Source organism: Antedon bifida, chromosome 7 (genome assembly GCF_963402885.1).
Source record: "Antedon bifida chromosome 7, ecAntBifi1.1, whole genome shotgun sequence".
Lineage (NCBI taxonomy): Eukaryota > Metazoa > Echinodermata > Crinoidea > Comatulida > Antedonidae > Antedon > Antedon bifida.
In genome coordinates, this window is record NC_136232.1 from 14,833,275 (window position 1) to 14,890,492 (window position 57,218).

A 57,218-nucleotide genomic window follows, 5' to 3' on the forward strand; every position below is an offset into this window, starting at 1 on the left:
AATGGAAGATTTACTTACATATACGAAAAAAAACGATATTGAAGGGGCTATGTTAGTACTAGATTTTAGGAAAGCATTTGACTCCATCAATAGAGAATTTATGTTTGCAGTTTTAAAAACAATGAACTTTGGTAACTCTTTTTGTGAATGGGTCAAAATTCTATATAATAACGTTGAATGTGTTACGGTCAATAATGGATGGGTGTCTGAATATTTTAATATGGGAAGGGGTATACGTCAAGAATGCCCTCTATCGGCGCTTTTATTCATTCTTGTCGTTGAAGTTATGGCATGTAGCGTAAGGAATAACGACGTTTATAAAGGTATTAAATTACCAAATTTAAATGAACATGTACATAATATAGAGGCTAGAATTAGTCAATTAGCAGATGACACTGTCTTGTATGTTGGGGATGAAAATAGCCTTCATACAGCGGTCAACATAATCGAATCATTTTGTCTAATATCAGGGATGACTTTAAACAAGAAAAAAACAAAAGCTTTATGGATAGGCAAATGGAAAGACAGGTTTGATGAACCACTAGAATTATGTTGGGTTAAAGAACCGGTAAAAATCTTAGGAATATACGTAGGTTATGACTCGGAGTCATGTACACGTAAGAATTGGGATACAAAATTATTAGATCTTGAAAGAACGTTGAAATTGTGGAATTCAAGAAACCTTACATTGTACGGTAGAGTAACAGTGTTGAAGTCATTGGCGTTAACAAAACTAACTTATGCCGCTAACATTATCTGTGTACCACAATATGTAATTAATAAAGTCAATAGTTTAACATATACGTTTATATGGAAAAACAATCGCGAGAAAATAAAAAGAAAAACATTAATGGGTGATAATAGCGAAGGTGGGATCAAAATGCCTGACTTTGGTCTACATGTGAAAGCATTAAATGCTAAGTAATGACGAAGAAAAATGGAAAATTATTCCGAAGTTTTTTATTCAGAAAACATGCCAAGAAAATATAATATTTAACATGTCTAGTTTACAATCTACAAACATTGTGTATGATATGCCAATATTTTACTACAATATGTTACAAGCTTGTACGGAATATAACAAATGCAATAAAAACCCTGTGCAAAGTTATGAAGAAATAATGAATGAGCAGTTGTGGGGTAACTCCTTGATACAATTAAAACATAAATCACTATTGTATAAACATTGGATCGACAGTGATATCATCTTAATTAAAGATATCGTCAAGAAGAATAAATTTTTAACTTCAGAAGAATTGAAAATTAAATTAAAATGTAAATCCAATTGGCTAAACGAATACTTATGCATAATTAAGGCGATACCTAAAGAATGGAAACGCACTATAAAAATATCAAATAACTGTATCTTCAATATTATAGATGATACTGCTGAAAATCGGTTTGAAGTTATACAAACAAAAACAGTAAATTTAAGTTTTGTAAAAGAGGTATTTATTTTACCCCTTGCACAAAAAAAATGGGAACAATATTTCAATGATAATTATATAGATTGGAAATCATGTTGGCTAAATAAAATATGCAAAATGAAAGACAAAAAATTAGCTGAATTTAATTATAAACTATTACATAGAATCTTGGCAACAAACAAAAGGCTTTTTATATGGAAAATAAAGGATACCGGTACCTGTAAAAAATGTGGGGATATTCAAGATGAAAACCATATGTTATTTAGTTGTACATATATTCGAGAATTCTGGATAAAAATTTGTAATATTCTAAGATGTTTAGGGTATGACAATGTGTCATTTAGAAACATTGTACTTGGAACAGGAATTAGATTAATAGATTACATCTATTCCTTAACTGCATTTACTATATATAAAGACAAAATATTGTCAGAGTTGCATAAGTCCATATCTCTATGGAACTCTTTTAAATACAGTATTAAATTACGAATAAAAGGTGACATATATATTGATAAAGTAAATGGAAGGAAAAGATGGCAGAAGATACAAAATATTATTTCGGATATGTAAAGTTAAAGCAAATAATTGTGTATTAACAACAAGTGATACATTATGCATAGTGTGTTTAGCAGTCATCTGATAATCGTTTAAAATAAAAAAAAATAATAAGTTATTGTAAAAGAAAACACTACATTGTACTATTATAATTCATGCTGCTCAACTAATACTATATATAACTTCAAATGTTTTATTAATAATTTAAAAAAAAAAAAAGTTAGCTTGGTAGAAATATAAACAATTTTTTTTTTTTTATGAGATAAAATAATGTTGCAAACAACAAATTATACTAGATAAAACTATGAATTATTATATGAATTTATGTAGAAGAATGTTACATAAGAATCAAAGCATGATTAAAGTAGAAATATACATTCATAAAGGAATTATATGTGTATATTAACAATTTATACTTAAATTTAATGTGTATAAAATATAATACCATAAGAAAATTATAATTATGTTCATGTAAAAAGAAAGTGTTAAAGAAATGCTATGAACATGTTTAAAGTATAACATATTGGTAATTGGTATTAATTAAAAATTATAATTATTTTGTTATGGATATTTGAGTTGAAATACTTGTATATAGTTATGAAAATATAATTTTGTTTTATAATTATTATTATATCTTAATGTATGTATAAGAAAAACTTACATCTGTATTAATTGAGAGTAGAGAAACAAACATTATTGAAAATTGTGCATATTATATAAAGATAAATATTATTTACAAACATATGAATTTTTATAAGAAATAAAAGTGGGTAAAATCCCCACAAAAGAGAAAATAAAAACATACAAAACTATATTAAAATGCAGTGACTTATTTCTATTTTATATCACTGCTCCACTGGTGCCAAATTGGGTCAATTGAGCACAGTGTATTAACATACAAAAAGATATTACAATTTAGTGACTTTATTTCTATTTTATATTGAGCACAGTGTATTAACATACAAAAAGATGCTACAATTTAGTGACTTTATTTCTATTTTATATTGAGCACAGTGTATTAACATACGAAAATATATTAAAATTCAGTGACTTATTACAATTTTATATCACTGTGCTCCACTGGCGCCAAAATGGGTCCACTTGAGCACAGTGTATTAACATACAAAAAGATCTTAATGTTCAGTGACTTCTCTATTTTATATCACGGTGCTCTACTCGCGCCAAATTTAGGTCCACTCTTGAGCACAGTGTATTAACATACGAAAATATATTAAAATTCAGTGACTTGTTTCTAATTTATATCACTGTTCTCACTGGCGCCAAATTGGATCCACTTTGAGCATAGTGTATTAACATACGAAAATATATTAAAATTCAGTGACTTATTTCTATTTGACATCACTGTGCTCCGACCCAAACTGGGTCCACTTGAGCACAGCGTATTACATACGAAAATATATTAAACTAAGTGGCTTATTTCTATTTCATATCACTGTGCTCCACCGGTACCAAATTTGGTCCACGGGACCGTAGTACTATTTCTATTTCGAGAGTAAATGAAGGCATAAATGGTGCTCCGTAGAGAAGTAAAGAATGATCCATAGTCAGAATGACGCTTATATTGTATAATGTAATATAATGTGTGAGGTTTTGCTCCATTAAAGGCTCTACTCGCTTGCTTGATTGAAATATCATAGTTGTTTATTCAGTAATACGGTACTACACAATACAATACAAATTCAGGAATGATACAGGATAATACAGTAAAAAAAGAAACAGGAACAGAGTATAAATGATGCTGTAAGTGAGGTGTGGCTGTAGATGTGCTTCTGAAACTTGAGGGTATATCGGCTTCAGTGTTCATTAGTATATGTTTGTCTGAGCTTAACCACTGGTCTTAAATGTATCCAGGCACTATTTGGATGTGTTGATTAATTGTATCTGTGGGGTTACGATGACGGAATTGGCCCTGTCAAATCTCTGCTTAAAACTGTCAATATCTTCTTCTTCTTCTTTCGGTTACTGCTTAACGATCCTTAAGGATCAAAACAAGCAGGGTTTGTGCGCATGCGGGGTCTTTGTTATTTAGTCTCTGGTTTCGAATAGTTTTACGATGGGAAAGATAGGTCAAATCAACTGTTTTCTTTAGGGAACTAATTATTTAGCCTAATGGACATTAAAACATCTGGACAATTTCTTCACTGGACGTTTCTGGGGAAAATTGGTGAATTCAATTGAATTGTGATACTGAGGTTGATTCTTCAATTTTAAATCTATATCATTACATTAAAATATATTTTTGGCTCTGGGCCTAACCAAAGATAGTCTAACCAGAGCCGTATATAATTATAACCTCACCAGAGCCTTATATAATATAGCTCTGAACCAGCGAGATGTAATAAGCCTTCGGCTGTATATCATTGCTCTGAAAACTGCTTTCCGTCCCAGGCAAAGTATTCTGCGCTGTCCTGCTAAACAGGCTTAAGGATGCCCTGGATACTCGGTTAAGAGAGGAGCAAGCAGGTTTTCGTAGTGGAAGATCATGCAGCGAACAATTCCTGACCCTCAGAAACATTATCGAGCAGAGTATGGAATTCAATCAAAAACTATACATTAACTTTGTCGACTTCAAAAAAAGCGTTTGACAGCGTACATAGACAGTCTGGGCAATTGTATGGAATACCACAGAGATTCATCAACATCTAAATTTAAGAGCTTGTACCTACCTTGTACCAGTAAAGTTGAGTTCCGGTGCCGGAATCCTAACCACGGCGTATATATAACCAGAGCTATATATGGCTCTGTATATAACGGCAGTCTAGCGCCCTCACTCTAGCTGGGTTGAGCTTTACACACAACACATGGCCGCTGATTGTTTATGTTTAATAAAGATCTTATTCTACGTGTCCGGTCGTCGTTATTTGTGTGTGCCTTTTACCTTACTGGCGTGGTGGCGAGCATCATTATTCACTAGCCTAGTACTGTGGTGAGTAGCCTACCCAATCTAGGCATAGCCCAACAAATCGAGCTAGCCTTGTTGGCAGATCATCACATACTCATCACAGGCGCCAATCGGCTGTTGCTTCACATGTGCAACTGACGGGATCCAGCCATCGCAAAGTCGCCCCAAAACAAAGTCTAGGGTATTACGGTCATGTCGGCCACATGCCACATCGGCCCCCCAACACAATAAAAGCAATAATATTGCATATTAAAGCACGCTAGTGTCCATACAATTAACAAAGTAACACTATCACTAACAATACGCCTACATTACAAAAAGGAAAGTCTTTTTATTTTTTATTTCATTTTTTAAATACTGTATAATATGTATCTTAAATTATTTAACTATTTACATTGCTTTTAAATTAATAAACTTAAGTAAAAAAGTTTACTATTATAATAGGTATCCCATGAAGCAGATTTTCATTACTGCGATTTAAACACGTTCGGGAAATTTCATAGTTAAAAATATACTAATACTATTTCTTATATATCCATGTGAATAAAAGTTATATGTCTGGAAAGATCTTGTTTAAGGGTTTATTTATATATTTTTAATCTATGTTTATTAAAAATATTTTAATAGAAAAAGCGAGTTAAAAATGAGGTACAAAAGCCGGCGAACCGAAATCCGCGCGCTAAAAATAACTTTGGAAAACACCTACCCATTTTCAAAACATGATCGCACCGAGGTCCATAAATAGGTGGTGTTGTTGCGGGTGCAGGTCAACTCGGCCCTAACCCGTCTCGGCCAAAGTCAAGTCGGCCCCACGTCAAGTCGGCTTCAAGTCAGCTCGGCCTCACGTCAACTCGGTCTCACGTCAACTCGGCCAAATACTAATCGGTCAACTCGGCCACATTAAAGTATGGAATGCAAAAAGTGCTAATAGTTAAAATGGCAGGATTAGTAAGGTTAGGCCTTGACAAAATATAACGGAAAATTCAATATAAATTATAACACACTCTGTTGTTTTTCGTTTAATTGATAAGTCTATATCTATATTAATAGTTGTGATGTACAGTTTCAGTATGTGTTTGTTAGTCCGACCTAGGCTATATATTATATTTTGATACATTACAAGGATGTTCCCAGAATGAATGATAGATATTATTAGATAACAGTAAAATAAAAATGTTTATAAAAAATAATATATTTAAAATTGTTTTATTCTTTTATCAATTCGCTTCACTTTTTGCGTTCCATACTTTATTTTGGCCGAGTTGACCGATTAGTTTTTGGCCGAGTTGACCGATTAGTTTTTGGCCGAGTTGACATGAGGCCGAGATGACTCGAGGCCGAGTTGACTTGAGGCTGAGTTGACTTAGGGCCGACTTGACTTGGGGCCGACTTGACTAGGGGCCGACTTGACTTTGGCCGAGACAGTTTAGGGCCGAGTTGGATCGAATTCGTTGTTGCCATTATTACTATTTATTATGTACATTCACCTTAAATGTCAATATTTCCGATAACAATTTAATTTTTTAGTCTTTCTCATTATCAAAATCTGACTAATTTAGTATTGAATTGAAGCTAATTTATAATGCTACTATACTGGTTTTTTCCTACAATTGCTGTATTTCTACTTCTTTTGCATTTTCTGGGTATGCATTATTAATATTATTGAAGTACACAGACATACTGTATTACGTATGTTTCCGATCGGTTGAAAATACTTTAGGAACTCCATTGTGACATAGAAGTATACACACAAAATCCACAAAGTTGTAAAATAACTCAAAAACAAAGCTTTAATTTCAATCAACTTTCAACAATCCAGTATACACTTTGAACATGTCACTACGTCGGCCTCCAACACGATTGATTGATTGATTTTATTCGATATTCATACACAAAAGTTAAAACATACAATGTACAAAAAGAATACCAGGATAACCCATTAAGTCGACAAATAAAAAGTAAACTTATTTCCAATGGGGTCCAATCCGTATTAACTGAAAAAGTTAGTGGTTGGGCCTAGTACAATATATCAATAAGTTGGACGCAGTAAAAATGGAAAATACATATAAAACAAGATAACATCAAAAAACAATATTAAAAAATAACTTAATTAAACTGATATTCCAAGCTGTTCATTATTAAAACATTCTTTAAGTTTTATTTTGAAGGTTGCATTATTTTGTATTGATTTGAATTGGGGAGCCTGTTCCAGTCACGGATACCTAAGAAATAAAAAGTTGAATCATTAACGCCATTAGCCTTAAAAGCAATATGTATGGAATGTTTTCTCTTAGACGTCTCTCGGCCAAGCTTAGTTTTGTAGGCCTAGCTGGTAAAGATCGGTAACGTACGAACATCGTACGCAAGCTATAGGCCTAGCCTGACCATTCTCATTTCTGAATTAATTGTCTTTCCTTTTTTGGCAGAACAAATTTGGGAAGACCTGGTATTTTCACTGATAAGTTACAGTTCTTTTATTTTTTTACGCTTTCACGATCGATCGAAGTGGTTGCATCACCTTATAATATAAAATATCAATTCGCCATGACATACTTAAAAATATTAACATGAAATTAATTAATAATTCCACAGATAATGTTATGTTTGAAACGCCTGATATTTCGCACCTGAAAGCTAAGGATTACGAGCATGTTTATGAACCAGCAGAAGATACCTTCTTACTACTGGATGCATTGCAGAAAGACTATGCCTTTATTCAAAAAATTAGGTACTTAAGAGTATTGTACTTTATTTAGTTGGATTGGATTAATATTTGATGACAAATTGTAGGTTGTTTACATTTTTTCACAAATTATAATTTACCAACATGTATACCCGCCCCAGAGCGGATTTCAAATGTAGTTTAAAACATCTTTATCAGATTCAAACTCACCTTATATCGTTTGAAGGTTTGCATGGCAAAATCAATATGTTTGCAGTACACCATGAGACTATATGCACATGGTATACTGCAAACTATATCACCCTATATATCATCACCCTATATTCTTATGGTTGCTTTAAATCCAATTTTGAAATTTTACCTTGACTTTGGGTGGCGCCCTCTTCGATTTCGGATTCTTACTTGCCCTATCCTCGGGATTATTTTCATAAAGTTTCAGCTCGATCAGAGAGAAAATTTAGAGATTTGACCTTCACGACCTAACGAATGCCACCCAAAGGCTGCACCCATCCACCGAGTTTAATGACCGTGCAACCTCTAGTTTCTGAATAAAGCCAGACAGACATGCAGAGATTTGCTGAATTATAATAAGAAGATATTACAGCTTGTTTCAATCTTATTCCTTACTGATATAGACCAACTCTGTGTATAGAAGTTGGATGTGGTTCTGGAACTGTTACATCATTTGTTTCTAAATTGCTTGGAAGTTCAGCACATTGTTTGTAAGCACTTCTAATTATAATTTTAATTTGTAATCTAATTGCATTTCGCGCAAGCGACGGTGGTAAGCCTCATCTTAGACTCAAACCTTGTACACACGGACTTGCCGGGCGTGTTTGAGTAGGTTCTGGGTTTACGAACTTTTGATATTGAAAGCCCATGATACTCTACATAGCAAGATGGATTTGGGTGTAAATTTCACATGAGATCAGATGTCGGAGAGCAGCGTGCACAGCAGACAAACTTTTTGTGTTTGCCTTTTATATATATAGCCTTGAATATTTTGTCAGACAAATATACCTCTCACTGAAAGTCAGCACAGTATAATGTTACAATAATTCCCCGTGAATAGGAATGTTGTAACAATCCAGCTTTCATGTCTTTTAAAAAAGGGCTTAACCTTAGTACCAGAGACACTCAAAAACTTCTACCAACTCAAATGTATCAAGACCTATTTTGTTTTTTCGATATCATTTATCTAGAGCAACTGACATAAATGGACATGCCACACTCACCACGAAGAAGACTGCACTCCAAAATAGACAGTCACCAGATGTCATTCAGATGGATTTAGCCACTTCATTTCTACCAAGGCTGCATGGTCAAGTTGACCTGATCCTATTCAATCCTCCTTATGTTGTCACTCCTTCTGAAGAGGTTTGTACACTACTACCACTTTTCCGACAATTAGCGTAAGCTATGAATACTGCGAGTAGGCTTCTCAAATTGTGAAGAAAAACATGTTACTTATGCGTAGATGTTGCATGGCGTAATTTACAATTTGCTTAGTTTCTGTAGCCTATATAAATAAATAATTTGTAGTGTATATGTGAATAGATCAAATGTGGAATTCCCCATCTGTATACACAGTATGTCTGTGAAGTTGGTTACTAGTTCCTAGTTCCTTATGCAAATTCAATTAAAGGGATAGTCACAAATATTAAAAAAAAATTTTAATACGTAATAACGGTCTAATTGAGTTGTTATTGCATCAAAATGTTAGCCTTGACCTCCTCTACTTTTTTCAATAACATTTTATGCATTTACGCCCTGTACGGCGAATAAGTAACTAGTTTTTATGAACGTTATAACACTTGACCTACTTAATATTTTCAAAAAATTTTGGTATAGATCGATGACCCTTGACCTACTCTACCATTTGCCACCCCAGTTCCGCGAACTTTTTTGCGTCTACGCCCTCTACGGCGAATAAGTAACTGGCTTTTACGTACGTTATAACACTTGACCTACTTACTGTTTTCAAAATATTTTGGTATGAATCGATCACCCTTGTCCTACTCTACCATTTGCCACCCCAGTTCTGCGAACTTTTTTGCGTCTACGCCCTCTACGTCGAATAAGTAACTGGCTTTACGAACGTTATAACACTTGACCTACTTAATTTTTTCAAAATATTTTGGTATGGATCGATCACCCTTGACCTACTCTACCATTTGCCACCTCAGTTCCGCAAATTTTTTGCGTCTACGCCCTCAACGGCGAATAAGTAACTGGCTTTTAAGAACGTTATAACACTTGACCTACTTATTTTGTCAAAATATTTTGGTATGAATTGATCACCCTTGACCTACTTTAGCATTTGCCACTCCAGTTACGAGAACTTTTTTGCATCTACGGCGAATAAGTAACTGGCTTTACGAACGTTATAACACTTGACCTACTTAATTTTTTCAAAATATTTTGGTATGGATCGATCACCCTTGACCTACTCTACCATTTGCCACCCCAGTTCCGCGAACTTGTTTGCGTCTACGCCCTCAACGGTGAATAAGTAACTGGCTTTTACGAACGTTATGACACTTGACCTATTTATGTTTTTCAAAATATTTTGGTATGGATCGATCACCCTTGACCTACTCTACCATTTGCCACCCCAGTTCCGTGAACTTTTTTGCGTCTACGCCCTCTACGGCGAATAAGTAATCGATTCATACCAAAATATTTTGAAAAAATGAAGTAAGTCAAGTGTTATAACGTTCGTAAAAGCCAGTTACTTATTCGCCGTAGAGTGCGTAAATGCATCAAATGTTATTGAACTTTGACCGGAAGAAGTAGAGGAGGTCAAGGCTAACATTTTGATGCAATAACAACTCAATTAGACCGTTATTACGTATTAAAATCTGTTTTTTTAAATATTTGTGACTGTCCCTTTAATTGAATTTGAATAAGGAACTAGGAACTAGTAACCAACTTCACAGACATATACACAGTGATGTCTATGGAATGGAATTTCTATTTCACCGAATGAAATGGTGTATAACATTCTATATATAATTTTATTATTTGTTTTATATAACAATAAGTAGATTCTTGTCATTTCATTCAAATTATGAAAGTTACATTTGATTCAGATTAGGTAGACCTACTAGAATATTGGTAGTTTTTTTTAAACATCTAGAGAAGGTATTGTTATACCATTTAAAACTAACTTCCTTTGAAGACCTTAATTACATCATTTTCAGCTAAGAAGTGTCAGCTTAGTCCATATTTCGATTTCTTTGTATCAATTTCCTTGTGAAGCATAATTTGTTAAAAATGAAAATAAATGGACCTTCTTCATGGTGCTTTCTCTGAAAGATTTGAATAATAAAGGCCTAATATCGACTTTAGCATATTTCTCAGACAAATAAGCACTTGGAACTATATCTTGCTGTAGGATAACAACACCAGCCATGGCCATTCAAAGGTTTTTTAAGTAAACAAAACCACCCGTATGTGCTAGATGATTATGATTGGTTGGATGTAGACCTAATGGCAAAAAAAACATTTGAACCAATGGAATGATAGAAGCATGTTTGAATTTTAGATAATATTTTATTTTATTCAATAAAAATAATCATGAACTAAAGTTGATTTGAAGTTACAAATTCTGTATTTTATAAAAAAAATGCTGTATGTGCCATGTGTCAATGATTTTTTTTTTAAACAAAAGTGTTCCCAACTAAATCTGCCCCTGACAACTGAACACATACATGATTTGTTTTTGGTGTTTTTTAAGTCTGCATCATCATGCAATTATTCAACAGAGCAAAATTGCAACCGGAAGCTGCCATTGCTATTTGTATAAGGCACGTTGCATCGTCGGGTCGCTAAATAAAACAACAGTGAGCTCTCGGGGGAGAGAGAGAGAGAGAGAGAAAAGCATTTTTGTTGTTTGTGAGTGAAGTGTGTCTTCTGTTCTTCCAGCCTCTAAATAAAACGAAACACTGCTCTGTTTCCCTTAGCCCAAGTGTAAATTGTGAATACGGCCCCTGATCTTTTGGCCAGTATTCCCAAGATAATGAAAATTGATGACATTGCAAATAAGTCCGTAGGCAATTCCACACAACCTTGAAGGAATTCACTCTTACAAATGGCATATTCACCTCAATGCATAGATTTTTCATGTAGCTCAAATACTTAAAGATAGTGGTGAAAAAAATACACAACTACCTTCAGATAGTTATAGTCCTGGACAATTTACTTTAAGTTACGTTCAGTTGCTCGCAGCATTTTATGTCGACCAGTTGAGTTGAGTTCCCTTTAGTACCGTGTCTACATAATCTTACTTTAAGCACAAATACATTTTTTCTTGCAGGTTGGTATTTCTGACATCACTTCTTCATGGGCTGGTGGTGTAAATGGTATGGAAGTTACAAATCGATTCCTTCCTTGTGTTTGTAAACTTCTTTCTACAAAAAGTGCATTCTACATGGTTGCAATAAAAGAAAACAAAATAGGTATTGAATTTAATATACACCTCACTCTTTATTCTAGGTTTGTTTTAGATTATTTGCAGAAAACAAATTACATCCATTTATTTTGCTGTCTCCAAATAACCCATAGCATTAAAAAACTAGATGGTAAAAGTTGCTTCGGTTTATGGTGTTTTATCCTCTTCGTATCCAAATTGCAGTTGTGGAAATACTGATCACAAACTGTTCTGTATAATTACTATTTAATGCTAAATATCAACAGGAAAAATGTCAAGAAAGTTGTTTTCCTGCGGATTTTACATTTTCCCTATAGGATATGTCATTTGAGCAGTATTGTGACATTTTATGACACCATATTTACCATATGATGTCATAGGTACGTTATATGATAATTTAAATACTAATTGAAACTTTTAATATCACATTTATATCTTTTTTAATAATATTGATTTGATAAAAAAAAATGTCTACATGCATTTAAACCAGATGAATATTTATCCAAATAACTAGTTTTAATTTAATTGATATTCAAACCGTTTATTTTTATCTATTAACTAGTTATTTTATTTGGTTAGTATATAAAAATGCTTTTGGGAAAACTTGGAACGATAATGTTTGTACTGTATTGTAATAATTATATTGTGTATGGATCACTTAAAAAACTAAATAAAATCTTTTCATCCTATCAGTACTAATGGCATTCTATTTATAATACCAGATAAAATTGAGCAGCAAATGTTGGCAACTGGTTTAATGATGGAAGAAGTTCTAAAAAGGAATGCAGGACCAGAGAGATTGTTCATCTTAAAATTTACCAGAATTATGTGAGAAAGTAAGTGTGTGAAACAATTTACATTATTAATAGAGTATAGAACATTTGTTTTTTTTTTGTTCTGATGCTGCTGATATAGATTTAAAGACTGGTGCAAATTAGCATCATCACAGTCGACTCAAAGACAGGTGTAAGGAAGACAAAATATCAGCTCACTCAAAACAAAATGTTGTCCTATTTGCATCTACTTTTCTTTATAATTTATTCATGATTTTTTGAATAACTAATAAAAACATAATATTCACAAAAACTGTACATTATTAAATAAAACAGTATATTAAGAAACTAGTTCCTTAGGTGGCGGTAGTATTGGTATTTTTCCTAATGTAAAATGACTAGCTTCAAATTGTTCTTTTTGCTCTTTAGTAATTTGATCTATTGGTGTATAAATGTTACTATCAGAAGCTGTGATAGGTGCTTGTGTTGCAGCTGGTACAGCCTTACCAAACAAGCCAGGTGCTAAAAATGCAGACGTTGCTGGCTGATTCTGTCCCTTGGTAAAAGTTGAATCACTACCTGCAGCAAATGAATTAGGTTTAGGAGCTGAAAATGATGTTGACTGAACAGAACTGAACATGCCAGCACTTTGTCCAAAACTACTAGAACCAAAGACTGTAGTCTTTGAACCAAATCCACTTGTCGTTGATCCAGTTGCAAATCCTTCACCAATAGATCCAAATGTATTGGTGGACAGAGATCCAAAAGTACTGGAACATCTTGTATTGGATCCAAAAGCAGAAGTTTCAAATGCACTTGTTGATCCATTACTAAAATGTAATAAAATAAAAATTGATAATAAACAAAAAGTATTACAATTATTCTTGTTGTGAAGAAAACTAAATTGATACAGCTAATGCATTTAGATTCAAAGAGTACATTTTTTGTATGGCAGTCAGATGATAATTGGTCACAGGGCCAGTATGGAAACAAAGAACATCTATACACACCTTGATGAACTAAATGAAGTTGATGGAGAAAATATTGTTTTGCAGATATCAATCTATTAAAAAAAGGAAAACAAATTTATTTGAAATTCTAAAAATGAGAAGACAAATTAGTAACAAACTAAAAACAAATTTAAATTCTATTTAAATGCCTTTACACCTATTTTTTATATTGTTTTATTTTGTTGGGGAGACAATAAGCATATTTCGAAAAAAAAAATTTTACTAATTGCAGCTCTATAGTGGTGCTGTCTAGAGAATAAAAAACATGCTTACCAAATTCGATTTGGAAGTTTGTGATGGATGCATTAATTCATTTCTCTTCCGAGATACTGTATTTGCTAAATCATCAAATCCTCTTTTCTGTAATAAAATATAAAATATTTACTCGATAATAAGTTGTCTTAGCTCTTTTCGCTCAACAATACAAACAGGCAAGTCCAAAACAGCCTTTACGGTAGGCTTTTATAGAACATTTTAATGACTGTACCATCGACAGATCTGCGCCGTTGGCCAGCAGAGTTAAATGTATATCATAGTTCAAGGAACTGAATAAAAATATTGTTTAAATCCGACTTCACTTACATATTGTTCATATGTATTATTTTTTACTGCCTGGTAGGCTTCATATCTCAGTTCCTCAAAGGATGTATCTTCAAATCCTAATACAGAAAACAATTTCATTGGATTCAATTTTTTTTTTAAATATAAAGAAATCTATTCAACTGGACTTTTGTTTTTAATATATCAGCGACATGTTAAAACCTATCCAGGTTGTATCATGATGATACAACCTGGATAGGTCGTGAAAAGTTGCTGTATTATAAACAAGTAAAGTGCAGTTGAATAGATTTATCCTTCTAAACTTAATACTACCTGGATGAATGACGATATCTTTCTTTCTTTTAATTACCCATAAATATAAAGTAAACATTGTAACATAAATAAAACATAATATATCAAGGGAAGGGCTAAAAAATAGTTAAAACTAATCAGGTTCAGCCCCTAAACATTGAAATATAAATAGTTATATACAGTACATAAATTAGAGCTACCTGTAAAAAATTAATTTTACACAACATTTTTTTAAACACACTTTCTCTCAAATATATAATCCTTTTATGAAATAAATAAATAAATATCTTAAACAAACAAATAATATTTTTTCATTTCTTTTTTAAATTTGCTTTTTGTTAAAAACCTTAAATCATCTGGGATTTCATTCCACAGCTTTGCACCAGAATACCTGATAGAATACATACCCGTATATAAAGAAATCAAATATTCAAAGGAACATAAAGTAGCATTTTCTACTTTCTTGTAGAGCTAAACAGTGTTTTAATTATTACCTCTGCCAAGGAGGTTTATATAGTCGATCGTGTGTTTGTTAGATATCAGGATTACTCAAAAAGTTATTGCCACATTCTACCACAAATAGATATGTGGTCAAGAACCACTCCATATTTCATTTCATTGTTCTATACCATTTTTTTACTACTTTGTCTATTTTTTAAAAATGCTGACTGAATTGATTAAAAAAATCCTCATCAAAATTTAAACAAGGGTCCGAAAGCATGGGAAGCTAGATGCATATCAATTATCTAAAAATTATATATATATATTTGGGGTAAAATCTAAGAATTTATATTAAAAGAAATTATACTACATATATAATTTTTAAACATATTTTTTTTTTTCCTCATTGTCTACAGGTAAGTTTCCAGCAGAACATGTCTGGCAAATAATTGATGTTTACCTGTAAAATTGGAATTAGCTTTGCTAGGCCTGTAGCATGAAAATGGCCACATATTGCCTTGAATCCATTCTTCAAAATCTTTCTTAATAACATCTCTGTGGTAATGGAAAATACACTATTATTTTTTATTTTGATCAGGATTAATAAAGTCGCACCAAAATACCATTAATAAATCGTAATCGTAATTATATCTTTATCCTATTGTTTTAAATGAGTATATTGATCATCAGTGTGGTATTTGCTACAGTAGCTAGAGTTGTACCAGAAAACAAACTGTCTGCGAAATGTTTTGCATAAATTATGGATCATATTATCTATCTATATTATAAGTGAGAGAGTTTGTACATTTGTTTGTGTGTGTGTTCGTTTTTTTGTTACTGCACATAACCTACATTGTATCAAAATGACCGGAATTGTACCGGGAAAGTTCTAAACTACATTTTGAACATCATCCGCCATCTAGGATCCAAGGGGGCCAAAATGTGGTCAAAATGGCTAACTTTTCCCCACTTTCGATGTTTGTTCGTTATATAAATTTCTGTTTCTGCACGTAACCATCAATATGGGATACCATATGGCATGGTGGGAGGAGAAAGAAGGCTGGAGGCCGCAGTATCAAAATTAAATATTTTGATTATCAGCCAATATGACACCTATTCATTTACACAGTTCAATTATTCAAATTCAATTCAATATTAACATTTATTTCCAAAATGGTGGCTTCACCAATAAAGCAAAAGCTTGTGTCAGGGACGCCAAAACAAAACATTCAAAAGCAATCAAAACTTAAAGCGGTACATTTCAATTGCAGTATAAATCATATTAATACATTTTCAATTGCTAGAGATAAATATATTAACAAAAACATGGCCGCTAAGTATTGTTTGATAATAAATAATATTTTGCAATCTTTTTGAAACTACAGTACAGTATTAATACATTTTGTATGTTTACGATCTAATGTAAATACTGAATGGTTTTGTAAAGGTTGTGCCAAAATAATTTTATTGAATCTAATTTATGTTAACATGTTATGATTCTGATTTTAAAACCTTCAAATATATTGAATACAATAATAGGCCTAGACCCTGAAAATAACTTTATTTAACACAAGTGATCTGTTTATTCAGAGGTTACAAGGTGAAAAGCAGCTATCAATTGTAGTACATTTTAACTGCAGAATGTTCAAGCAAATGTTGATTGGTTGAACTTATGTATTTGTATGATAGATCTACATTATAAATTTGACATTGTCAAACAAATAAAAAATGACTAGCTCCTACTGTAACTCGGATATTGACGGCTACAAAATGTGTAACATGGCTCTTTAAACACTGAAAGCTACTTAATATCAAAAACATATTAAAACAAATTAAAAATCTGATGTTTCCTATTAGGGACTTTTAGATTGAGTGAACGTGCACACGATGGACACATTGGGTCATAGTTGACTGTTCACGTCGACAGATATAAGAACTTTTAGATTAAGTGGACATTTACATTGACGTGCCAGTTAACGTATGACGTAATGACCTTGGGATCTGACCTTGTAATATCTATATAGTATCGCTCATCCATGGTGCTATTCCACCGCACTGGGCAGTGGGAGTACACAGGCTTAGGCCATTCTAAGTGTGTAGCTTAGGCCTAGCCGAGATCCTTAATTTTTTCCCATGGCTTTGGGTGAATATGGTGACTAGCCACCCCACTTAATTCTCCAAAAAAAAATAATGATGCAACCAACCCACGACCGTAGTTAGACGTGGATTTGACGCACCTGACTCTTTTAATTAAGAAGAGTAGGCCAAGATCTAGGTTAGCACTATTGTGTAAATAGGCCCACATAGTGAGTAATTACAATTTATGAATTCAAGAGTTTAAAAAACCCACAACTGAGTTATTTTTCTCCTACTAACGTTGACTACGCTCCTCGTGTGATACGGACGTCGTCACTCTCCAAAAATACACCATTTTCCATTTCAGTTAACTACCACCCTGGTCCGTGTGTGCACGTGTTAGCGTGGTATTCTTATTTGCACCCCTGTACATAGTGGAGTGTATAATATCGTGAACTTTTTTTCTCATGTAAAAAGGTCTTTTATATAATGTTATGCAGTATAAACAATAAAAATAAACGAGAAACATGGCATAAAATGAACATGAAATGTCTTGTATGTACACGGCAGAAAGTGTGTGGCGTATTTGGCGTTTTATTGATTTTGTTTTATAGACACAGCGATTAGCGCAAACATTTGTATACTAAATAACTAAATTACATTGAGTTATTCACCCGGCTGCAGGATATATATCGGAGGTTAACAGACCACAACACAGTACACACACTTCCACCATATCGGAGGCATTTTCGGAGTACCACGTGATCAAATATTCATTTAACGTTTTTTGATCAAAGTTTATTATTAGTTCATCAGAAAAGATCCGTACAGTATTTAGGAAGGATTTACATTATATAATATTTGTTATTACATGTGATGGAAACAGTTGCTCTCAGTGTGTAAGCATCTATTTTTTTCAAAAACCCAAACCTATTCTGCTCGGTGCTACGCACCTCGTTCGCCACTTTCGTGGCCACCCCTCCATCCTAGATCCGCCACTTATACAGTGATAGCCAAACATTTTCAAAGTACAAAGTATAATTTCCGGACAACTAGCAGCTCTATTTTTTTTTAGGTCCGTTTAGGTTTTAAGTATAAGTACTGTACACTTTTCAGGAACCTAGCAGCTCTATTTTTCAAAATTAGACAGAAATTGAACATTAATGTTGTGTTATTTACTTATTTAATTTTTTTTTATTTCATTTTCAAGGTACTGATCTTTACTTCAACTTCAAATTGGTAAATGGTCAGGGTGATGGGATGGAATTTTCAATATGTTTTCTCTAGATTTAAAAAATCTATTATATTGCAGGCTTACAGAACCTACATACTTACAACATTTCAGTTGAAGTTAAATGTTCATCACCATGAGTGTTGTGTGTTTGATCTAGCAATGCATAACGATTCAAAGAGACAAATGAACTCTGCGAATTGCTGAATCCACCTGTAAAATTACTGCCTCCTCTATTACCATTACCAACTCCACTATATCCTCCTTCCCCAGACCCAACTGCTCCATGTGTTCCACCACTATAACCACCCCTGCCTCTTCTATTATTGAATGTCAGACTCCTATTAAAATTTGAATTTCCTGGAGAAAAAAAAAAAAATAACATCTATCTATATTATAATAGCATTAAACGAAAAATGTGTTCCTCCATCACCTCTTAAACTGCAAGTCTGATATTAGCGCCGTTCAAATTTGGGTACCTTTTTTCTTTTTTATCCATTCAGCTAAGTTAGAATGGAAAATTATAATAATTCACTGTCAAATAATCAAAACATTATTTCTGGTATTTACAATGAGTCCCATTTGACTGTCAATCTAGACCGATATTATAGTACTGTAATTCGCTGTCAGATAATCATTGAATTATTATCAAAACAGTCCATAATAATAGTAAAGTTTTTGTTTGTAATAGGATACAATTTGTTCACACTTGAAGCATTTAGGCTTGATGAAGTGACCCTCAGACTTGACCTTAGCAGTAAAAATAAAATAAACTGTGACAGAAATTGAGTCTGTTTAGTATAATAAAGTAATATTATTTAGACATCATTTTTATTGAAATTATTTAATAAGAACATTATCTTTTACAATTTCAGTATTTTTTATTTTTCGATTTCAATTGCACAATTATGACATCAAAGTATGAATTATTGTTGTATTTTACTTCAAATACAAAAGTTATTCACTTGTGTAGCAAAAAAATAATATTTATTCACGTATAAAAAGAGAAAAGAAACGTTTAATTATAACCCAAAAACCATTGTCTGATGGACAATTTAAGTATTTTTTGCTTCAAATTACATTTTTTTCAGGTAAATAATTGTTTGGTTAACGTGAATAACTATTATGTGACAATAAAATGACATATTAAAAAACAAATTTGAAATAAAAAATATTTTTGAGGGAGACAATCTTTAAAACTGCTACATCAACAAGCGAGCAGCGTTTTTTGTAAGAAATATTTCTTGTTTAATATAACTAAGTTGAAATTGTATTGTGTCATACCTAACTTAGGCCGATGGAAATACATTACATGGTTCTCGTCAGCGCCCGCTCGCGATTTTAGGCCCCGCACCCAAAAAATTCATCTTTCATCTTTGTGTATTTGTTAAGAAAAAACAGGGGTAAATATAGGAAAAGTACAAATTTTGTTATATTTTCATGAAAATCCGACTCACCTCCCGTCGTCGATCGTGAACGCTCAAACCATTGTGTATGTGATCGCACGATTTCGCAACATAAAGTGTGTATATTAATCGTCGCGGACCGCCATCAATCCGTATTTTGAGCCTCATTCTGAAACCAAGTATTCTAGTCCGGGCGGTGAGCGCGTGTTTGTCATATCCACACGCGATATCCATACCTTGCATCAGAACGAGGTCTACCGCGTTTTTTTTGGTCTGCTGCTCTCGTACATTTCGCGATCGGTCGTTGTGCCTAGCTACCTCTCTGCCTACGGCATTATTGCATTCAAGGTTTATTTCACTTAATTAAAATACTGTGATGAAAGATGAACGTTGACAAAAATCCCTCACCAATTTTTTGATAAGTGCTGACGAGAACCATGTATGTAATGTATTTCCAGCGGCCTTAGCAACAAAAAATAAAAAATGATGTGAATTTAAAACTATTAATACTATGACGTTTAACGTTTATTAGGGGCGACTTCGCGATTGCAGCAACTTTGGGATGGGGCGACTTGATTGGATCCCCTCCTAGGCCTAGACTAGCTAGGCCGACTAGGCTAGGCCTGCTAGACTCTAGGCCTAGCCTAGCTATTATAAGGCCAGACTATCCGAGTAGGCCTATCTAGGCCTAGAGGCTCTAGCCTAACAACTGGCCTAGGCCTCCAGAGTTAGTAGGCCGAGCCTACCTCCTTCCTAGCACTTAAATAGCCTAGGCCATGGGGTCAAGGCTTACCTGTATTTTGTGTGTGTTCATAGTAACATTTCTCTCCAAATCGACAGTTTCCTTGTAAAAAATATTTACATACAACCATCTTTGCTATTATAAATTAATAATTTTCAATTCTGAGTAAAACTACCTGCGATAACTTGGAGTCTGCCCTCTCTCTACATGTTCTTTGGGGGCCACCACCATATGGAGGTATTATTCAGAACGTCATTCTGACGACTGGAGCATTCTCTACTTCTCTACGGCGCGCCATTTATGCCTTTATTAACTTCAGAAATAGAAATAGTACTACGGTATCTGGTCCAGTGGATCAAATTTGGCACCGGTGGAGCACAGTGATATAGAATAGAAATAAGCCACTAATTTAAATATATTTTCGTATGTTAATACACTGTGCTCAAGTTGACCCAATTTGGCACAAGGGGAGCACAGTGATATAAAATAGAAATAAAATCAATAAAATGTTATATCTCATTCGTATGTTAATACACTGTGCTCAAGTGGACCCAAGTTGGCGCCAGTGGAGCACAGCGATATCACAGAAATAAAGTCACTAAATGTTAATATCTTTTCGTATATAACTATTTTTTGTTGTAGTTTTTTTTAAGTCGCCTCCATTTTACTTATTCAGGATGGATATAGTATTATCATACTACATGTATAAACATTTAGTACTACAAACACTACTGATAGTCCAGATCCCTATGTCAAAAAAAGTGCCTTCGTGTGCAGATCATGGGGAAAGTGTAAACATTGTGTTTTATGAATATTTGAATCATGCTGGTTATAAAAACCCATGTTGTCAAATTTCTAAAATTCATCTTTGACCTCTGACCTCAATTTTAATGTTTTGACCCATTGAAAACAAAACGGTCATATCTTTGCAACGCTTAGATTAAATGAAATAATTTTAGTGTCAAATTATTTGGGAGATGCATATTTATATTCGTTCTAATGGAAAAGTTTGTCAAAAAATGGCCAGAAGTATGATTTTTGGCTTTTTTGACCTTTGACCTACATATCATATAACTCAGTAACTAACAGTTGGACAAACTTTAAATACGGCTCAAATTAATCTGAAGGTATATGTTTCTATTCAGTCTAATAAGAACTTTTTCACGAAAATGACCCAAAATGTTCTTATTGACCTTTGACCTGTACTGGTAGTACACATTCCTATAATCTCAAAAACTATTGGCCGTAAAATGGTTTTTTTTGTGAAATTGTTCGAAAAATTTACGTTTATATGTTGTATAATAACAACATTTTATAGAAATGTAATAGAGTTCTATTTATGATCACTAACTTTGTAATTTATTAACATCACTAGCATTTGTTATAGTATTAACATGTGTTATATTTGCTAATTTTAAGCACTTCACATGAATTTATCAGAATTATGTGTATTTAATATAAAGTTTTATTTTTTTGATATAAAGACAATTTAATTATCTATCAAATAAGACCATTTTCAAATTATTATGGCTAAAACTTAATTAGATACAGGGAAAAAGGTGTATTTTTACTTGTGTGAACAGCGCCCTCAATCTTCTTTTTTTTTCCCCAAAAGTACCACATTTTTATGTGGTTTCATAAACTTGACTGGTTATAACTTTGTTTTAAAGATTTTTTACAGTAACCTGTAATTTACATACCACTTTTATAACGTACTAGGTCAGTTTCTGAAAAAAATTGAGAAAAATATTCCGATAGCTTGATATTTTTGTTGAGGTTATTAATTGATACACACCCAAAAAATATTTTAATTTTGTGCTAAAAGTCCATATTTTTGGTTTAATAAAAGCTATCTAGCAGATATTAATACACAAAATTCATATTTTATTGGATAGATATTATGATTATCTTTCCAATAAAATATGACGTTTGTGAAAGAATGTCTGTACAAGATTGTTTGTACTGGACCAAAAAGATGGATTTTAGCAAAAAATCTAAATCTTTTTTAGCGTGTACCATGTAATAACCTCAAGAAAAATATCAAGCTATAAAAATATTTATTTCATTTTATCTCAGAAACTTACTTAGTATATGGTAGAAGGGGTATTTAAATTACATGTCACTGACAACAAATCTTTTAAAAAGTTATAACCAGTCAAGTTTATGAAACCACATAAAAATGTGGTACTTTTGGGGAAAAAAATGAAGATTGAGGGCGCTGTTCACACAAGTAAAAATACACCTTTTTCCCTGTATCTAATTAAGTTTTAGCCATAATAATTTGAAAATGGTCTTATTTGATAGATAATTAAATTGTCTTTATATCAACAAAATTAAACTTTATATTAAATACACATAATTCTGATAAATTCATGTGAAGTGCTTAAAATTAGCAAATATAACACATGTTAATACTATAACAAATGCTAGTGATGTTAATAAATTACAAAGTTAGTGATCATAAATAGAACTCTATTACATTTCGATAAAATGTTGTTATTATACAACATATAAACGTAAATTTTTCGAACAATTTCACAAAAAAACCCCTTTTACGGCCAATAGTTTTTGAGATTATAGGAATGTGTACTACCAGTACAGGTCAAAGGTCAATAAGAACATTTTGGGTCATTTTCGTGAAAAAGTTCTTATTAGACTGAATAGAAACATATACCTTCAGATTAATTTGAGCCGTATTTAAAGTTTGTCCAACTGTTAGTTACGGAGTTATATGATATGTAGGTCAAAGGTCATAAAAGCCAAAAATCATACTTCTGGCCATTTTTGGACAAACTTTTCCATTAGAACGAATATAAATATGCATCTCCCAAATAATTTGACACTAAAATTATTTCATTTAATCTAAGCGTTGCAAAGATATAACCATTTTGTTTTCAATGGGTCAAAACATTCAAATTGAGGTCAGAGGTCAAAGATGAATTTTAGAAATTTGACAACATGGGTTTTTATAACCAGCATGATTCAAATATTCATAAAACACAATGTTTACACTTTCCCCATGATCTGCACACGAAAATACATAGGGATCTGGACTATGATTTCAATATGGTACTATATAAAAGAATCATTACAAAATATGATTTATAATTTTTCTTTCGGTAATAAAAAAAAAGTGAAATAGATTGAATCATGGTTTTGGTATTTGCCTCTTATATATACAAATATATTTTATTAAAAAAATAATATATGACGTATAAATGCATACACATTATGTTGACCATATTTTAGAAAATAATATAGCGCTTATTAAATAATATGAAATTATAATTTAAAGATGTATTATCCCCCAAAAACATGAACAATGAAAATTACTAAAATCAAACTTTCCGTAGAAAGAAAAACTCCAAAACAATGTTTTCACTTATAAAAAGACAAAATAAACGGTTAAATTCAACCAATTTGACTATTTTTGCTTTAAAAATGTTTTCAAGTAAATTTTTTTCTCCGAGTAAAAAAATGTTAAGATAATATTTTGAGACAATATATCTTCAAATAATACGGTACTTTAACTTCAATCTTTAGATTCGATTGTGAACGGTATATGTAATATGATGCATTTATTTGTAAATGTGTTCTTTCATATTAATTGGTCTGGTTTTATTATATATTCATTTTTAACTAATTGTGTACAATGACTGTAGCCAAATGATGTATATAGTATTGGTGCTCTTTCTTTGGCTACGGTACCCTAGGGGGAAAAGAGCGTTTTAGACCAGCCACAAACACCTATACACAAGGCTATGGTAGATAAGTTGATTGGTGGAATGTTTGTGAATATTTATTACGTTTAATCATGTGACACGTCATCATAACGAGGCGGTCATTATAATGTGTGCGCATTGTCCGCGTTCGTTTAAAAGGTGCGGACATTGACTATGTAGGCCAATAGAATGTGGATATCCGTAAGTTGATTGGTGGAATGTTTGTGAAATATTTGAAGACGTTTGTCATGTGACACATCTTCATAACGAGGCTGTCATTCATAGGCGTATACGTACGCAGTTGACGGTGTGCGTTTATACACATCAACAAGTGTATACGTACGGACATTGAATGTGTAGGCCGATCGGATTGGTTTGTGAATATTTTACTATGTTTTTCATGTGACACGTCTTCATAACCAGGCTGTCATCACAATGTGTACGCAATGACATACACGTGAGAAAAAAAAATATTCATAAAAACAATATTCATAAAAAAAAAATATCCGTCGAGGTTCGAACCCCAGCCGATAGCACACAAAACTGAGCATTACCCGTTACGCCACCAAGTACATGACTGAAAAGCTGATAATAGTCTATTTATACGTGTATTACGTAATTGATCATTACGTCATAAATATCCTATTAACCTTGCTAAAACCAAAATGATCGGTTAGCTCAGTCGTCTGAGCGTCGTGTTAACACACGTATGTCGTGGGTTCGATTCCCACGCTGGTCGGTGGAATAGAGTTAAGGCTATGCGAGCCACTGTGTTTGGGGTTCACAGATCATACGTCCCCCTTTCCACCACACATCATGAGGCGACAATATCAATGCATCTGGTGATGTGGTGGAAACGACCCCAAAAGGCTGTGGCAGGGCCTTAGTGCTGAGGCAGGGAGAGCACATTTACCATCTTTTTTTTTTACTTTCGCCAACTGCTTTGATGGTTTAAGTTTTATGTTTAGCGCCCTCAATTTATTTTAATGTAAAAAAAAGGGAATTAATTCTCTTCGTTACGTGTTTAGAAGAGAATTAATTTTATCTCATCGTAGTTTGGTATGTCGTGCGTTTGTTATGCAAATGAGTGTGCACATGTGCTGTGGGAAAGATGCTATTGTTAGTCATTCGCGATCAACACACAACACTGTTCAATTTTTATTTTGTTAATCTTTTACATTAGAATTGTAATTCTACCGTTACACATTATAGTGTATTTTTAAATATCCGTTTCATGCAAGATATTGTATTGTAGGCCTACTAATATGTTGTGAATAAAAGTTTATGGAAGAATAAATAAATAAATAAATATGTTTTAAGCAGATCTTCGAAATTGAAGTCGAGTTTTTTTAAAACCCAACCTAAAATTCGCATCTGGATAGTTGAAATTTAACATTATAATTATCAAAGGTGATATGATAAATCTAATTGTTTTCTAAATTATAGAAATATTAAAATTAGTATGTAGGCTTTTGTGTGCTCGCTCTGTTTGTATTTCAAAATTTTGTTTTGTTGAATTACCGTCACACTTGGGAAACAATCACCATTGTATGGCTGGTCCTGAAGACTTATATATTTCGTTTCATAATTTCCGGGGACTAAGCTTTCATTTTTAGCTCTGCCCCAACCACGGTGAGCTTAACTGAAGACTTAATATTTAATTTCATATTTCAATAAATATTTTTTTTCAAAATTGTCTTTGCTCAGCCCCAATCATGGTGGGGTAGTGAAGACTCTTATATATCATGTTTCAAAATACTATAGGTGTCATTTCTGGGGACCTTGTAGCAGTTTGGTAAGCCCTGCGTTGTTATGCAAATGAGTTTGTGCAGGTGTAATGGGGAAGATGGTATTGTTAGTCCTACGCGGTGAACACGCCACAAAATTAAATTTGAAAGTTAAATTTTTATTTTGTTAATCTTTTACATTAGAATTGTAATTCTACCGTTACACATTATAGTGTATTTTTAAATATCCGTTTCATGCAAGATATTGTATTGTAGGCCTACTAATATGTTGTGAATAAAAGTTTATGGAAGAATAAATAAATAAATAAATATGTTTTAAGCAGATCTTCGAAATTGAAGTCGAGTTTTTTTAAAACCCAACCTAAAATTCGCATCTGGATAGTTGAAATTTAACATTATAATTATCAAAGGTGATATGATAAATCTAATTGTTTTCTAAATTATAGAAATATTAAAATTAGTATGTAGGCTTTTGTGTGCTCGCTCTGTTTGTATTTCAAAATTTTGTTTTGTTGAATTACCGTCACACTTGGGAAACAATCACCATTGTATGGCTGGTCCTGAAGACTTATATATTTCGTTTCATAATTTCCGGGGACTAAGCTTTCATTTTTAGCTCTGCCCCAACCACGGTGAGCTTAACTGAAGACTTAATATTTAATTTCATATTTCAATAAATATTTTTTTTCAAAATTGTCTTTGCTCAGCCCCAATCATGGTGGGGTAGTGAAGACTCTTATATATCATGTTTCAAAATACTATAGGTGTCATTTCTGGGGACCTTGTAGCAGTTTGGTAAGCCCTGCGTTGTTATGCAAATGAGTTTGTGCAGGTGTAATGGGGAAGATGGTATTGTTAGTCCTACGCGGTGAACACGCCACAAAATTAAATTTGAAAGTTAAATTTTTATTTTGTTAATCTTTATTAGAAATTCAAATCATGTAAAGATACAATTTTCCGGGCGGGAATCTAGAAACTCCCCTCCTTTAGTTTACAAAAGAAATCTTGAAAAGAACCTCATGTGGAAAAGAAGCTTATCCGTGGAAAAGAAGCTTATCCGTTGAAAAGAAGCCACCGTAGGCCTACCCAAGAGTACTAAAAAATGAGGAACATTCGGGGTGTTATGGTGTCTATTTAATGGAAAAATGAATGCCATACACTTTGGTTTATGATTTAAGGTCCACTTGCCTAGGCCTGACATTTTCAACCCTCCAAATATCTCTCTTTAAAAAAAACCAATATTCATAAAAAAAATATCCGTAGAGGGTCGAACCCCAGCTGATACCACTCAAAACTGAGCATTACCCGTTGCACCACAAACTGAAACATGACTGAACAGCTGATAATTGTCTATTTATACGTGTATTACGTAATTCATCATTACATCATAAATATCCTATTAACCTTGATAAAACCAAAATGCCATCAGTCAGGGCCTTAGTGCTGAGGCAGGGAGAGCACAATTTTTACTCTTTTTTTTTTGGCTTTCGCTACATGTATTTGATCTCGTAAATTTTATGTTTAGCGGCCTCAATTTTAATGTAAAAAAGGAATTAATTATCTTCGTTACGCGTTACGTGTTGAGAAGAGAATGTATCTCTCACCGTTGTTTGGTATGCCGTTCGTTGTTATGCAAATGAGTTTGTGCAGGTGTAATGGGAAAGATGGTATTGTTAGTCATACGCGCCCTACTGTTAAATTTTGATTTTGTTAATCAATGTTGCAACATTGGTAGCGAAATGTCCGATTCTTCATAGTAGTTGGTGTGTATGGCCGCACCGTCCCAGAATAAACATGTTTTAAACAGATAGTTTGTCTCCGATGGTTTTTGTATGGGGTTAATGGAGAGTGAAATAAGATCAAATATAGAACATTTGCAAAGATGCCGATTTCCAGACCAATTTCGAAGCTTAGACTAATTCCGCCGCCGGGCTAGGCCTTAGGCATATACGAAGTCGAGTTTTTAAAATAGAAAACCCAACCTAAAATGTTGAAGTGGTATTATAATAATTCACTGTCAAATAATCAAAACATTATTTTGACTGTCTAGGCTGGTATTTACAATGAGCCCCATTTGACTGTCAATCTAGACCGATATTATAATACTGTAATTCGCTGTCAGATAATCATTGAATTATTATAAAAACAGTCCATAATATAATAGTAAGTTTTTGTTTGTAATAGGATACAATTTGTTCACACTTGAAGCATCTAGGCTAGATGAAGTGACCCCAGACTTGACCTTAGCAATAAAATAAACTAAAGTGACAGAAATTGAGTCTGTTTAGTATAAATTAGCACAGCATCTTTTACAGATTCAGTATTTTTTTATTTTTCAATTTCAATTGCACAATTATGACATATTAAAGTATGACTTCTTGTATTTTACTTCAAATACAAAAGTTATTCACTTCTGTAACAAAAAAAATAATATTTATTCACGTATTAAAAGAGAAAAAAAACGCTTAATTATAACCCAAAAACCATTGTCTGAAAGACCATTTAAGTATTTTTTGCTTTAAATTAAATTTGTTTCAGGTAAATATTGTTTGGTTAACGTAATAACTATTATTTGACAAACAAATTGGAAATAAAAAATATTTTTTCAGGGGGACAATATATCTTTAAAACTGTTACGTCAACAAGCGAGCGGCGTTTTTTGTAAGAAATATTTCTTGTTTTATTCTGTTTTCTGTTTATTTTCGGATGGTTTTGGTTGTTTTCAGTTATTATCGGTTATTTTTGGTAATTAGACTGACCGGTAAAATTCTCCTACATAAGATTTCACTGGAAAAAATATATAAATAAATATAGGATTTTTGTTTGTGTCTTGATGCTTTGTCACTACATCTACCATGGGGAACAGGCGATCGGGCCCAACAAACAAGACGATCGGGCCCAACAAACAAGACGATCGGGCCCAACAAACAAGACGATCGGGCTCAAATCGGATCGGTCACGTTTTATTTTGGTCGCAATAAAACCAACTTTTGGAATTTGTTATGGCGCGCTTTTTTTTTAATCATACCGATCGTGTTTTTTTAATCGTTTGGGGTTTATTGCGTCGCGCTATTTTGTATTTGGTGCACTAAATACATTTTCGTGTTCGTGATCATTATACATTTCGTGATCGTTTTTATATTAGGAGGCCTACTGTCGATTATTTATTTTACCGCCTGGATATTTTTAGACGATAAGTATTTATTATGCTATTTATATATTTCATTTATTTTATTGCGTGAGGTGAGAGGGATGTTTTTTTCAAAATTACCGTTATTGTAAAAATGCAATTGTTTATAGGCCTAATCATAATTTTGAAATGGTGGTACGTCTGTATATATGGAAATAATTAAATATTAATATTATTTAAATTAATGATTACCTTACAGTACAAAAAAATGTTTCCTTACAGTAGTATAGTAGCCGTTTTTAACTGAAATACAATGCAAATACACAAAACAAACAAGATATAAAATGTGACGCTTTTACCTTTACTGATGTAATTAGGAAGCTCATGGAAGAATTATAAATTACTTCATTCGGGGCTTATATACATTTAACACTTATTTAATTTTAGGACTTTCATTACAAAAGTTTACCTGGATTGGACAGAAAAAGTCGAAAACTATAAGCTATACGGAGACAATTGTTGAAGCGTGTAACGTTGTTTGATAACAATTACGTTACTACTACCGTAGTTCCCCGGGTATAATCCCACCCCCCTTGTACGTGAAATTTGCCCGAATTTGGGAGGTGGGACTATACCCGAGGTGGGATTATACCCGAGGAACTACGGTATACAGATCAATAAACTGGAAATAAGCATGACTCATGTGGTCCAACGTTGACAATACCGAATACGATGATACAATGGGACTTGTAGGTACAGTATCATGTACTCTGCAAAGTAAAATTAAAATGCATTACATACTTTTTGATTACAAATTAGGAAATCCCGACTAAACAAATTATTATAGGCGTCAAAACCGTAGCGGTAAATATAATTAAGATTCTGTAGCAACGATAAGCTGGGTTATTTTGCGGATTAGTAGAATAACGAAGAACTTAATAAGTTCAAACCTCATGTTATCATGGGATTGTGTAGGGACGGTCAGGGCTAGAGTATGCCTAGAATAAAAACGTAGCATAAGGTTATAGGCTGAATGATCACCTTACTTAAACGAATAATTCGCATTCTCATAATTGTTACAATGCAGGTGGCATAGCCGATGTACGATTTTGAACGCTAAGAAAACGAATAAACGTAGAGCCTACACTTCAAATTTTAAAACTATATAACAATAATAGTTATATAGCCTACATAAATCAGTCTACAAATGTTTAGTATTACAAATGAAAGTGAACTGAAGTAGGCCTAATCTACGACCACGTGGATTTTCTTTTACTTAAAAATTGTGCCTACCCTACTATGTGACTTTTATTATATAGAAATGCCATACAAATCTTTACAGTTAAAACTGGAAAACCAGTACATTGATAACATTACGGTACTAAAACGAATAATTTGTCATGAACTTTTTGTTTATTGTGTTAAATAACATCATAAAAATGTAGCTCCTGGGTGATTCTTCTCAGAAGCACTGTATAAATTGATGGTACCTTTTAATTCTTCTTTTATTTCATTTATTTATTTTACTTAGAAATCATAATGTGAATTAAACAGGGAAGATCTATTGGTCAGGTACTGCTCTATTGTATATTATTTCTTTATTAAAAAGGCGAAATTCATGTCGGAAATGATACAAAAAAATATTGTGCATGCTTTAGCAAAGATAGTGTCTTTGACACAGAGCCATATATATAAAGAGTTACGACATTGGATTATAGTCACGTGATATGCAGATCAATTTGTGTCAAACTTGTCTCCGTTAATGCATGTATAGTATAGGAGCAAGAAAATACTTAAAACTTTTTCTTATATTTAAAAAAATGTAATTGCACATTTTACCGTTAAATATCGAAGTGCACAGCGTACAGAAGTACTTGCGGCAAAGAATATTGCGCGCGCGTGCGCTAGTACATTATAAAGTTCGATTGATTGATTTTGGAACGAAACATCCCATAACTACGTCCTATTAATAACAATTATGTAATATTTTCAATTCATAATGCATGCTTTGATGACTAAATAAAATAATAGAGTGTCTTGGATATATTGTTTAATATATTGAATAGGGTATGAACAATATTAAAATAATAAAGGCAAATTATTACAAATGAAATGATGAACGAGTCTCTGAAAGTTTGTGTCAAAAACACACAGAGATCCATATACTGTATAAAAAGAGGGGTGAATTTTTGTGTTTTTTGTATTGGTTCATGCTTTGATGTATCCTGACTTGCATGTAGGCCCTAGCATTTATTCTTTTGTTATTATAGACACAATATATATATGTTACCAAATTAATACCATTAATAAAATTAATTACTAAAATAAAAACGGAATATAAGCGTTATTTCATAGACAAAAAAATCTAAAAATAATGCATGAACAATAGGAAAACGCTGTACAAAAGAGACGCGCGCGCCCTCAGCGTGCGAATTCTTTGACACAAAAATGGCTTCTAATTTTCAATGTCGTAACTCTTTATATTATGGCTCTGCTTTGACACAGAGCCATATATAGAGAGAGTTACGGCATTGAATGGATTAGAAGCCGTGTTTGTGTCCAACTATTCCTATGTAGCGTATGGAGTTGAGTCTTTTGTTTTGAAAATGTATAACGTTCAAAAGGCTTTAATTATCGAATTTAATATCAAAACAATCAATTTGATTAAAGGTTTTTGTTAAAATAATAAAAAAAATGATAAAGTTACTGCGAACATGATTAAAAACAACAAAAATAGCAATTTCGGAACGGCTCTGGTTGTGCGCTCCATGCACGCTCTACGCGTGCGCGTTTAGTTTGTACAGCGATTCTCTATAGTAATGCATTGTTTTTACATTTTGTTGTTTAAAAATCATGTTCGCAGTAACTTTATGATTTCGTTATTATCTTAACAAAAACCTTTAAACAAATTGATTGTTTTGATATTAAATTCGATATTTAAAGCCTTGTGAATGTTATACATTTTTTAAGCAAATGACTCGACTCCATACGCTACATAGGCATAGTTGGACACAAACATGGCCGGTGTGCACACCACGTGACTTTCTAAAATCCGTGAACGCAATGCCGTAACTCTCTCTCTATATATGGCTCTGCTTTGACATTAGTAACCGCGCCCTCTATAGAGCGCATCTGTTCACTTCAAGTGTACTGTCAATCTGTTCCGCTGTGGTCCTATTAGGCTTCCGTACTTTTATCGCCAGAGCCAGGAGGATGATCCTACGATCGATCGATGATCACGAATCATTTTTCATAATACAGTAGCACTGACAAGTGGGTTTTTGAAGGGTGCGCAATTAATTAATAAATTAGTTGATTAAAAATAGTCATATCGATGTTTTACCATTTTATGCTTGCAGGATGTTGAGTATGTTGCATGAAGTATTAAAACAATTTTTAGTAACTAATTGTAAGCAGTGTTTACGAAACTACATTTCATTAATTAGCCTCGCTAGGCTAGCCTCTCTCGTAGCCTAGCTAGTAAGCCAACTTCACGAAGCTTAACTAGGTCTATCCTAGGCTATTTAATTATGATGACTAGGCCTATTACTAGCAGAAGTGTCAGTTATAATGATCTGTACCACCAACAACAACAACAGCAGGTTATTCAGTGGCCGTGGCAGCATAATAGGCTGAAAACACACTGGGAGAGGCTTACGACACTACACAGATCGTTTGTTTTGACGGGAATAATCTTTGTGCTTAGCTGCTTTGTAACACTACCTGGAATAATTTCTATTTATTTCTTATCTATCCTGTCTGCATTAGCTATCACAAAAATTCTGAATGAAAGCAATTATTTTCAGTCATCGGATAGTCTTTTAACGTATGTTTATTTCATTGTTAATTTTTATTTTAAACACATTTCTCATTTTCACAAGAATTTGCGAAAGAAGAAAACTATTTGTAGTTCCCCTAGACCCAAGCAATCAAGAGCTGATAATACAGACGAAGGTCATTTTATATTAAGGAAGCATTCAGTGATTGAAATACACTTGAGGAACCAACCACATGTTACAAAAACCAATGTTGCTTCTTTACCAAATGAAGAAATGCTCTTTACAACTCATATATTTAACGACTTTATTTTATCGTGGTACTCATCAATCAGCAGTCATCAGCAAGTTCCAGAAGAATTGTTGACACATCTTCGATATTTGTTTCAGATGTTTAAAAATCATTCAAAACAATTTAATATAAACAGTACTGTTCACCGTGTCTTTTCTGAAGTACAAAAACATGTTAGTCAGTTTCGAATAAGTACTTTGAAGCTAAAACAGCTGCCATTGAATAGTTGTTCAACCATTGTGGATGTCTATGGTCATTATTTTGAAATACATCAAGCAACACAAAACCAAAGTTTCATGGAGGATTATTTTCGTGAAGTTGTTAATTTATTACTCTTGTTTCTTCTACCAAGTGATATTTATAGGTACTCAGCTGGAAAGTTGTTACTCCAGGAAATTATAACATGCAATGTTTTTATAAGTTTGGTTGATTTATTAAGTGATCCAGATACATTAAATGACATCATTATATGGCTTACTGACCCGCTTACTGATGATAACCTTTCCTCAGGAACAATTTTTCATTCTTCTGAACAAAATTATAATATAGAGAAACAAATTAGTGTGGAAGATTTTAATTTGGAAGCAAAACCTATAATCAGCAAAGATGTAACTATTGAAAGGAAAACCAGAAATAAATCACCAGATGACAGAGAGTACACAAAAGACGATGATATTCTGTATAACTCATCCGATTCTGATGATCAGAAGGTATTTCATACATATAGCAATGTACCTACATATTTGGATTTTAATGGTAGAAAATTACAAAAGTCTGCTAGTGTTAGTGCTTTACCCAATCAACAATATTTTCCAAGTCCACCAAGACCATTATTACATCATTCTAAATCATCTCCTATTTTATCACAAACAGAACAGTTAATAGTCATTGATGAAAATACTAAAAATGTTCATATGACGGAATTAGGTCCAAGCAAGCTTCTGAAGAAAGTACCTAGTTTAACCTCTCTTGTCAGTTTCCAGAGCATCGCTCCAGATAATGATGATTCAGAACTCTGGTTTATTGATGGAGAAGAAGATGCTCAAGATGGTTTTGTGATTGCCAAAGTTCCTGGTCCAGTAGATGACAACTTAGTTTTATCCAATAAACAGGATGCAGGATTTGCATCTGATACATTCAAAATGCTACATGGCATGGTAGACTCAGCTCTATCAAAACTGCCATCAATTGATGTCAATTCCTCAGATGATTGTGGTGAAAGTTATGATGATGGAGATGGTGTTTTTTCTAATTTAATGGAAAATCTTAAAAGCTGGAAAACCTCAATTGAAGATGATCTGGACGACCAACTTACAAATCATACTGAACCACCTTCAAATGACATTGTAATTTCTGAGTATAATCAGTCTAATTGGGGTCATGATTTTGTTAAAGAACAGCAAAAGATTTTTCAAACAGTTTTTGAAGTTCAACAAAAAGATGTAACCAACCACAAAAAGGATGTGATTAAGCATTCTGAATCTTTAAATACAAACCTCAACACAACGTATAATTCAACTTTAGGTGACGAAACAGCCATGCAGAAACGGGCCATGTACAGTGAATCTAAAAGAAAGAAGTCGACAGTTTTAGAAGACTTACCATCTTTACACAAGGACCGCAGTATTTGGATACAAAGTATGCTGATTGTTGATACTGAAACAATGAAAGATGAAAGGAATATTACAAAGGACTACACTTTGTATATTATAAAGGTAAAGATTTCTTAATTTACATTTTAAAATAATACAGTTACTAAAATAAGAACACAATTATGTACAGTATTGTCCCCAAATAAAGGTTATAGAGCATTTCCATGGTAACTAATGGATATTTGAGAATCGGTGGAGGGTCAAGTTGTCTCAGGTTGTTTAGAACATCGTCATCATGTCAGCAGAGAAAGGAGAAGGACACATGCGCTTGCGTGATCTTGTTGTTTTAAGGGTCTTTCACACCTGTTCCGGCACGGTTTCGGTCTGGTGAATCGAACATTAATGTTTCGTTTTCATGACGATATGCGCGTAGCCGCGTGAAATCGATTGGATTTTCTGGCGCCGGACCGGAACTGTGCCGGAACAGGTGTGAAAGACCCTTTAGTCATGCGTGATAATAAATTAGATAGTATTTAAATAAATGTTATTTTAGTAAATTATAATTTACTTCACTAAATAAGGTAAAAACAAAACATAAAAAAGTAACAGTTCAGAGAGTATCCATCGGCGGATCATACATACACACATGGATATAAACACACAATGCAGTATTTATTATATGTACTGTACCCTTCAAGTTGTACTGTGCTTCTACATTATGACTGGCTTAGTTGTTTTTTTTTTTGTATAGCCGCCACCTTGTTTGTATTCAAATAATATGCTAGAAATCATCTGCAAATTTGTATGAAAAATCTGAAGGAAAGAAATAATAATCTGAAATCAAAGATGACTGAAAACAGCATGCATTTAGGTGATATTACTTTTTGGTAGGCCAATATAATAAAGAGTACCAAAATGACAATCATTTTGAATTTTCAGAAGATGTTATTATTAAATTTATTTATAATTTATAGACCCTACTAATAATAGCCTCTAGGCCTACTTGCTGTACTTTACCTGTAGTAGCCTTTTTAAGCTAGTAGTAGGCCAAGGTAGTAAGTCAGCGACCATAATAATGATGGATGTTACGTAATTCACCAGACACCAAATTTAATTAAATGTATAATATTATATATTCAACATTGGCGATATCAATACAATATGTTATATAACACCTAAATAAATTCCTGTCATTTGATTGGATGATTGTCGGTCTCATGGCGTGCATTTTTATAAATGCGAAAATGCATGTTGATAATGCATGTTGATCTCGGGAGTGGGGGAGGATTGAGTGTTTTTGAGTTTATAAAATAAAGTTGGAGTTCAACCAAACTTGTTTATTCGTACTGTTTTATTATTTTGCTATGACTGAGTTGCTTACCGGAAAAGTTGGGAATGGGTTGCTATTTTCAGGTGCCTAATTTAAGATTAGTAATAGTAACCCCCCTTCTAATAGTAACCCCCCTTCTAATAGTAACCCCCCTTCTAATAGTAACCCACCCTAAAAAACAATCAAAGAATAATAAACCAGGGTTACAATTAGAAAATTTACGGTATCCACAAAAAATGTATGTGTACGCAGAGTTTATTTTTTCAATAGGCTCTTGCTGAAGCAATTATCTTTCTCGTGGGCTTTCACCATTTTCATTTTGATGACGTCATCAAACAATTTGACATACATATTACTGTAGGTTGCATAATTTCACCTAACTGACAGGGTTTTTGAATCTGTGGCAGCTCTTGAATGAATGTTTATTATGGAAGCTTTTATAAATTGTATGAATTTGTGTAAAAAAAATGTGGCATCATTGGCAGCTGATTTTTTTTAAAGGTTTTTCTTTGTGTGTGTGCAGACAAAGTTAACCCTTATTATGAAGAACATGCCATTTTTGTTGATTTCAAAGTTAGTATTTAATATCATGCAAAATCATTAAATCATGTGTATATTCCCATAGTTTGCAGAACAACATTTTAAACCAATTTTGAAATGCAAATTTTTTCACTTAACTTTTCTTAAATTGATTATAATTCACAGTATCAAGCACTCATTTGGAGAGGAGATGAACATCCAAAAGAACCTGAAACTCGTTTATTGAAGAGAAGATTTAGAGAGTTCACAAACTTACAGAGTAGACTAGAGTTGAATCCTGACCTGAAACCACTTCTCAAAGGTACTGTAATTAATAATGAGAATAACATCTATTATTATCAATAATTTTGACTAAAATAACAAAAAAAAATACTGTAATTGATTATTATACCATGTACTATCCTTGATTTGACTTCGCTATTATCTTGGTCAAAACCCATTTACCGTATAGAGAACAACATGTTCTCATCAATAAACACAAACCTATTAATTAGTTAATTAAACTTCACTGCACAAACATGGTGCATGGAGGTCTCAGGTTTGTATTCCAGTCCCAACTAAATATTACAACAACAAATAAAATTCCATCTATATATAAATTTAAATTGTTAATTCTAACATAGGCGAGCACAATGCAAAAACTTTGGTATAAATCTCCGCCTTGGTTACCTACCTTATCTATTCTAGATGTACTGCGAAACGTAGATTTGATAACATTAGTTTTCAGTACTACGCTATTGTTCCATTTTTGTCTTTTACAACGACAAAAAATAGCGTTACCTATCGAAATTTGTGGATATCACAGGGTTATTTTCACACATTCGCGCTGTTGTTCAACTGACTTCCGGGTCCGTCACTTCCGGCAAAATGGCCGTGACATTCAATATTAAATACAAATATTTTAGTGGTTCAACGTATCGTCGTGAACTAGGCCTACTGCAATTAATTTGTTTAAATATTCAACTAATCAATTATATTGATTAAAGGCATTTACTTTACGTGAAATACAATTTGTTTTAGTAATTTAACTATTATTGAAGGCCTTTAATTTTACGTGAACTACAGTGTGATTTTAGTGCAATTCAACTGAATCGTGAACTACAATTTATTTGTTTTAGATATTCAACTATCAATAATAAATTTGTTTTAGTAATTTAACTAATTATTTATGCTATTTATTAATCATTTTATCAAATTTAGGTGCGATTCAATGTTACTATAGGAGGCTAATTGAACTAATTATTTATGCTATTTATTAATCATTTAATCAAATTTAGGTGCGATTCAATGTTACTATAGGAGGCCTGGTAGGCCTACCAGGGAAACACCTTTACTGTTTATATTATCGATTATTTCTGTTGCTTGCTCTATTTATAATTATAAATGGTGTCTACGACCGATATAAGTAGGCTACGAAAGTTGTTATTTGATCATTTTGTTCCAAAATTAACAAGATGCTGTTGTCATGATATATTGTGATACAAATGTTAAAGCTCCGCTCACTGTCACCCACTTTGATAAACTATGCTTTTGGTCTCTTGGTACGGTCACGTTAGAGACTGTTTCAGTGATTTATGACCCCTATAACGGTTTCCTCTTGTGTGTTGTGTGTTCAGATAATATTATATAATAATATAATATGTATATTATATTGTTCTTTACAATTATATTATTTGCATCTTATATTCTTACTGTATGATTAGTACCAATTACTCATCAGTCATATGCATAGTTGTCAGCTGGGCCTCAATTTCCAGAGGCGTTGTTCATGTTTTCGAGGACCATTCGGGTACACCCACTAGAGGGTGCGCGAGCGAACCCTCTAGTACTCCATAATTCACATCAAACATCACTGTTACATTACATTGTAAACTTAAACCCATTTCCATTAAGTATTTGTTAGGTTTTTAGCTCATTTGTGACCTCTTTAATGTGTTTTGTTGTTTTTTAAAAATAAATTAATGAAATAAACTATTTATTTCTGTTAGGTATGAAGGATGTGCCTCGTAAATTACAGCTTGTGAACAGAATGAATGAAGATGTAGTGTTGCAAAGAAAACTCAGCCTTGAACGATATTTACAGGTAACAAACTTTTTTCCTTAAGGATGACTGATGTTTTATACTGATGACTGATACACTTTATATACATGCATTATTGCCAGCGATCTAATAAACAATATTTACGCACTTGTCTGGCGGTGTTCCTTAACATTGGGCCCGGTCCATTGCGGTTTACGCGTGATATCATGTTCCATCCAGGGACCAGAATGTGTACTGTAGTTACTTTCCAGGCGAAGTTTACCAACGCGTTACATCATGTACTGTGTATCAACGTACGCTATACAGCAAAATGGTACGAATTATGTTCGTGATCTATTGTTCGTATGTTCAATGTTTTAATATACAATTAACCCTCTTTACCGTGGGGTGCCTAAAATAGACGTTTCACTGTAGGCTCACCTACTGTAGGCCTACATTACTAAACAAAAAACATGCCATTTTCGTTTAGCCAACATCTTATTATAGCCAAGTTATTACATTTCCAATGTCCTGTATGTCATGAACTTCTCATCGTACATCGAAAATACAGCATTCCCCTCCAAATAAAAGGCAAAGGGCCATTTTTTTAGGCCTGATATTTTTTAAGTATAGTTTTCGACTCATTTATCAATAGGGGCTTTTAAGTGCTATTTCCAGTTCTATTTTTGCACAATTTTCTTAGCATCTCAACCCTAATGGTAGGGCCGGTCCTGGAGACTTATATATTTTGTTTCTTTTTTCGAAATACTATAATCCAATTTCCGAGGACCTAACAACTCTATTTTTCTAAATGTTCTTAACTCCATCCCAACCTTGGTGACTGGTAATTTTGTTTCTTATATCAATGTATAATTGCAATTTCGTAGGACCTAGCAGCTCAATTTTTCACAATTTTCTTACAGATCAGCCCATGGGTGTTAGTCTCGCACATTTATAATTTTCGCACCCCCAGACAGCAACTATACGTCTCTGCGATTAATGATATACCTCTTGGGCCATGGGTCATTTTATAACGTTCGCTTGTATTTTCTATGATAGGAATATTAAACTTTAAAGATCACTTCATTTTTAAAATTGAAAGAATGGATTTACACAGTCATCGCATCGGACCTCGGTCCTTGGTGGCTCCCTGGCCCCCAACCTAGTGATGCTTGTGTCGCTCGTATAGCCCCCTTGATAAAGTCCAATAGTTAGAGTTTTTTAAAACAAAGACTTGATACCCAGGTTTCTCTTACGAGATTTCTTGAAACACAAACTTTAACAAAAACTTGTATCATTGAAAGAATGAACAACATTATATACAACAAAATAATAACATTATAGGGGTCTCTGTTTTCAAAGACCCCAACAAAAACATCTCGACATTAGGTCATATCTGTTTTTGAGATTTTTCTGAAACCGAACTTCTCACTATTATTACATTATTATAGGTAATATTAATAATATTATAGTAAAAGACCAATATTTTGGCACATATAACGTTTCATACATATAATACTTCGACATATTTTTCCGACAAAAATCAAAATGCGGACTGGCGGACATAAAAAATACAAATTAACAACAGACCACTGGGGAAAGTATTTCCTATGTTTTTATGTGTAAGAAAAATGTTTATCTCATAATAATATGAAACAAAACACTTTATTTCATGTTACAGTATGTATAGTTTTATTTGTATTACAATTTTCTTATATATTAGCTTTCTGTTTGTATTATATGGTGAGTGCAGAATCTGTTTTGGCTTTTAGCCTATTCTCACTCCTGGTTATTTTTTCATTGGTGACCGAATAAATATTATTATTATCATTATTATTATTAAGAAGCGTACGTGTGTCAACAAAAATTATCACTTCTGAACTTCTAATCAATTTAGGAAGCTTTGTTTAATTAAATTCTCCACAATTCTGGAAAGTACAATTATAGTTTTGAAAAGTTGTTGAAGCAACATTAAACCTATCTCAGCAACAATATGCCAATTAAAGTTAAATTATAGTAGAAAATGTGCATATACTGTAAACATTGTAAAATGATTGTTGTACTTGTTCATCCATTGATCAAATTAAGTTCAATATAAATTGACTTCAATATAAATTATTTATTATAAAATGTTTGTGTTGTGTTTTAGAACCTTTGTAGTATCTCAGCAATATGTAGCAGTAGTGAGTTCCAGGAGTTTATAGCTGTTGAGGGAGATACACACATTGAATTTGTCAAAAAAGCCACAGAAATTGTTCCAAGAATTGACAAGGTACTTTCTGATTTGTTTTATTTGTATTTTCAAATAATGAGTAATGATTTTTATTTATTAAACCAAACAAACTTCCTTCACACCCAAAAATAACAAATTGTAGAATCAATTTTTCTAGGACAACTACCCCCTAAGACAACTATCCCCTAGGACAATTACCCCATAGGACAATTACACCTCTAGAACACACTCAGGTATAACACCTCCCGAAAATGATTTGACACTTTTCATGACCTGTCACAACTTTTTCCGTTCTTTGAACATGTAAAACCTTTCACTGACCACTACTTTCGTAAAAAACGTAGTTGTCTGAGTGGTAGTTATCCTAGGTTGGTAGTTGTCCGGGTAGTCGTTTTCCAGGGTTTAGTTGTCCGGATACGCTTTAAAGACTATTTATTTACCTATTATTCTATGAGATCAACTATATTTATTTCCATTTCACTCAACCAAACATGTGAGTGAAAGTACAGGTACTTGGCAAAATATTTCCACTGAGGGAGCATGTTCAAAGATACACTTTTTTTGCTTTAGGTATTAGCTTTATGTGGTTCAAATCCTGCCAGGGTTTACAATTTGTTTAAATAATTTTTAATACAAACAAACTCTGGTAATGCAACAATGACATGTCTAAAATCAAGATTGACCATAACAATGGTCGAGGAGTGTCTTGAAGCTGTGCTGATTTGCGGCACCTCTGCCTTAACCCATGGAGTAAGCTTAACCGCTAGGCCAGTCGACTACTATTTTGGTCCATGTCAAAGAATATATCCATGTTAAAAGAATACAGAAGGCGTGCTATTTAATATATATCATATATATATAATCATATATATAAATCCAAAGGCAAATTACTGAAAAAATGACAATGCTGTGGGTATCAGTGGCTGGATCTCAATGGAGATACGAAAAAAAAAATAAAGATGATATATATATATATAATATGGAAGTTACGCTTTTGTGACATGACCAATATTCAATTTTCCTGAAAATCAAGGCATGTTCTGTAAGTATATACCTATGTACAGAATAAAATAAGAAATGACACATATGCTGGTACTAAAAAACTAATTATCACTACTTTTACAATAGTTTCAGTTGACTAACAATAAAACAGCAACGCCAAAAAGAAGAGGGTGAATCTGAAAAGAAATAGGTTTTTAAAACTACTCATATCAAAAAACATGTACATTAAATCACATTATGTTTTAAAATTACAAATCACAAATTATAATTCTTGCCTCTTGTAGTACAAAAATAAATGTTTTTTGGACAAATGCAATTTCAGTTTACTTGTTACTTTAACACTGCTTGCCGGCTTTTGAAAATTGTCTCCTATCTTTTAACACTGGCAGGTCTGAAAATAATAATATAATAATAATATAATAATAATAATATTAATATACCTATCTACACCGAAAAATTCAGAATGATAACTTGAAAATTGTAGGCACTATCGTGCTAACAAACAAACAAAGCAAGACCTATATTTGGCTAAATTCTATTTTGTGGAGTAATAATGTGATTAAAAGATCTATTTTGTTTACAGTACTATTACCATCAAGCTCGTCTCATTGACCTACCATTTTCAACCTGTTGAGCATCTTATGACTACAAAATTTGTTTCTTCCCACACCAAGATAATATTAGTTCCACACACCATAATATTATGTGCTAAAAAAAACAGTTTTATCCCGATACAAGGCCTTTATGATTCAAGTATTTCATAGCAACAACCCATGGTACCATGGAAAATATCCATTTTAAAATAATTTTCAGAGAATTCTGCTGGGCTCAACTAAAAAAATACCTTTATGTGGTGTATATATATATATATATATAACATAGTTCTATACATTCGGCCCCTAAAGCACTCAAATTTCATGTCACATCTGGTGTTCCATTCGCAGATGATGGCATGCGTTCTTGTTGGAACGCTGTCCTTCACAAAAATGCCTGTCAACTCAATGAGATCCAAATTGGCAATTGCCGCAAAATCCTCAAATTCACTCTAGAACTAAGAAATTAAAAAGAGAACTTCCTGCATCCGAGTTTCAAAACAAACTCAGGATTATCACCGATGACTGCTGTAAGCAATCAAAGGTAATGTCCCGGAGGGGACATCACAAATTTGGCCTACCTGCAGACTTGGTCATTTCAACACAAATGACTCGGATGATTTCAGGGCTTATAGGAAACCCTGCAGAAGGTTCTTTCGGACTTATAACGAGAATCGGAGCAACACCTCTGATTCAGTTGTTGAAATTAATTGTTGACTTTCCGAAGGAGAGAAAAAAACTTCTTTCCCGAGGACTTTAATTCTGCCCAAAACCAAGGCAGGTCGGGGCATAACATCTATCTTTCTCCAGAAGATTACGATTACGTGAATTTTTTGCTGATTCAGACAGCAACACCACGCAAAACGATGGCAACGTTAATAAATTTAAAGCAAAAAGTTCCTGGAATCCACCTAAAAATCGTTGTCCAGCCTTAGAAACATTTATTCAGGCTATTGAGGAGGATGTACAAAACTACATATCAACGTGACAATCTCTCGAAACAAGAGAGGCAGGCCATTGGCATTAAACCCGGTGATAAAGGTTTTGCCACATAGCTATGGACATCAAATTTTACGAAGAACAATCCTCTTCATTATCGTAAACTTACAACAGATCCCACCCCGGGAATTGCGGATAAGGTGGCAAAGTCTGTTTCTGTGGTGAGAAACAAAACACTCATTTGGCACAGGTTAATCCACTTCGCCTACTAAAGCTCATTTACGAGAACTGGCGTTGTTGATTTTAACCAACAACAATTTTATTCAAATTCATGGCACAGTGATGTGCACAAAATGGCGCCATCTTTTGCAAATTTATTTATGGGACAATTTGAGGCCAATTTTCTGTCCCTCCAACCTAATAAACCACTTGTTTGGTTTAGATACATTGACGACATCTTCATGAACTGGACCCATGGTGAAGATAATCTGGATTCATTTCTTAATTCAGCCCACTCAACTATCAAGTTTACAGCTACTGAATCCACTAGTAGTGTTGACTTTTTGGACACTATAGTGACCATAGAAAACATACCGTACAGTCAAGCATTATCAGATGTATCTGTTCTTCAGTTTTAGATTTTCAGAATCGCAGAGAAGAACTAACCGGACATCTCTGGAATAGAAATTACAAGAAGGAATACATTGAAACTGCTATAAAGAAAGCAAAAGATATTCCTCGCTGTCAGACACTGACGTACAAACAATGTCAGCCAAATTCGACCAAAGTGCCATTGGTCACAACCTATCACCCTGGGTTGCCTCTATTAAGGGCTACTAGTACTAGAAACAGGACTGTTTTTCCAGAACCACCCATTATTGCATTTAGTAGACCTTCCAACCTTCATGATAATAGTTAGATCTAAATTTAAGAGTCAAATTGACTCTCACGACACCCAAATTTTGGGCATTCACCTTTGCGGCAAATCTTGCAAAACTTGTTCATTGGTTGACTCTATTGAAAAATTTAGGAGTAACCAAACTGGCCGCATTTTTCGGATAAGACAATCAATATATATATATGAGCACAACTCATTCAATAAACATTGATTGTTTTTACACAAGTTTGTAATATTACAAAATAGTGATATTTAATATTAAAAACATTATATAATTATACAAATAAAGAAAAAAAAAAAAATTTGAAAAGAAAATTATAGCAGAAACTCTTTCTTCGGACGTCCCCTATTTAGGGGACACCATACCGGTGCTTTTCATGTAAGCGGAACCCTATCCAAGGGCACTGTCTCTTTTATAAGGATTCTACTGTAGTACATAAAAGTTTTTTGTTTTCATTTTTATTTTAAAATTATAAACTCAATATATTTGGATGTCTCGCATTAAAAGTATGTTATGGTTTACCGAATCAAAGGCTTTTTTTAAAATCAAGTAGATTCTTACCCTTGTCTACTTTACTATACCAGTCTTCCATCAGTGTGCAGTGCAGTAGATGTTGAGTATGATGGTCGAAAACCTGATTGATTTATACATACCGTATATTTCGGTGTATAAGTCGCACCTGTGTATAAGACGCACCCCCTAACTGAGAGTAAAATATCGGTATTTTTTATATCGTCGATGTATAAGACGCACTTTATATTTCATCAAAACAATGTTTTTTTAAATTGTAATCAATATTATTGTAATAATATATTTTGTTCTATCTACAACGGCGTCCTTTATTTAGGTTTTTTTCTTACCTAGGCTCGGCCGCGCCCAGCCTCAACAAGTTCTTTCTAACTTGTTATTCATGAGTTTCGCACCCGCAACATCGAGTGCATGACCGTGTGTGTAACACGCACGTGTGTGAAATAGCCTCGCTCGATCATTTCGAGAGGGCGAACGTTTTCACGGACAATCGTATTTGATTAGTATCTGTGTATCGGAGAGTGTGTACGCTAGGTCCATGCTATAATCAACTGGAGAATATACTAGTCGAATACCGTACACCATGTGACCGACAAGAAGGGCGATCGTGCGTATAACTATAAATAAATACTATTCCAATCGTAAACGTTTACAAATGAAAACAGATAATGAACAAATCTTTTCATCATATTTAGTATAACATCACGCTAAAATGCCTTGAAAACTAGGCAGAAGCAGGTTGCCGTTACATTAGTACACTGTAGCCGCCAATAAGGTGACGATATGTACAATCTGTGTGGTGAGGCATTTATGTTCGGTGTATAAGACGCACCCTTAATTTAGAGGTCAAATTTGCGTGTCAAAAGTGCGACTTATACACCGAAATATACGGTACTATAATAGATTTTTTTTATTCAAAAAAGAATAAACTTGATAAACGACTCATTCAATAATTTTTTTTAATATAGGTAGAACGGATATGAGACGATAATTATTTGGTTTAGTTTCACCATTCTTAAAAATTGGCATCACCTTTGCTATTTGGGAATTTACACATTGTGAAAGAGTGATTTATTACTGTATGGGGATATGATGGGGCAGAAATTTTAAAAATGCATGGTGGTAAATTGATGTACTGTAGGATTTCATCGTAAGCCAATCAAACCTCCGCTTGAACAATTTTGAAAGCCAAGTCAGATTTTCATAATTCTTTCTTTATTATAATATTTATATAAAATACTAACAGGCAATGTATAATTTGTTTGAAAAACTTTTTATTTTGCTTCATTATTCATAATTATAGTTAGACTTTAATGCCAAAAAAATGAAACTAATTTTAAACTAGAAGTGCACTCCTACTGTAAAATTCTCCTACATAAAATCTCCCCAGAAAATATATATTTTTAAAATGTTTGTCTTAGTGTATTGATTAGGCTATTTGGACTACAACTTTATGAATAGAGTTGGTGTAAACTGTAATGATTATGCATCCAGCCTCTCACAGTTGAGATCCATGGTTCAATTCCTGCTGTGGATCTTTTTTTATTATTAATTATTATCGATGACTACATATCTATCTGTGGTTTCAATTTGGTAAAGATCTCGCAATAATTTTTTGAGTATAATCCTGGTAACTACAGTAACAAAAAAATATAGAAACAAACACACGGGGAAAAAAAGCGCACAACTACATAACCTCCTTGGCGGGCGTAAACAAGTATATTTATCTATAATGATAGTATTTGATAGTTTGTAAAACCCTGTACTCTAGTCTTAAGTCATTTTTTACATTGACGCCCATAAAATGTTATGAACATAACATAAGAGGCTTGTTGGAGGTTGAATTACCGAAGTACAGTATTTAACCAATAATAATAATCTCATTTTAGACATCAAGCAATATCTTTAAAACCTATGCTATATATTTTCAATATGTGTATGTTTATGTACATAACAGGCCCACCAAGGGTTATTAAAAAAATATTATGTAGTTCAACATTTTTCTGTTTCAGTTTTTCCTACGTGGCATGTCAGGCATTATGGGGACATTGAAATCCAAGTTACCAAGTTCAACCATGTTACCAGAAAATCAAGCTTTAATGAACACTGATGATGAAGAACATTTAAATCATCTAGGCCATAGCATGTCAGAAATGCCCACCTCACCATTCTCAGGGATTGACATAAGTAGACCACAGAGATCATATGCTTTCAGACCTAGAGATTCCAGTGTAAGATTAAACATCAGATTGATTACTTCTTATCTGTATTGATTGTTATTTAGTGTACAAAATCTGTATTGGTTTAATACCAGACAATCATTGTGATTGTCAAATCTGTTATTTGTCTTGTCTTCGATTTTTGTGTAGAGCATTTCTCTAATATAACTTAAAAACACAACATTTTGGAAGCATAGTGAACTTGTCCTAATAAGGTTTGGATGACATCAGAAATGTGCAGCAAAATTTGCGGCACAATTTTATGAAATTTGATAATTGATCGTAAATTAAAAAGCAAAAGACAGTTGTTATTGAAACTTAACAAAATCAAAATTCATCAAAGGTCAACTTTCTATGATATAAAAATTGCTTGCTAAGAACAAAAAGCTGCTATCAGCTACTATTAGTAATTGGCTATTAAATACAAATAATTAATGTTTATGAGTGTTACAAATATTATCAAGAGGTGAAAGGTATTTATGTTAGATTTTTATAAGGCAGCAGCAAACAAGAATATGACCTTTCAGCTTTCACCGAATTAAACTATTTGTACCACAGCACGAATATAAAACATTCATTATTTATCATTCATTATTTATATAATAGATTCTTGTCATTTTCATTCAGATTAAATGAAAGAACATAGGCCTATGATAGGCTAGGATAACTATTTGTTGTTTTTTTTTTTGTATAACAATGAACATCTAAAGATGGTATTTTCCTCTATATATTTGATTTTTTTTGGTTTTGGTGTTTGAGTCTGCATCATCACATATTTATTTGGCAATTTCATTGTCACTCATGACAGAGCAGAATTGCACCTGGAGGTCGCCGTTGTTGTTTGTTGTGCTTCCAGTCTTTCACTTATTCACGGCGCTCTTAGCATGCGCAAAGCAAATTGTTGTTATGCTATGCTGTTGTTCATTGGGTTGCGCTGTCCGGCCTTCAGCCTATAAAAATAGTAATACACCGCGAAAAGTATGTGGAGCGTATCTGTTTATTATTTATTTTTGTGACTCATAATCGTCCAATCAAATGACAGGAATCTATTTAGGTGTTATATAAAACTAAATTATGTAGGTGTAAATTTGACCAGGCAAACATTGATATTCAGTTGGGTAAATTCTACCAAATCTACTCGTAATGTTGGCGTTATTTTTTACAACTGTCTCAATGACTACTCATATAAAATCAGTGTGCCATAGTGTCAATATAATAATAAGTTTTTAAGTACATGGATGAAAAAACATATGCCAATGCTGTTCGTTCAATGCAATTCACTCATTGAAGGAGTGTCCAAAGAATACATTGGATACCAGTTGAGCAAAGAGTAAATTAAAAAATGTTGGTTCAAGTTTATAATTGTGTAGATGGCCTTGCCTGTCTACATGTGTGAATTAGTCATTAAGTACAATTGTAAACGTACTGGTCTTAGGTCTGAATGCGATGTTACCAAACTTTTCCTCGTGTTCACCGATCATCTGGTGAACATTCGTTTTCAAAGCTTGGCCCGACTATGTGGAATAACCTCACTAAAATAGTACGCAACTCATCGTCAGTGACAAATTTTTAAAAACTTTTAAAAACACACCTTTTTCCATATACTGCCCTGATTTTCGGCTTACATGACTTGGGAGGGTAGAATCTATCACCTAAATTTAACAGCTACTCAAAATTATCTCTATAAATATGAAACTATGGGCATTAACTTCATTCAGGCCTGCAAAAAATTCAACAGAAAGCATTATCTCAAAATAAAAAAAACAACACAGGAATGATTGCTTGACTGCACACTGAAAAAGTGACAATTACCCAATCAGAGGTCAGCTTGATGCATGCTAATTAGCAAGCTCAAACTTATTATAATAAACGTATTATAATCATTTTTAAGTAAAACTTTGTTATAAAACAATGGTATTGTTTGTCGTTTGAATTACATTTTTTTTTATTGGATAGACACTTTTGTTTTTTGCTGCACCTCCCTGGTTGGATCAATATAAATCTAAATAAAAATAAAGGAGTATAGAGTAATACTGTACAATTAAGCATGCTACTAATACAGCATTACATTGATTTTTTACTTTTTTTTTGGTAAGAAAGAAATATTAAAATTATTATAATTTTAATTATTATAATACAGTATCAATAAGATATTGTATCTAATATTTTTTTTGTAAATGCTGATAATCATAAAAAATAACATTTACTGCAAATGGATAGCAAATGATGTGTTTTCGCACACACAGTCCATAAAAGACTGCTAAATCTTTTCCACCCCACCCCTCCAACATCCCTCACCAACTGCTCTATCACTACTTACAATACATTGTTTTGTGTTATTATGTTTTGTACTGTACATTCAAAAAAAGAAATAGAGATAATGCCTTTTGTTAAATCATTTGTTGTTATTAGTTAGGATGATTAATCTACAAGAAGATTTTGACCCCTTAAAAATACTGGTCTTAGGTCTGAATGCGATGTTACCAAACTTTTCCTCGTGTTCACCGATCATCTGGTGAACATTCGTTTTCAAAGCTTGGCCCGACTATGTGGAATAACCTCACTAAAACGGTACACAACTCATAAAAAAGTGCAGTGCCAATAAATTATTATTATTATTATTATAGCTGTTTTTTTAAGTCAATTACTTGGCAAGTGCTGCAATGTTATATTTAAACTTTACCTTTAATTAACTATTATTAGGTTGAGAAAAACATTGATGTTCTGGTGAAAGGTTTTCTAGAGAACAGAGTAACACATTCAAGTACTGAAGAAGACAAAGAAAATGTAATGGAACAGTACAGTACAACAACAGGAAGACAAGCAGTGTTTCAACTATCTGAGAATAATAAGAATGAGCTAAACTATGCCGAAATTGCACTGGCTGATGCATTCATGTGTCTGTTATGTGAGGCTATGCATGATTATGGCAATTGGATTGTTAAAGAAACTACTCAACAAACCATATCTATAGCCTTTGGAAAACTTATCAATAAGTAATGCAGTAGAATATATATTTTATTTCTAGACAAATACTAGTGATCTATACAAGAAAATGAGTGCTGTTAATTGTTATGCACAGCATTAACCCACAGCAAACTCCCAACATGTGCATGTCATGGTGTGCCCATGTAGGTCTAAAATTAAAAATTTCCTAGGTGATCAAATTTTCCAACATTTAATTAAAATTTTAAATGAAAGAGAGAACTGTTTCAAATTGTGCATGAAGTCATATCAACTGATTGGCTTCCATAATAAGTAAAAAAGGGAGGTCATCTTTCATTTGGATGAGTTATAAGAAGGTATGATCTGACTCAAATTCGCGAGCGCACAATTTTTAACGTTTGACATCACATATGTGTTTTTATTTACTTAAAGCATCTGTAAAAATGAATGGAATTTATCATGAAGAACAAAAATGAAGAAAGAAGTGTCTTTCTTTATGTATTACTGACGAAAAAAAGACAAATTTGACGCATTTTTGCTTCAAAAGTTCAACATTTTTCACATAGAGAACATATTTTATTTGCACACAACGAAAACATCATATTTAAGTGAGTCGAACGGAAGTGTACTTAAATGGACTTAAAATCATCTAGAATGTTACATTTTAGGAACCATGTTTTTATCACGTCTGCATGCTCTGGCGCTGCTTTAACTTTCTTTCACTATCAAAGTGAAGAATGAACAGCCGATTAAGGCATGATGCTACGATACAGCAGACTTACTGTAAATATTTCTCCAGCATTACATGCTACTATTACATTACTACTGCCACCTAACGATTAACATTTTTTATTGAAATTTGTGTAGCAAAAAGGACATTCCAATTAATAATAAAATGGTACTACTTCAAACTGAAATGTATTTTACTTGACTACAATTCAATAAAATATCACAGTACGTAGGTATTTAGACGATTAAAAACATGAGAAAACACAAATGAGGTGAGGTTACGAAGAATCTCCCATTTTATTGATGATACTGGGGCCGTGGGATTTATTTGAAATCAAATATTTTGAACCTTCGCGAATTCCAAATACACTTCATTGAAGTTCAGGATCAACCTTGCTCATACTGAAATTGTTCATTGAATCATAAATTGTGTTTTGATCTGACTATTGACACATTTTGCTTTTGAGGGTTGCTTCACATGCAAATATTCAGTGTGCATTAGCCTAAAGTATCTTACGATAACTGTTTTTGCACTTATTTTTTGTTCTTACTCTATGTGATAAATTCCATAAATTTTCATAAAACTCTTAATGTAAAGTAACAACAGACGTGCAGGTCAAAAATTGTGTGTTGGCCAATGGATATTTTAAAGCAAAAAACATACCTACTGAAACTTCTTATAGCTACTCAGCAGACCCCTATTCATTATTCTCATCATGGAAGCCAATGAGTTGTATATATTTGTGTACAATTTTGGCCTATAAAATGTTTGAAATAATTTTGCCACCTGAATTTTCAAATCTAGTTGATTACAATATTGGCTATTTGTATTGTTATTTATAGATTGCTTGAAGATGGTGTAAATGAACTGGTTAATGAGGGTATGTGTGCCCGATATATTCAGCTCATACGGCAAGCACTTTGGCCAAATGGTCAACTAATTTCCAAACGAAATACACCAAAGACAGATGAGGAGAAAGAACATTCAAGACAGCTTGCTTTTCAAAGAGTTAAAGAATTTATGCCAGGTATTCACTTTACACCCATCAGATAAAAGTCATTTGATCAATATTACTCATCATCTAATCTTTAATTCTTTAAATTTGTATAATTATTAATACTGGAAAGGAAATTAATTATGCATTCTGTTTAATATAGGTATTGTTACTTATGGAGTTGGTGAAGAGGAACTTGAAAATTGTCTACTATTTGTACATGCATCTTTACAAGATCCAGTCCTTAATAGGTACAGTAGATATTATTTTAACTACTACTATACTAAATCTTGTATCGTCTCTTCACCTTCTGCAGCCCTATTACAAAACACGCTACCGAAGCACTTCTTCCGGTGGTGTTGGTAGTATATAAGTGCTAGCTTACCTGGATAATACAACCCTCCCCACTTGAGGTCATGGGCGATGCCACTGTCTTGGAGGGGAGTTCAAGAAAAAAATGTTACTTCTCCCATTGAAGGGGATAAAACCTATGTCGGTTTCATATCCAGGTAAGCTAGCACTCATAAACTATCAACACCACTATTAGTTTGTGTAAATTAATCAAATTTTTTTTTATGCGACATTAAAGCCACTAGACCTACCTTTCGACCTAATTTAAGGTCACACACTATATTTTTGTCACTTGTGTTACCTATTGCGATAATTATTTTTAGTATTTAAACGGTTAAATATGTCAAAAATAAGTTGATTCTTATAATTTAAGGGGGCTGTTGAAGAGTGCTTTATAAATGCTCAGATCATTGTCATTATCATCATAGGTGAAATTACGTTATTAAATTGAGACATGAAGATACATAGTAGAAAGATTATTACCTGAGCAAATGTAATGATCTTCGATGAAAGAGATTACAACCCTTTTTTTTTTATTCAGCTGGTCATATGATGACATCACAACATCCAGCCTCTAGCCAGTAGGGTTTGAACGAACCCCACATTTCCTGAAGTGCCCTTTCAAACTAGACTAGGTATACATGGCCCATAAGATGATTTTTTCGACAACTTGCTCGACTACCGTGGTTTTTCTCCTGGCTCCAAATTCTCAATGAGGTTAAATAGATTAGCTAAAGGGTCATACTGATTTAGTATTATAGTTATTCTAGGCCTTGCTTACCTAGGGAGTTCTAGTTAACAACTCCCTGCTTAATACTCAATCCTTCTTGTGTCTCTTCTGTGACCATCACTCCGTTTTTTATACACGATTTTAAAAGGAGAATTCCCAAAAGCGAAAACATGGAAACCACTGCATGTGTAGGGCACAGTCATGTCTGACAGCAATTGTTACTAGGTAGCTGTTACCTAAAATCATGCACATGCAAGTATAATTCCTGACTCAAGGCTCTGTTACACCGGGCTGTTTGCATTGTATTTGCCAGGCGAGGGGTGCAGGGCTAACAACATTGTTATTGGTGTTTTTCCAAGTCTTGATCCTTTTTGATTAATTCACATACATTTTTGATATTATTAAAAAGGCAATCTGGGGGAGGGGGTATACCAGAAAGTGGAGGGGGAAGTCCTCTTTTTTGGGGGTGGGGGAACCCCTGTAAAAATCCTGGCTCCAGGCTTGCAACATCCTATAAGGCAAAATGTTTATCGTACATAAATTCATATCTACAGCTAAATGGTATCACTAGGATGAGTTTGTTTATTCATGCACAAACAAAAAACGAAACATGCACAGTGAAGTGCTTTTATTTTATTGGAATTAGGTGGTGTGATACCATAATTGAACTTTGACCTGATGACCTGATGACCAATATGGATATACTGTATACAGTGATTTACTACAACATTTGTACATGCATCTTTTTCATGATTATTATGTTCAGACACTTCACATAATGAATGGCACTTTTCAACTACTGTACATAATTCTCATGTCATTGCAGCCAACTATGGTGCTCTGTCCACAAACTATGGAGCAAATTAGCCTTGAACCCTTGCCGATATTATGGCTGTGGATTAGGCTCCAGTGTTTTAACTGCTCGACCGCTCACTCACGTCACTCTGTCACTTGCTCAGTCACTTACTCAGCCACTCCCTTGATTCTTTTGTAGGCAGGTTTATATACAAGAAAAATCATCCTCAAATGGATGTGAACTATAAGCCCTTTTTTTTGTCATTGAGTTCAAATACAGTTCAGTACTATGCCAGTAGCTATTGTTATTTGTTGTTTTACCTTAAGAGACATGGGGCATTTAGAAATATTAGACAATTATTATTAAATATTACAAAGACCAATGGTTTTTGACAATTGTATTAAGTACAATTTTTACTTTTAATCTAAATTAAAAAACTACATTTTTTTTTATAGGCATCTGGTGTTTACTCTCACAGAACTTCTGATTGATGCACTTTTACCAGAAGTTCAGGATGTTAATATTCGTGAGAAGTTACTTTAAAAAACAGTATTTCAGATAGCAGTCATTGGCATACTAGTACTACTTGTTATTATATGTTACTTTTACATTCTCTGCTCCATCATTTTTTTACTACTAGCTGTAATGTAAATAATGGTTGTATTCAAAAAAGGATTGAAGAATAATTTAATTTTCCATAAGAATTGCATAATCATGGTTGAGCAAGGCATTCTAACAAGACGCTAAGCTTGGCCAAATCAAAGGGTTTAACTCTAGTTACAAAACTACCAGTCAAAAATGATTGACTGATTTTTGATTGGCCAATTGGCTTCCTCAAATTTTTAGTAACAGACACCAGTGAGCACCAAAACAGTACCATCCATAATCTGTACACTTATTGATAACTTTATTAATTGCTTTAATTCAAAACCCTTCCCACTTTCAATATAAATTAATCAATTATTATTATCAATTAATGTTGCAATTAAGGAGCATGTGTAAAAGCATAGAGATATTATAATATCTCTATGGTAAAAAGCACTTTTGGGGAAACATACCAAAAAAAAGAATACTATATAAACATAATCTGGTTTTATGTATTTTAAAGAAATATTATCCCCCTAAAAAAATAATTTTTAAATTTTTTTTTTTAAATATGCCATTTTAATATTACATAATAGTGATTCACTTTGACCAAAAACTTGATGATAAAAAAAAAAAACATTTTCCCCAAAAAAAATGTAATTTAAAGCAAAATATACCTAAATTGTCGGGAAGACAATGGTTTTTGGTTGAAATTAACCATTTCTTTTGTCTTTTTATAAGTGAAATAATTATTTTTTTATGATTTTGTTTTCTACAGAAGTGAATAACTTTATTAAAACTGTGAAATTGCCTATTCAAAATCTGATTTTATTAATCATTATTTGTCATGTTTTTGGGGGACAATACATCTTTAATGTTAAATATGAAATGTTGTGTCTACTTTGATCAAATCAATTACAAAAATGAGATGCCTATTTAATTCTGAATCAAATTTAGTTTAGGGTACTGGGACGATTCGGCCGGGACAGTTCGGCCCTGAGACAATGAGGCAAACTTACATATTTATCAGCTTTGATATGCATTTTATAAGCATAAATAAGCTTTTTTCCTCAAATTTTATTTTCAAAAAAACTATGGGGTAGTACTACTAGGGATAAAGATGCAATAAAGCAAATATTTTGAAAACATTGTCGAAAATAATAATGTTTTAATCACGCTCTAACGATGTAAACAAGTTACGCCCTCTGTTGTTGCACGAAGTAATACATTTTTTTAAATAAATTATTTTATATATTATACCACCCTTGCCAATATCAATAAAATATGGATTGTTAAACACCAAAAAAAAATGTATATGAATTTGGTCTAAAGTGAGACGTTTCGGCTCACAAAGTGGGACGTTTCGTGCTTAGCCTCGTGAAAATAGAATTTTATCTTTGACCTCATGAAATTATTTGTACCATCACACTCATTGTGTAGAATTATAATTTCTAAAACTATAGAGCGCCACCAACGGAATCAATCGCAAGTATGATACAAAACAAACAGGATAAACTTGATCGAGAAAAACAAAAATAACTTCTTTTATTTTAATCGTCGATTCACTAAATATGAGAAAAACGAAAATTAAATATTAGTACAATAAAACGTGTATTTTAGTGGGTTGTGACATCGTCATTAAAGAACAAATTAAATGTTTAACTAGATTTGAACTCGTCACTATGGACGAGTTAGGTTATCCGCCATGCAAACGCCACATGCACGTCACGTTAGAATATTGTGCACAGAAAAACGATTATGCCATTGTGACCTGAAGAAAATAAAATGTTAGTGTGCCCCCTCTTTATATCTAGGGCCTAAGTATACAGTATACACTACTGTATACATACTACATACAGTGCAGAATAGGTGAAAATAACGGGACCCTCTTATTCCAAATTTTAACATGATGACGTCACCAAAATGCAACACGTAGATAGCAATTTTGGAAGGAAATTATCTGAGCAACAACATATTTTAATATGTTGTTGCTCAGATAATATTTTTTATGTTATGTAACATGTTGAAACACACATCATTATTGAGTCACTTTAAGTCACTACTCAAAACTCACCTTTTCTGATTTTTTCTACAGCGCCATGAGAAATGAATGTTGGAATGGCGCTATATAAATCGAACGATTGATTGATTGATTGATTGAAGAAATTTGGATACATAGAATATGGATGCGCATTCTTTTAAATGGCATGAACTATGACGCAAAATATGATGACTCGCAACGTCCGATGCGCAAAATTTGTACATGAATTCGTATCTACAATTCAACAGCTTCCAGAAAACTGCTGGCATGAAAGTGAGCCCCAAAACATAAGCCGTCGCGTACATGTACTGTAGTATCGACGTATGCTCATACAGCAAAAACATACGAATTATAGTACAGAATAGAATAATAGTGGGGTACGTTAAATAGATGTTTCACTGTAATAAATGAAAATGCCAGAGTGCATACAAAACGAAGACCGAAGACCCATATTTTTTGTATGTTATTTGAATGATAACACACCAGGCTAACACAATATCACAATTTCGAACTTCGAACTTTTCCAGACATTTGGGTGCGAGAAAATCAAGGGTCTTTGTTTTGTACACATCCTTAAATCATCAATGTAAATTGTTTTGCATGGTCTCTGCAGCTTCTGAGCAATAATTGATCCCTTGTCTGCTGCAGTATTAAGTAATGCTTTATTTACACAAGCTGGCGAGGATGTTGCCTCAAATAATGTCTTTTCATGCGATAAGTTTTAACATCCACTTCATTGCAGGATCGCCAGTAGAATAAGAATTTCTATACTCCTTTGGAACTACTACCTGTAAAAACATTCCTTCAATGTCTGCCATTACTGCTACATGGCCTTCCCGAATCAGACTATTAGTTAGGTCTAGCCCCTGTAGAAGAACATCGTTCAGAGATACACAATCACATTTTGCGGCATAGTCAAAGACCACTCTGA

The 57,218-nt window shown here is 33.1% G+C and overlaps 3 protein-coding genes across 3 annotated transcripts; 2 read left to right on the forward strand and 1 right to left on the reverse strand.

Annotated features, from left to right (window-relative positions):
- The first annotated feature begins 4,913 nt into the window (after positions 1–4,913).
- On the forward strand, positions 4,914–13,364 carry LOC144849218 (methyltransferase HEMK2-like). Its single transcript, XM_078706278.1, has 7 exons — positions 4,914–4,929; positions 7,498–7,633; positions 8,224–8,310; positions 8,791–8,965; positions 11,907–12,048; positions 12,743–12,856; positions 13,223–13,364. Exons 2-6 carry the CDS (start codon positions 7,506–7,508, stop codon positions 12,850–12,852), a joined length of 642 nt encoding a protein of 213 aa, XP_078562404.1. The 5' UTR covers positions 4,914–4,929; positions 7,498–7,505; the 3' UTR covers positions 12,853–12,856; positions 13,223–13,364.
- Positions 12,974–20,752, reverse strand: LOC144849205 (nucleoporin NUP42-like). The gene is made up of 7 exons (XM_078706259.1): positions 20,603–20,752; positions 18,508–18,763; positions 15,557–15,651; positions 14,386–14,462; positions 14,077–14,163; positions 13,804–13,856; positions 12,974–13,623 (listed from the first exon to the last, which is right to left on the reverse strand). Exons 1-7 carry the CDS (start codon positions 20,679–20,681, stop codon positions 13,134–13,136), a joined length of 1,137 nt encoding a protein of 378 aa, XP_078562385.1. The 5' UTR covers positions 20,682–20,752; the 3' UTR covers positions 12,974–13,133.
- Positions 20,753–32,424: 11,672 nt separating this feature from the next.
- LOC144849174 (uncharacterized) lies at positions 32,425–55,454 on the forward strand. The gene is made up of 10 exons (XM_078706202.1): positions 32,425–32,532; positions 33,033–34,934; positions 36,847–36,982; positions 38,670–38,764; positions 40,851–40,973; positions 46,908–47,126; positions 49,818–50,110; positions 51,633–51,817; positions 51,948–52,035; positions 54,117–55,454. Exons 1-10 carry the CDS (start codon positions 32,512–32,514, stop codon positions 54,202–54,204), a joined length of 3,150 nt encoding a protein of 1,049 aa, XP_078562328.1. The 5' UTR covers positions 32,425–32,511; the 3' UTR covers positions 54,205–55,454.
- Positions 55,455–57,218: the final 1,764 nt, after the last annotated feature.

Bases quoted from the DNA above. Each gene is read 5' to 3' on its own strand.
- LOC144849218 (XM_078706278.1), top strand. From the start codon at position 7,506: ATGTTTGAAACGCCTGATATTTCGCACCTGAAAGCTAAGGATTACGAG. The intron at 7,634-8,223 runs GTACTTAAGAGT...TTACTGATATAG, and splicing joins GCCTTTATTCAAAAAATTAG to ACCAACTCTGTGTATAGAAG. The intron at 8,311-8,790 runs GTAAGCACTTCT...TCATTTATCTAG, and splicing joins GGAAGTTCAGCACATTGTTT to AGCAACTGACATAAATGGAC.
- LOC144849205 (XM_078706259.1), bottom strand. From the start codon at position 20,681: ATGGTTGTATGTAAATATTTTTTACAAGGAAACTGTCGATTTGGAGAG. The intron at 18,764-20,602 runs GTAAGCCTTGAC...TTTTTTCTCCAG, and splicing joins TGAACACACACAAAATACAG to GAAATTCAAATTTTAATAGG. The intron at 14,164-14,385 runs GTAAGTGAAGTC...ATTTTATTACAG, and splicing joins ATAATACATATGAACAATAT to AAAAGAGGATTTGATGATTT.
- LOC144849174 (XM_078706202.1), top strand. From the start codon at position 32,512: ATGTTGAGTATGTTGCATGAA. The intron at 32,533-33,032 runs GTATTAAAACAA...CATTTTCACAAG, and splicing joins TGTTGAGTATGTTGCATGAA to AATTTGCGAAAGAAGAAAAC. The intron at 34,935-36,846 runs GTAAAGATTTCT...TATAATTCACAG, and splicing joins ACACTTTGTATATTATAAAG to TATCAAGCACTCATTTGGAG.